This window comes from Gossypium hirsutum, chromosome A12, assembly GCF_007990345.1.
Source record: "Gossypium hirsutum isolate 1008001.06 chromosome A12, Gossypium_hirsutum_v2.1, whole genome shotgun sequence".
NCBI lineage: Eukaryota > Viridiplantae > Streptophyta > Magnoliopsida > Malvales > Malvaceae > Gossypium > Gossypium hirsutum.
This window is the reverse complement of record NC_053435.1, coordinates 55,938,886-56,010,974: the sequence shown is the minus strand read 5'-3', so window position 1 is coordinate 56,010,974 and position 72,089 is coordinate 55,938,886. Positions and strand designations below refer to the sequence as shown.

The window sequence follows — 72,089 nt, the reverse complement described above, 5'->3', positions numbered from 1 at the left end:
CTAGAATATAAGTTTTGCAACTTATTCAATTTAGTCCCTAATTTCGAATTGAACACTTTAGGCATAAAATTTCTTCACGAAATTTTCACACAATCATGCAACCACATCATAGACGTCAAAATAATTATAAAATAATTAGTTCTATCTTAGATTTATGGTTTCAAAACCACTATTTTGTTTAGGCCCTAAATCGGGCTGTCACATGTATAGCTAGACTCATACAAATGGTAGGTCAGTTTAAGAATAGACTAAACCATAACTCTGATACCACTAAATGTAACACCCCTAATATGAGTTTGACACTGATACAGGGTACGAGGCATTGTCGTTCACAAATCATACGCACACGTACAAGTCGGATCATACAAGCCCGTTAAAAATTAAAACTTTTTCAAACTTTGTCTTAAACTTCTTATCATGGACCTACAAGGCCCAAAAAAATCTCTTGGAAACCACTCGGGACCAACTTGGGTCCTTTAACCAACACAATAAAAATAACCTTTGAAACAAGGCACACGCTTGTGTGGATGGGCAACACGCTTGTGTGGAACTTGAACATGGTCGTGCTGAAGGCTCGTGTGACACACACGGCTAAGCACCTAGGGACACGTCTGTGTCCCTTACCCATGTAAATTTATTTTTCAATTCGAACCTATAAGGGTTTCCACATGGCCCGACACACATCTGTGTCCATGGCCCGTGTCCCTCACACGACCTCGACACGCTAGTGTCTCAGCCTGTGTTTGAAAACCTTGACATTTTGTTTCAAACGTTACCAATCCTTAAGGGTCACACAGCCAAGGCACACACCAGTGTGCTAGGCTGTGACCTTCACAAGCTTGAGATACACAGCCCCTGCCTGTGTGTTTACTACCATGCATACTAACTTGCAAATTTAACGTGCAGGGGACACACGGCCAGACAACACTCCCATGGGGCTGGCCGTGTGTGGACACACGCCCGTGTGTCTACCCGTGTGGACAAAATAGCGCTATTTACCAAGCCCACCCTTATTGGCCTCAACCTACATAACATCTAACATGACAAACCCACACAATAGCACAAAGTTTAATTAGCCACACAAGGCATTAACTCATTCATGAAAATATCATCATTTGCATATATCAATAATGAATATTAGCCATTATCCCAGGCTTTATATAAAACTAAGGGATTCATCCCCAGCTAACACCTTGGCTAAATTAACATTGACACAAAACTAAAAAGTCTAAACCCTATACATGCCATACTCAAATAATAAAACCAACTATACTAGGTGCTTCGGTTGATAGTGTGATCGATGCCTCCGACGTCTGATGATCTTCGAGCTAATTAGGCGACACTATAAGAAAATGGAAAAGAGAGGGAGTAAGCGTAAGCTTTGTAAGTTGCATGAAAATAAATATAACAACTTTACCATCCATCATCATTCTCATAATACAAAAGTAGACATAAGCACGACTTACTCATCACTATCCAATACAATTCACATAGCATATATTGAACTCACATCTCTTACATTTCAAATAGGTACCTGTACCACTCACAACTTGGTTATACTTTTCTCATTTCACTTAAACTATAATCTTCACCGTTTAACCTGTAACGCCCCCACGCCCGAGACCGTCGCCGGAGTCGAGTATGAGGTGTTACTAAGCTTAATTTAACATATTTAGAACTTTGGATTATTTATTTCTACATTCACAGCTTTTAAGGTACTTGCATCACAGTCACAAGAAAAATCATATCTCGAGTTACAAAACTCGAAATCAAGATCCGTAAATTTTCCCTAAATCTATACTCATATACCTATCTACAAAATTTTTTCTAGAATTTTTGGTTTGGCCAATTAGTACAGTTTATTAGTTAAATTTACCCCTGTTTCAGGACTTGACTGGTCTGACCTCTGTTTACTACGAAACACATTTCTCTCTGTAACAACTTCATATGACTATGAGGTTTGTTTCTAATGAAACTAGACTCAATAAGGATTCTGATAATATAAAATACACTACCTAATTATATCTTTACAATTTGTGGTGAATTTCTAAAGTTGGAACAGGGGATTCAGAAACTGCTATGACCCTGTTTCACTAAAATTCAAATATCTTGTAACATATAATTCCTTTACCTGTTTCATTTATTTCATGTGAAACTAGACATAATAAGCTTCAATTTGATATGTATTCCATCACCAAGTTCAATTTCTATGATTTTTAGTAAATTTTTAAACTCGCGTCAGTGTTGCTGCAGTATTCTGTTTATGACAAACTTCATCCCTTTTATGAGTTTTTATGCACTAAGTATCTTAATAATTTTCCTTAACATCAAATATAAGCTAAACTAAATATTTTCATAATTTATCATTATCAAGCATTTCCTCAACCATTCCATCACCATACCATAAGATCATTTACACAAAAAAAGTATATTGCTATACATGCCATACTTAAATTTACAAGCCATTACCAAAAGTCTTCCGGATAGTGTGACTGAGCCTTCGACCTATCCCGACTCCTGAGCTGGCTTGTCCAAAACTACAATGAGTAAGAAGGAGGGAGTAAGCATAAATGCTTAGTAAGTTCATATGCAAATAATAAGTAACATAACAAACAGTCATACCAATCAACATTAGCATGTATCACTAAAATACATATCACATTTTTAATCATTTTTCATCATCTTATTACCTTATCGTGGTTGTATCAATACTCAACCCGAGGGTTAAATACATACCTGTCCAAAATAACCATTTCACATCACTCACCAATACTTCTTTTTACATCTCGAATATTCCTCCATTGAGTAGAACTTTACCCATTGAACACATCGGAATATAATTCGGATACATGGATAACTTGCACATAAGTGCCATATATGCAATCAAGCAATCATGTAACCCGCCCATAAGCGAACTCGGACTCAACTCAACGAGCTCAGGCGTTCGCATCCATAAGTGAACTCGGGTAGTACAAGTTGTCTAACATAATTTAAAACTTCATATTCTATCATAAAACATCAAAATACACAAATTTCACCTATGGGTATTTTTCCAAATATAAACCCTAGGTTAAATTATTGCTAACATAAGCTTTATCGAGTTACCGGGATCTCAAAATCGTAAAAATCATTAAAAACGGGGCTTGGAATCACTTACTATGGAGCTTGGAAGCTTGAAACAAACCCTAGCTATGGAGAACCCTTGAAATTTCGGCCTAATGAAGAAGATGGACAAAAATTGGCTTTTAATTTTGTTTTTAATTCATTTTAATAACTAAATGACCAAAATACCCTTACTACTAAACTTTCCAAAAATTCCTTCCATGTCCTAATTTTGTCCATGAACTTAAAATTGGTCAAATTGCTATTTAAGACCTCCTCATTAATATTCCAAAACAATTTCATACTAAAAACTTCTAGAATGCAAGTTTTGCAACTTATTCGATTTAGTCCCTACTTTCAATTTAAGCACTTTAGGCATAGAATTTCATCACGAAATTTTCACACAATCATGCAATCATATCATAAACCTAAAAATAATTATAAAATAATTATTTCTATCTTGGATTTATGGTCACGAAACCACTATTCCGATTAGGCCCTAATTCGGGATATTACAACTCTCCCCCTTTAAGGATTTTCGTCCTCGAAAATCTTACCGGTAAACAGATGTGGGTATTGATTTCTCATAGTTTCTTCAGATTCCCATGTAGCTTCTTCTACTCCATGCCTTTGCCACAACACCTTCACAAGTGCAACATTTTTATTCCTTAGTTGTTTGACCTCTCGAGCTAAAATCTTAATCGGTTCTTCTTCGTAGGTCATATCTGGTTGTAGTTCAATTTCTGTCGGTGAAACTACATGTGAAGGATCCGAACGATACCGACGTAACATAGATACGTGGAACACATCATGAATCTTCTCTAATTCAGGTGGTAATGCTAGCCGATATGCTACCGGTCCAACTTTTTCAATTACTTCATACGGCCCAACAAAACGCGGACTTAATTTGCCCTTCCGTCCAAATCTAAGGACTTTCTTCCACGGAGTCACCTTTAAAAATACATTATCACCAACTTGAAATTCAATGTCTTTTCGCTTTAGGTCTGCATAAGATTTCTGTCTATCTGAAGCAGCTTTCAAACAATCTCGAATTATCTTCACTTTTTCTTCAGTTTCTTTTATTAGATCAACTCCATAAATCTGATTTTCCTTGAGTTCAGTCCAATACAATGGCGTTTGACACTTACGACCACATAATGCTTCATAAGGTGCCATTTTCAAGCTCGTCTGATAACTATTATTGTAAGCAAATTCCACCAACGGTAAGTATCTTTCCCAACTTCCTTGAAATTCCAATACACAACATCTAAGCATATCTTCAAGAATCTGAATTATTCTTTCTGATTGTCCATCAGTTTTTGGATGAAAAGCAGTACTGAAATTTAACTTCGTACCTAACGCGTCTTGCAACTTTTGCCAAAACCGCGAGGTAAACCTTGGATCTCTATCTGAAATAATCGATAATGGTATTCCGTGTAATCTAACAATTTCTCTAATATACAGTTCAGCCAACTTGTTAAGAGAATAATCCGTACGTACCGGGATAAAATGAGCCGACTTAGTTAATCTGTCAACTATTACCCAGATGGCATCTTTCTTTCCCGGAGTCAATGGCAATCCTGAAACAAAATCCATAGTAATCCGATCCCATTTCCATTCAGGAACCATAATAGGCTGGAGTAATCCTGAAGGTACTTGGTGTTCAGCTTTCACCTGTTGACAAATTAAGCATTTGGACACAAACTCTTATATATCTCTTTTCATTCCATTCCACCAATACATTTTCTTCAAGTCATTATACATTTTCGTACTACCCGGATGAATCGAGAAATAACCACTATGTGCTTCCTGTAGGATCTTTTGAATCAATTCCTCATTCTTCGGTACACAAATTCGATCTTTAAACATTAAGCACCCATCAGAACCAATTCTGAAATCTGATCCCGTATCAGCTTCACACTGTTTTCTTTTGGCTAGCAAATCTTGATCATTTTTCTGAGTTTCAGAAATCTCTTGTAAAAACATCGGTCTTGCTCTTAACTCTGCTAGAATCGAACCGTCATCTGACATTTTCAACTGAGTGTTCATAACTCTCAAAGCAAACAACAACTTTCTACTTAAAGCATCGGCAACCACATTCGCTTTTCCCGGATGATAATCAATAACAAGCTCATAATCTTTCAATAACTCCAACCATCTTCGCTGTCTCAAATTCAAGTCTTTTTGTGACATCAAGTATTTAAGACTTTTGTGATCGGTATATACTCAGCACTTTTCACCATACAAATAATGTCGCCAAATCTTCAAAGCAAATACCATTGCAGCCAATTCCAAATCGTGAGTAGGATAATTCCTCTCATGAGGTTTTAACTGCCTCGAAGCATAAGCCACCACTTTTCCTTCTTGCATGAGTACACACCCCAAACCATTTAGAGAAGCATCACTATACACCACAAATTCTTTACCTAATTCGGGTTGTACCAACACTGGTGCTTCAGTTAATAACTTTTTCAATTCTTCAAAACTCTGTTGACATTCTTCCGTCCATTCAAATTTAACATCCTTTCGGAGTAGTCTAGTCATAGGAGAAGCAATTATAGAAAATCCATTTACAAACCGCTGATAATACCCAGCTAGCCCCAAGAAACTTCTAACTTCAGTTACGTTTTTCGGTGGTTTCCAATCAACAATGGCTGAAATTTTACTAGGATCAACCCGTATACCATCACTTGAAACAATATGACCCAAAAATCCAGCTTCCCGGAGCCAAAATTCACTTTTACTAAACTTAGCATACAGCTGCTTATCTCTCAAAGTTTGCAAAACTTTCCTCAAATGCTCAGCATGCTCTGTCTCATCTTTTGAATAAATTAAAATATCATCTATAAACACCACAACAAATCTGTCCAAGTATGGCCGAAATATGCGATTCATTAAATCCATAAACACAGCAGGAGCATTTGTCAACCCGAATGACATAACTAAAAATTCATAATGATCGTACCTTGTTCTAAAAGCAGTTTTAGGCACATCCAACTCCTTTTCCCGCAGTTGGTAATACCCAGATCTCAAGTCAATCTTTGAAAACCATGTCGCTCCTTTTAGCTGATCAAACAAATCATCAATTCTTGGCAACGGATACTTTTTTTTGATTGTCACCTTGTTTAACTGCCGATAATCAACACACAACCTCATAGAACCATCCTTCTTTTTCACAAATAACACGGGAGCACCCCAAGGTGAAAAACTCGGTCTCACAAAACCTTTATCAGTCAACTCTTGCAACTGCGACTTTAATTCCTTCAACTCTGCTGGTGCCATTCTATACGGAGCAATCGAAATCGGAGCTGTTCCCGGTATCAAATCAATACCAAATTCTACTTCCCTGACTGGAGGCAAACCCGGCAATTCTTCTGGAAATACGTCTGCAAATTCACACACAACCGGCACTGATTCAACTTTCTTTTCAACACATACGCCAAATAAGCTTCATAACCCTTTCTCAGATATCTTTGAGTCGACATTGAAGAAATCACACTAGGCAATGCCTCTGATTTATCTGATTCAACCCGCAGAGTTTCACCATTTTCACACTTTAATTCTATAACCTTTTCTTTGCAATTTATTTTAGCATCATGCAATGTCAACCAATCCATACCCAAAATAACATCAAACTCATCAAACGGCAACAACATCAAGTCAGCCGGAAAGTAATGATCCCGAATCATTAAAGGACATTTCTTACATACTTTATCAACAGTCACACATTTGCTAACGTATTCGACACTCTAATCATAAATTTTGTGTTCTCAACAGGTATATTCATACTAGACACCAATTTCATGCACACATATGAATGAGTAGAACCGGGATCAATCAAAGCAATAACATTAACATTATAGAGAGAAAATGTACTGGTAATCACATCAGGTGAGGAAGCATCTTCACGCGCTTTAATAGCATAAGTTCTAGCCGGAGCCCTTCCTTCAGGTCTAACCGGTGCATCCCTAGCTACATTCTTACTGCTTGTTTCACTTTCAACTTTTCTCGGATACCTTCCCCTCGAGTCTGCACCACTAGCTTTTACATTCTGAAATTTTTCTTTCTCAGCTCTCTCTGGGCAGTCTCGAATAAAATGATCCGGAGAACCACATAGAAAACATTCATTTGCTCTGCACGGACCAAAATGATTTCTACCACATCGCTGGAACTCGGGTTTAACAAATCTCGAGTTCCCTACACTGGCTGCAGAAGTATTCTGAGATTTAGGACCTACATTTTGCTTCTTATAATTCCCATATGATTGTCCAGCTGAAGCTTGGGAACGAGGATTCATATTCCTTGACTTTCTAGGTTGCTGTGAAAATGAACTACTCATCGGTCTTTTCTTCCAATTTCTAGTCTCAGCCTCTACCTTTTTCTTTTCTTTAAGTAGTTCTTCAGCCTTGCAAGCTCGATCAACCAGTACTACCATTTCTTTTAGTTCAAGGATCCCGACAAATACTTTAATGTCTTCGTTGAGCCCGTCTTCAAATCGTCGGCACATCTTGGCTTCTGTAGGAACATATTCCCTAGCATACTTACTCAATCGAACAAACTCTCTTTCATATTCTGAGACTGTCATATTACCTTGCTTCAGCTCAAGAAACTCTTTACATTTCTGATCAATAAACCTTTCACTAATATATTTCTTCCGAAACTCTTCTTGAAAGAATTCCCAGGTTACCCTCTCTTTCGGTACCACCGAAATCAAAGTCTTCCACCAATTATAGGCTGAATCTCTCAACAAAGATGTAGCACATTTCAAACATTCTTCAGGTGTACAAGATAATTCATCAAATACCCAGATAGAATTTTCAAGCCAGAACTCTGCTTTCTCTACATCATCATCAATATTTGCTCTAAATTCTTCAGCCCCTTGTTTACGAATTCTGTCAACGAGGGTTCTGTGAAATTTTATCATATCCATACCTTGAGGCATCGGGGGTACAGGTTGAGGAATTGGGGGAGGTGGGGGAGGTCGTACATTTGGGTTCGTACGAACGAACTCAGAGTACCATGCACTCATCATTTGGAGAAAGGCTTCCCGATCCCTTTCTCCTCCTCCCTGACCAACAGTAGGAGGTGGGTTTTCAGTCGGCGCTGCCCCTTCAGCCGGAGCTGGCACATTACTCTCTACTTCATCTGCCACATCTGGATCGGGATCCATTTACTATATAAAAATCATTTAAAAAGGTCAGAAGTCGTCACACTATCACAATTCATACATATGGCATGTATAGCAAAATCCGTACATACAACACGTAGTCCAAGAACCGACTAAACCTGCTCTGATACCACTAAATGTAACGCCCCCACACCCGAGACCGTCGTCGGAGTCGAGTATGAGGTGTTACTAAGCTTAATTTAACATATTTAGAACTTTGGATTATTTATTTCTACATTCACAGCTTTTAAGGTACTTGCATCACAGTCACAAGAAAAATCATATCTCGAGTTACGAAACTCTAAATCAAGATCTGTAAATTTTCCCTAAATTTAGACTCATATACCTATCTACAAAATTTTTTCTAGAATTTTTGGTTGGGCCAATTAGTACAGTTTATTAGTTAAAGTTACCCCTGTTTCAGGACTTGACTGGTCTGACCTCTGTTTACTACGAACCACATTTCTCTCTGTAAAAAATCCATATGACTATGAGGTTTGTTTCTAATGAAACTAGACTCAATAAGGATTCTGAGAATATAAAATACACTACCTAAGTATATCTTTACAATTTATGGTGAATTTCTAAAGTTGGAACAGGGGATTCAGAAACTGCTATGACCCTGTTTCACTAAAATTCAAATACCTTGTAACATATAATTCCTTTACCTGTTTCATTTGTTTCATGTGAAACTAGACGTAATAAGCTTAAATTTGATATGTATACCATCACCAAGTTCAATTTCTATGATTTTTAGTAAATTTTTAAATTCGCGTCAGTGTTGCTGCAGTATTCTGTTTATGGCAAATTTCATCCCTTTTATGAGTTTTTATGCACTAAGTATCTTAATAATTTTCCTTAACATCAAATATAAGCTAAACTAAATATTTTCATAATTTATCATTATCAAGCATTTCCTCAACCATTCCATCACCATACCATAAGACCATTTACACAAAAAAAAAGTATATTGCTATACATGCCATACTTAAATTTACAAGCCATTACCAAAAGTCTTCCGGATAGTGTGACTGAGCCTTCGACCTATCCCGACTCCTGAGCTGGCTTGTCGAAAACTACAATGAGTAAGAAGGAGGGAGTAAGCATAAATGCTTAGTAAGTTCATATGCAAATGATAAGTAACATAACAAACAGTCATACCAATCAACATTAGCATGTATCACTAAAACACATATCACATTTTTAATCATTTTTCATCATCTTATTACCTTATCGTGGTTGTATCAATACTCAACCCGAGGGTTAAATACATACCTGTCCAAAATAACCATTTCACATCACTCACCAATACTTCTTTTTACATCTCGAATATTCCTCCATTGAGTAGAACTTTACCCGTTGAACACATCGGAATATAATTCGGATACATGGATAACTTGCACATAAGTGCCATATATGCAATCAAGCAATCAGGTAACCCGCCCATAAGCGAACTCGGACTCAACTCAACGAGCTCAGGTGTTCGCATCCATAAGTGAACTCGGACTCAACTCAACGAGTTCGGATGCCTAGTTACATCTCACGAACTCGGACTCAACTCAACGAGTTCGGACATTCGCATCCATAAGTGAACTCGGACTCAACTCAATGAGTTCGGATGCTCAATCATCCTAGTGACATGTCACTTGTATCCTAATCTATTCCTAAGGTTCAAACGGGCTTTTCCTCGAACACTTATCCTTGCCGTCTTCCGTAGAATGCCGAAATCAATACTCGGTAACAATTATATTTAACAAGTAGTTCACATAATTTACATATTATTTGAAATTAACCACAAAGCATACATTTCATAATAAAATTCAGCTTAACATATAATTAACATCAATAACTTAAAATAACCATTATGCTACATTATTTACACATGAACTTACCTTGGTACCAAAATACAAAGATTTTACAATTTAGTCCACAATCTTTTCTTTTCCTCGATTGAGGTCGATTCCACGTCTTTCTTGATCTAAAATAACACATTTAGCTTATTTAATACTCACATTATCAAATTAATCCTTAACTCAAATTTTGGCAAAATTACAATTTTACCCCTAAACTTTTGCATATTTACATTTTTGCCCCTAGGCTCGGGATTAAAATTTATTCCTTATTCTTATGTTTTACAACATGCTGATCACTTTTCTCTTCTATGGCAACATCAAATTCTCACTCTAACATGTACTTGTGACTATTAGGTATTTTTACCAATTAAGCCCTTTTACTCGTTTTTGCTTAAAATCGAGTAGTACAAGTTGTCTAACATAATTTAAAACTTCATATTCTATCATAAAACATCAAAATACACAAATTTCACCTGTGGGTATTTTTCCAAATATAAACGCTAGGTTAAATTATTGCTAACATAAGCTTTATCGAGTTACCGGGATCTCAAAATCGTAAAAATCATTAAAAACGGGGCTTGGAATCACTTACTATGGAGCTTGGAAGCTTGAAACAAACCCTAGCTATGGAGAACCCTTGAAATTTCGGCCTAATGAAGAAGATGGACAAAAATTGGCTTTTAATTTTGTTTTTAATTCATTTTAATAACTAAATGACCAAAATACCCTTACTACTAAACTTTCCAAAAATTCCTTCCATGTCCTAATTTTGTCCATGAACTTAAAATTGGTCAAATTGCTATTTAAGACCTCCTCATTAATATTCCAAAACAATTTCCTACTAAAAACTTCTAGAATGCAAGTTTTGCAACTTATTCGATTTAGTCCCTACTTTCAATTTAAGCACTTTAGGCATAGAATTTCATCACGAAATTTTCACACAATCATGCAATCATATCATAAACCTAAAAATAATTATAAAATAATTATTTCTATCTCGGATTTATGGTCACGAAACCACTATTCCGATTAGGCCCTAATTCGGGATATTACATAACCATTTGGAATGCTATCGGATATTCACTAAGCCTCAAACATAGGGTATAATGCCAATGCCATCTCCCAAACATAGTCTTACACTGGCTCATCCATCAAGTCAATGCCATGTCCCAGACATGGTCTTACACTAGCTCTCACATATTCGTGCCGTTGCCATGTCCTAGACATGGTCTTACACTGACACCTTTATACGTGCCGATGCCATGTCCCAACATGGTCTTACACTGACACATCTCGTAGCCGATACATGTCCCAAACATGTCTTGCACTAGCTCTCGTCTTAATGTCGATGCCATGTCCCAGACATGGTCTTACACTGGCTCTCATAATGTGGCCAATGCATGTCCCAAACATGTCTTACACTAGCATACAAATAACTCGAATGTCATGGCATGAATATCCGATTTATTTCTTGAGGTTCAAACGGAGTTTTACTATCTCAATTATCATCATACATCATCATTTTCACAATCAAGAAACTCATGCTATATCAATTCAAACACATATAATACAATGTAGTTGCATTATTTACATACAACTTACCTCGGTATACAAAATGTAGGCGACTAGTTTGACTTAGTCCACTAGCTTTGCTTTTCCCCGGTCTAGGCCCAAATTTTGTAATTCTTGATCTAAATTTATAGAAATTCATTCATTTCATCAGCTTATTAATCTAGACACTCGAAATTAATAATTGGGCAAAATGACCATTTTGCCCCTGGACTTTCACAAAATGACCATTTTACCCTTAGGTCCGAAAATCGATTTTTATCATATTTTCTCACTAACCAAGCCTAGCCGAATACTTTTTATACTAGAAGCATCCCAAAATTCTCATTATTACACACATGTAACATCTGTTTCACAACTTATGGAAAATGGTCCCTAGTTAAGGTTTCCATGAAAACTGCTTCACAAAGGTTGTTTATTTTACAACAATAACTCACATTCTTCCATAAAATTTTAGAAATCAACATGTCTACTATCATGGTAAAAACCTAGACTTTTAACCATTTTGCAAAATAGTCTCATTGTTAGAAAGCTCATGTTACAAGGATCTCAAAAGTACAAAAATATTCAAGAAAAGCCCTCAAAATCACTTACTTGCAAAGGCTTTAAGTTGCTGAAATTTTTCAAGCTTCCATAGCCATTTTCTTGAAGGAAAATAGGTGGAGAAGGAGGAAAATAAAAAAAAAGGTGATAGCCTTTTTCTTATGTTATTTTATTCAATTTAGGCCACCTAACTTTGACTTTCTCATCCCTTTTGTCCCTATGGTCGATCACCTCTATTTTAAGGGTCTACTTGCCCTTTAAAGACCCCCAATTTTGGTTCTGTAGCTAATTAGAACCCTTAGCTATCAAAATAAGACTCTTTTTGACTTTATGCGATTTAGTCCTTTTTAACAATTAAGCATGCAATCGCTAAAATTAATGCACCAAAATTTTCATGCACTCGTATAATTATGCCACAACACATAAAATAATTTCAAAATAATTTCTCCGACTCTGAATTTGCGGTCTCAAAACTACTATACCAACTAGGCCCAAAATTGGGTTGTTACAAGATTCCCTATCCATGCATTCCAACAACTGAGGAGATGGCCTCTGTATACCCCATGAAGGGAGTATTCTAAAAAATGAATCCTTTTTCCACGCAGAATGGTTGTTTGGAAATATTTTTATGGTATTTCTCTTTAGCAAGTTTACTGAAGAAGGTGCGTGGAGAGGCAAAGGTTGAAGCAAAAGCTATTTGAGAAGCCATTCAAGAAAATATAAAAAGCTTGAAAATAAAAAAAGGCTAGACTTTATTGTATTTATAAAGGAAATAAGGGGGTACAAGAAGAAAATGAAGTGGGATGAAAATTTGGGAAGAAACTGAATTGGCTAGGTTAAAACGTGGTAGAGAAGAAATCGTGACATGTGTGATAAGACTGACCTTAATCATGGGTAGACAAGGCAAAACAATTAACACTTAGTGGGAAAAGAAAATGGAATTTGCACAAATTTGTGAGAATTAAAAGAACTTGGGCTAATGGCTTCAATTTGTAGGTATTTTTGCCTAAAGAAAAACCTGTAAAAGAGAAAATAAACAATTAATTAAATTTATTCGGTAACAAATAAGAAAAAGTAAAAATAAAATAAAATAAACAAAGAAAAATTCTGTATAAGAGCAATTATCAAGTATTTTGAAGAGAAATAAATTTTTTGTCGCACATTATAGGAGCTCAAAAATAATGTTTCAGGCGTTGACCATTGACTTTGAAAGTGGATCTTATTTTTTCAATCTTTAACGTCGATAGCTCCATAAGGATATATACGCTCGACTTTGAATAGTCCAGACCATCTCAACTTTAATTTTCCAGGAAATAGTTTAAGTTTGGAATTGAAAAGCAAGACTTCTTGTCCAGGTACAAATTGCCATGATTTTCTTGTCATGCCCTCGCTTTGTCTTTTCTTTGTACAGTCTAGCGTTCTCATAAGCTTGAGCTCGAAATTCATCCATCTTCTTAAGCTCCAATAAGCGTTGATTGGTAACAGCACCTTAGTTCAAGTTTATTTTCTTGATTGCCCAAAATGCTTTGTGTTCTAGCTCAATTGGCAAATGACATGGTTTACCATAGATAAGCTTGAAAGGTGACATTCTTAACGGTGTCTTGAAAGCTGTGTGATAAGCCCACAAGGCTTCAACCTCATTGACCAATCACTGCGGTTGGGATTGACAACTTTCTTCTAAATTTTCTTAATTTCTTTGCTGGAAATTTTAACTTGTCCATTTGTCTGTGGGAGGTATGCTGGAAACACAAAAAATTATATACTTTTTCATACCCAATTCTACTTAAATTCATGCAAATTCAGTTAAATTCTTGTCAAAAAATAATTAAATAGTATAAAATAATTAATTTATGTTAAAAATAAGAACATTATGATTTTTAATTAATTTTGTAGTTAATTTTGATTAAATTTGGTTATTTTAGATAGAATTACACAATTGGAGAAAAATGGCCCGGTGAACACTGCGAAAAGAACAAAACCGAGAGCAATTTGAAGTATCGAGGCCAATTAATTTCCAGCCCAAGATGGTCCGAAAATGTGTATTAATTCATAATTAAATTAATTTTAATTTATTTCCTATTTAATTTAGGTTAAATGAATTAATTTTAATTAATTATGAAGAAAGGGCCTAGTGAACCGCAATGGTTGAACCGAATGAAGTGAGCCGAACCAGCCACTAATTGGGCTGACCAGAACCGTCCATTGGCTGACCCAAATCAAAAAATTAGCTGATAAAATATGATTGCAAAAATTCCCTTGAAAAACCTCCAAATTACATTCAAACCCACCTTTATTTTAGGCTTTGTAGATTTGTCCCAGCTTATTTTTAGCAAGGTTGAAAGCTTCAACCTTGCCATGTGTGTGGCGGCCATGGGAGGGCTCTCTTGGCTGCTGAATTTTCTATTTTTAGCAGCCCTCTTCAGCTATAAAAGCCACCCTATGCTTCCCATTTCAAAGCATCCCTCGACATCCCTCATTCCACAACATTCTCTCATCCTCTCTTCACTTCTCTCAAAGTTTCCTCTCCATTTTTCCATCCCATTTTCCCTTCCTCTTATGCCAATTTCCCCTCCTGAGTAAGAGGTGTTCTTCAGCCATATTGGGCAGCAATCAAGGATTCATAGATGCCTTGCTCGGCAAAGACAACGGAGACTAAGAACGGAGCAACAGTCAAGCTGTAGAGAAACACTGGATTTGCTTTTTGTTCCCTTTCTTTTTAATTTCTATTGTTTTTATGATGAACATATCTATGAAAAATATTGTTGTTGAAATGGTTATTTTAATCAATTTAGCTTGAATTTAATTCGTGTTGGGTTGATTTTATTTTTCCTAATTGAATTATTAGATTAGTGTTTATGCTGTTATAGGCCTCAGTGAAATGCTTGATTAAGTAAAATCATGCTTAGGTTATGTGGCATTATAATTGTTTAGATAACTAAAGAATTAATTGTTTAAACGGATTGAAATTGCAATTAATGGACTCAGTACTTAATCAGTGCATGTTTAATTCTTCTAAGATAACTGAAAATTAAATCAGCATTGTATTTGGCGATACATATGCTTTGCATAACTTGCAAGATTGTTGTGATTATATTGTTTCAAGGTATGGCTACTTTGTTACTTCACATAATCCTTTACATGTTTATTAAGCTGAATTAATCGGTTGAATCGACATAGGAATATGCGAGAGATAATTTAATTCAATAAGTATGTATGTGCGCTAGCATGTTTACTTTATTAAATCTGTTTAGTCGGTTGAATTGGCATAGGGATATATTCAGGAGATAAATGGAATTCTTTTATTTAGTAAATAAGTTCATAAGTTAGAAAATTAGTGGGTTGCCGTGAATTTATTCATAACAGCATAAGCACGAATTAAATATTTCTAAGTTAAAAAGGTATAATTAATACAACACAATTATATCATCTTGATTAAATCTTAATTTAAATCGTGTACTAGAACTCTTTTATTTTATTTAAATTGTTTGTTTAGTTTTAAAATCTTAGTTTATAAATCACTCTTTTCAAACCAAAATTATTTTTACCTCACCAAAGTGTTTTAATTAATTTCATAAATATTGCTTATTACAGTCCCTGTGGGTACGATAACTCGAAATTTACTTGTCACTTTATTACTTGTTACGATTGTGTAGACTTGCACATTTCCACCATTCCAAGTTTTTGGGGCCGTTGCCGGGGATTGTTTAAAAAAAACATTATTTGTGAATTTATTTTTACATTTTGGTTCTTTTATTTTCCTGTTCAATTTTACTTACTTAATTAATTCTTCTCTGATTATTTCAGGTGTTTATGAGTATTGACCGAATTATCGACTTACTCTCAGTGGACCCTGAAATAGAATGAACCTTTCGCCAACGAAGAAGACAAGTGAACCAGAGAAGGACCGAAGAGATGAATTTTGAGAATATCAATCAAGGAAACGGAGCAAACCTTGCTCAAAATCCTATCCTTATTGCTGATGATAGGGATAGAGTTTTACGACAATATGCCGTGCCAATTTTTAATGACCTTAATCCAGGTATTAAAAGACCCGAGATCGAGGCACAACAATTCGAGCTGAAGCCAGTCATGTTCCAGATGCTTCAAACAGTGGGCCAGTTCAGTGGAATGCCTACTGAAGATCCTCATCTTCATTTAAGACTGTTTATGGAGGTGAGTGACTCTTTCAAGCTAGCTGGAGTACCCGAAGATGCATTACGATTAAAACTGTTCCCGTACTCGCTGAGGGACAGTGCTCGAGCCTGGTTAAACTCACTGCCACTGAACTTGATTTCTACATGGAAAGAGTTAGCAGAGAGATTTCTTGTGAAGTATTTCCCACCTAGCAAGATTGCTGAGCTGAGAAATGAGATTACTGCTTTCCAACAAATGGATGATGAGTCCTTATTTGAGGCATGGGAAAGATTCAAAGAGTTATTATGAAAGTGCCCTCATTACGAAATTCCGCATTGCATCAGACTTGAGACATTTTACAATGGTCTCAACGCTCACACAAGGATGGTAGTAGATGCTTCTGCTAACGGTGCTATCTTATCCAAGTCTTACAATGAGGCTTATGAAATCATCGAGAGGATCGCCAATAACAATTATCAATGCCAACCAATTGAGCAACGTCAGGAAGAAGAGCTACTGGAATCCATGAAGTGTACGCTCTCACTTCACTTGCATCCCAGGTATCTTCGATATCTTCAATGTTAAAGAATCTTAACACGAATGGGTCTAATAGTTTTGCAGCTCAAATATGAGAATATAGCCTGTGTCTATTGTGCGGAAGGACATGTGTTTGAAGAATGTCCGTCAAACTCAGAATCCATGTACTACAGAGGTAATCAGAACCCGAACCGAGGAAGGCAAGGGCTACAATCCAACTTTTACAACCCATCGTGGCAAAATCACCCCAATCTTTCCTAGAGTAACCAAGGGGCTGGAGGCAGTAACAACTATGCCCAACCTAGACCAACCCAGCTGCCTAGTTTTTCATAGTAACTTCAGAAACCAATTCAGGCTGAATCGTCCAATAGTTTAGAGAATTTATTAAAGGCATACATGGCGAAGAATGATGCCACTCTAAGGAATTTGGAGAATCAAGTGGGCCAGCTTGCTACTGAACTTATAAACCGTCTACAAGGTGCTTTACCTAGTGATATGGAAAATTCAAGAAATCCAGGGAAGGAGCATTGTAAAGCACTAACATTGAGGAGCGGAAAAATGGTAGAGCCCAACACCATTGAAGCTGAAAAAGAGCATACTGAAGCTCAAGATTCGAAAGAAGTTCAACCGAGTGTTGAAGTTCCTATTCCACTAGAACCAAAACCTGTAATACCAGAAAAGGTAACCTCAGAACTAGCCAATTTTGATCAGCCAACCATTCCGTTAGTAGCAGAATTGCCACCAAAGACAAATCAACGAATACAAACTCCAATATATAAACCTCCACCACCTTACCCTCAAAGACTCCAGAAGCAAAAACAGGAGGTCCAATTCAAGAAGTTCCTTGACGTACTCAAGCAACTTCATATCAACATCCCATTGGTTGAAGCACTTGAACAAATGCCAAATTACGTAAAATTCATGAAAGATATCCTGTCTAAGAAGCGAAGACTTGGAGAATTTGAGACGGTAGCTTTGACGAAGGAATGCAGTGCATATCTTCAAGACAAATTACCCCCTAAGCTGAAGGATCCTGGGTGTTTTACCATACCATGCAACATTGGAGCAGCTTATTATGGTAAGGCACTATGCAACTTGAGCACAAGTATCAACTTGATGCCTATGTCGATATTTAAGAAGTTGGGGATAGGTGAAGTTAGACCTACTGCGGTTACACTTCAGCTAGCATATCGATCCTTAGCACATCTAGAAGGAAAAATTGAGGATGTATTGGTACGTGTAGATAAGTTTATATTTCCTGTTGATTTTGTAATTTTAGATTTCTAAGCAGACAAAGTACCAATTATCCTGGGGAGACCGTTCTTAGCAACCGGAATGACACTTATTGATGTGCAGAAGGGCGAACTTACTATGCGCGTTCAGGACGATTAGGTAACATTTAACGTTTTCAAGTCAATGCAATTTCCTGACACAATAGATGATTGTTCTGCAATATCCAATTTAGAGGATTTAATAGTGGAGAAGGAACTCAACTCTGTTGAGGATCCTCTGGAAAGAATTTTGACATCAGACCTTCCAAGTGATGAAGAGGAGGATGGAAACTTAGCTTTGCTAGAAGCTAATCAAAAGGGATTTAATCCACAATCCCATTTCGAATCTTTTGATTTAGAGGAAAGAGATTACACACAGCCGAAAGCGTCAATCGAGGAGACACCTAAACTAGAACTCAAGGTATTACCTTCTCATTTAAACTATATTTATTTAGGTGATGCTTATACTCTGCCTGTGATTGTTTCAGCAGAGTTAACTACTGAGCAAGAAGAGAAACTTATCTTAGTTCTGAAATAATTTAAGAAGGCTATCAGATGGACCATAGTCGATATTCGTGGTATTAGTCCATCTGTATGCATGCACAAGATCATCCTGGAAGATGGTGAAAAAGGGATGATCGATGGACAACGAAGGCTGAACCCCATCATGAAGGACGTAGTGAAAAAAGAGATTATCAAGTGGTTAGATGCGGGTATCATTTACCCCATCTCAGACAGTTCATGGGTAAGTCTGGTCCAATGCATACCAAAGAAAGGAGGTATCATGGTCATAGAGAACGAGAATAATGAGTTGATACCGACTAGAACAGTTATGGGATGGAAAATCTGCATCGATTACCGGAAGCTAAACAAGGCAATTAGGAAGGATCACTTCCCTTTGCCATTCTTAGACCAGATGCTGGATAGACTCGCGGGGAGAGATTACTACAATTTTCTCGATGGATACTCAGGGTACCACCAGATTACGGTAGCACCAGAAGATCAACACAAGACCATATTCACTTGCCCGTACAGTACATTTGCATTTAGACGAATGCCATTTGGTTTATGTAATGCACCTGCTACATTTCAAAGATGTATGATGTCTATTTTCACTGACATGGTTGAGAAATTTTTGGAAGTTTTCATGGATGACTTTTCAGTGTTTGAAGATATGTACGATGATTGCTTAGCCAATCTGGATAAGGTACTTAGGCTATGCGAAGACCTAGTCCTTAATTGGGAAAAGTGCCATTTTATGGTACGAGAAGGTATCGTTCTAGGGCATCGGATAACAAGACATGGGATCGAGGTAGACAGAGCAAAAATAGATGTTATTGAGAAACTCCCACCTCCAACATCTGTAAAGGGTGTTAGGAGCTTTTTGGGCCACGCCGGGTTCTATCGAAGATTTATCAAGGACTTCTCCAAAGTTACTAATCCTTTATACAAATTAGTGGAGAAGGACACAATATTCAAATTTAATGAAGAATGCTTAAAAGCTTTCAATGACTTGAAGAATCAATTAGTCACGGCACCTATAATTGTCACACCAGACTGGGACTTGCCATTTGAATTGATGTGTGACGCAAGTGACTTCGCAATAGGAGCTGTCATGGGCCAGCGAAGGAACAAAGTTTTTCATCCCATCTACTATACAAGCCGAACTCTGACAGGAGCTCAGTTAAACTATACGGTAATAAAAAAAGAGTTACTTGCTATCGTATTTGCTCTCGACAAGTTTTGATCTTATCTTGTAGGTACCAAGGTAACTGTCTATACAGACCACTCGGCAATTAAATACTTAATTGCCAAGAAAGACGCTAAGCCGAGGTTGATCCGATGGGTACTACTACTTCAAGAGTTCGATTTGGAAATTCAAGATCGAAAAGGAGTAGAAAACCAAGTAACAAATCACTTGTCTAGATTGGAGCCGCAAGAAGGGAATTCTCCACTTGTACTGATTCAAGAAACATTTCCAGATGAACATATACTGAAGGTAAGTCATGTCCATAATACCCCTTGGTTTGCTGATATTGCTAACTTTTTAGCTTGTGGTTTAATGCCGTATGGTAAGACATATCAACAAAGGAGAAAGTTTCTTCACGATGTGAAGTACTATTTCTGGGAGGAACCATACCTGTTTAAAAAGTGTGCAGTCCAGATGATTAGGAGATGCGTAGCAAGAAGAAATACCGCAGATTCTATACCACTGTCACTCAGCCCCAAGTGAGGGTCATTTCGGAGGAACTCGTACTGCAGCAAAAGTATTGCAAGATGAATTCTTTTGGCCAACACTATTCAATGATGCATATGCATATGTAAAGAGTTGTGACCGATGTCAAAGAGTTGGAAATGTCACCAACAGAAATGAGATGCCTCGAACAAACATCATTGAGATAGAATTATTCGATGTTTGGGGTATTGATTTTCTTGGGCCCTTTCCTTCGTCTTTTGGTCACAAGTATATACTGGTCACAATAGATTATGTGTCCAAGTGGGTTGAGGTAGAGGCATATCCGACAAACGATACTAGGGTTGTGATGAAGTTTTTGCAAAAACACATGTTCACGAGGTTTGGAACCCCGAGAGCCATCATTACTGATGAAGGGTCCCACTTTGTGAACAAGTGGTTAAAATGGTTACTAGACAAGTACGGGGTGAAACACAAGGTTGCAACGGCTTACCATCCGCAGACGAATGGACAAGCTGAACTGGCAAATAAAGAAATTAAGGGAATATTGGAGAAGGTAGTTTGCCCGAACCGACAAGACTGGTCCAAAAGACTAGATGACACTTTATGGGCCTACAGGACAGCGTACAAGACACCTTTAGGGATGTCACCCTATAGGCTAGTTTTCGGTAAAGCAAGTCATCTACCTTTGGAGCTAGAGCACAAAGCTTACTGGGGTCTTCGACGACTCAACTTAGATCCTAAGCTCGCAAAAGAAAGACAGATGTTCCAACTCAACGAGTTAGAAGAATTCCGAATGTTCTTATATGAAAATGCCAAATTACTCAAAGAGAGACTCAAGAAATGGCATGACAAACACATCCGGATTCGAGAATTTGAAGTAGGTCAGCAAGTATTGTTGTTCAACTCGAGATTGAAGTTCTTTCCAGGTAAGCTAAAATCACGTTGGTCCGGTCCATTTACAATTCACAGAGTCTATCCATACGGAGTTGTTGAACCCCAAGGTAAGAGAGGTAATTTTCAAGTTAATGCTCAGCGTTTGAAACACTATTGGGGGAATAAAACCGAATGGGATAACGTCTCGTTCATTCTGTCAGATATTTAATAATTTTCGTGTTTTTTAATAAATAATTTAGGGTCTATTTTTCGGGTTTAGTATGTTTAAATAAATTCTGTCTAAGAGGTTGGAACTTAAGCGGGACCATTTGTGACCCCTCCAATCTTTCCTGGGAATTTATTTTAACATAATTTTCCAAGAAATTTTTCCCTAATCAATAAAATAAATTTTTGTTTTTCAAATAAAAGGGTCAATTTGATCCAATTTTTATTTTGCAACTCAATTTTTAATTTTCATTAAGTCTAGGGACTTAAATTGAATTATTTTTAAAATTTGATTGCTCTTTTCGTAAATAATAAAAACTAGATGCCTTTTTTTGTAAATATTTTTTAAAGGGCTTCTAGAATAAATATTTTTAGTTAAAAAATGATAATTATTAATATATAATTATACCCATTATAATATATATTAATTATTATCAATTTTTGGATTTTGTTTGATAAGTTTTGATAATAAGATGATAATCTTTAATATATAATTATATCTATTTATATATTAATCTTTATCAATTTAGCATGAAATTAGGATTTTATCTTTGTTTTAATAAATTAAATAGCAATTAATAGTTTAATATAAGCATATATCTAATTATTAATTGTTGTTATCTTTATATAGGATTAGAATTTAGAATTTTTATTAATTAATTTGTTTTAAGAATTCTACTCTAATTCCTATTTCTCCCCCTATAAATACTACCCATCTTCCCATTCACCTAACACTTAAAACCCAAAGCACCAAAATACCTAAGTGTCGAAACCCCAAGCAACAGCAGCTCCAAGCAGTCGACCAGCACACGCCCAGCTCCATCGCACGCATGTCCCGCACACAACGCGTGCGTTGCCTCGAGAGGCCCCAGCCTCAGCTCGCACCAGGCCTTCACCCTGTGCACGATACCTGCCCTCCGCACCATCCTACGTGCGCCCGAGTCCCACCTGCTGTCGAATGCCCGTGTTGTTACCAGCCCTACTGTGCACCGCTGCTCCCACACGCACCACGCCTTCACGCTCTAGCTGCTTGTGCGGCATTCCTTTCCCATCCATCCTAAGCCACAAACCTCCAACCCTTCTTTTAAAATCCCATATTTTTCTTCATTATTATTATTAATTCCTAGAGTTTTTATATTTTTACAAAAAAGGTGGTAAGACCTAGTTTTTCTTAATTTTAATTTTAATTAATTAATTTTTCAAATCATTGAATTACTAATAATTTTTATTAAAATTTATTGAGAAACTAATTTTTCCATCTTATGATCAGGTTAAACATGCCTCGCAATAGAACTCGTGCTTCCGTTCAAATTGATGAAACACAAAACAAATTCCACTGTGAAGAAGCCAAAGTGAGATACGAAAGTATCTTCAAAAACCAATAGATGCATCCAGAAAAAGGATTCACTTTAAAGGAGAGCAACTACCGAGACTTTATGGCTCGTATTCGTCAAGTTGCTGAAACCCTAAATTGGGAGTTGTTTTGTGAAAAGAGACCAAGTGTGGATGAGGAACTAGTTCGTGAGTTTTATGCAAATTTAACTTCATACCAAGTGTGGATGAGGAACTTGTTCGTGAGTTTTATGCAAATTTAACTTCAAGCGATATGATAGAAGTTCCAGTTCGCGGAATCAAGGTACCGATAAATTCAAATGCTATTAATGAATTCTTTGAATTACCAGATCTCAAAAACGATGAATATTCCACATTGATGAGCAATATCAAGCCTGAAAATCTGGGAGAAATTCTCGAGGAGCTTACAGTTGAAGGTTCCAGTTAGACTGTGTCAAAACAAGGAACCCACACGTGTCGAAGAGAATACTTAACACCTATTGCAAAGGTATGGTTTTATTTCATCCGTTTCAGCCTTCTGCCTAGCTCACATGGGACTACAATTTCATTGGAGTGAATGGTCTTACTATACTCAATCTTAATAGGTAAGACCATTGATGTGGGAAAGATCATCCTAAAAGAAATTGGAAACTGTGCCGCTAGACGTTCTGTGTAACACCCCGTACCCGAGACCGTTGTCGGAAGCGACCACGAGGTGCTAACAGACATAATTCATGTATGTTCACAGTCCATTTTAAAAATTTTCCAGACAGCTGGCTAACTGCGTCACTGTCCCCTTAAAAATCATATCTTGAGTTCCAAAACTCAAAAATCAGTTTCGTAATTTTTCCCTGAAACTAAACTCATATATCCATCCAAAAATTTTTTTCTAGAATTTTTGGTTGAGCCAAATAGTACAGTTTATTAGTTAAAGTCTCCCCTGTTACAGGGTTTGACTACACTGACCTTTCTGCATTGCGACTTAGATAACTCCTTATACAGGGCTTCAATACTTATGCCGTTTATTTCTAATGAAACTAGACTCAAAAAGGAATCTATAAATATATGGAATGACTTCTAATTATCTCTTGTTAATTTATAATGAATTTTCAAAGTCAGATCAGGGGATCCAGAAATCGCTCTGGCCCTGTCCCGTAAAAACTTAAATATCTCTTAAAATACGACTCATATGACCGTTTCGTTTCTTCCATATGGAAGTAGATTCATCAAGGTTCGATTACATAATTTATTCACTATTTAATTTCATTCCTACTATTTTTAGTGATTTTTCAAATTCACACCACTGCTGCTGTCAGCATCTGCTTTTAAGGTAGACTTTACCTATTACATAGTTTCCATGATTCAACTAACCCTTTAGCATATAGCACAAAGTATGATCGTGATTAACCATTCCAATGGCCAATCTTTGCCAAGCATATCCACACCTCTCAATAACCATATACATACAAAATGATTATAACATTATGCTCAAAAATATATATAAGCCATTTTCGCATGGCTATCCAAATTTATACAAAACCAAAGGGTACATGACCCACAACAAAAGGGTAGTCCTATACATGCCATTTCAAAGTTCAACCAAAAGTGTACCAAAAGGGGCTTTGATAGTGTGGGAGACTTCGACTTCAATAATCCCGAGTCCGATAGCTGACGAACCAAAATCTATAAAACAGAGAATCAAAGAAACGGAGTAAGCATTAAATGCTTAGTAAGTTTTGAGCCATGAAATTAGACACAACTAAAGCGTAGCATTCATATGGCTAAACGGATAATTTCATATGCACAAATTCTCAATATCACACTTACTTCACATTACCAACCCTTATATTCATACACAAAAGATCAACTTAGCCAAAGGCCAGTAGCTCATTTATCGACTGAGCGAATACTAACTGTAAGGGATCAACTAAATCGATGCATGTACGAGACATACCTCATTGCTGGGATTTTACGAGCATATTAATTGAAACTATTACAGCAAGGTCGTTCATTCCCAAGCCAAGTACCTTCGGGATTTAACCGGATATAGCTACTCGCTCAATGCCTTCGGGACATAGCCCGGATATAGTAACTCGCACCAATGCCTTCGGGACTTAGCCCGGATATAGTAGCTCGCACAAATGCCCTCGGGACTTAGCCCGGATGTAATAACTCGCACAAATGCCTTCGGGACTTAGCCCGGATGTAATAACTCGCACAAATGCCTTCGGGACTTAGCCCGGTTATCATCCGACATGCACATATCAATAAATCATGACACATTTATATCTCATTTTCATAATTAGAGTTCAAACACAAGTCACGTATTAAGCACTCCCATTTTCGGCTCACTAGCCACATACAAACAACATGGTTTAGTTTGCTTTATGACACGATCTCTATGCACATACGGCTACCCGTCATACGTATAGACTAATTAACTCATCATATAATTCAAGTAGAATCATCATATCACCGTATATTTGTTATGCTCATACATCATGACTTAATCAAATCATAAACTAAGTCTCATTGCTCGAAAACTTACCTCGAATGTTGTCGAACGATTTCGATGGCTATTCGACCACTTTTTCCTTCCCTTTATCGGATTTAGTTCCCCTTTGCTCTTGAGCTTAATTTAACAAATAAATTGATTTAATCATTTGAGCATCAAAAGAGGAACTCAAGGTACTTAGCCCATATATATATACATTAGACATTAAAGTCACATACATATGAAATCATAAATCAACTCAACATATTAGCCCACACTCTCTTTTAGCCGATTGTCTAAGCCAAGATAAAAGCATCAATATGCTTGCCTCTAACCAAATACATGCAACACCAATCTTCTTCCTATGGCTGAATATGCATGTCTATGTTGAGGCCGATTATATGCTTAATACTTCCTACAAGTATAGTTACTTGTATTGATTATATATCATTTTGTTTCAAGTTCAAAACTCGGCTAATACGTATATATACACTAGTAATCAAATACTAACATTTTGCACTTCACCTTACTACCATTTCACATCTACTTTCTACCATGGCCGAATGCATCAAGACACCATACCATTCAATTTTGGTCATGGGTTACACAAGGAACTTAATGTCTAACTCAAAAATGCCAAAAAGAAAATCCAAGAGTCATCAATCACCATCACATGTATCATTACAAAGCTTCACACTTAGCATGCAAATGACATCAACACAAATCCACCTTAGCCGAAACTTGACTCATCTTCATGCCTCATCACCACAACATCAAACATCAACCAAGAAGACAACACCCATGGCCGAATATCATCTCCATCTCATAGCAAAGATTTAAACCATGGGCTAGGTAGAACTCAAACTAACAACTAAAACATGCATGAATCTCATGGACAACATCAAACATACCTTAGTCTAGCAACCCACCATAGCCGATTTTCTCAAAGCTCTTCCCCCTTCTTCTCTTTCTCCCATTCGGCCAAGAAAAACATGAGAACTTCTTTCTTTTTTTTCAATTCACGGCAATGGGGGGGCAACCACACACACATTTTTTTTCATCATTTACCTTCCCATTATTATTTTATTGCCCATACTCCTTATTTTATTTTTTTCTAACATAAACCATTATCACAACATGTTTTATGACATGTTTTGCCCATCACCCTTTGTCATGGCCGGCCACTAGTAATTAAATGGGGGAAATTGACATGCAAGTCCACCCTTTTGATTACATGCACTAATAGATCCTTATAGATTAACCTATCACATTTCAAAAGTGTCACACATAAGTCCTATTGACTAATTTCACATGCAATTTACTAAATCGAAGCTTAAAACTTTCACACATTCATAATCACATATTTTAGACAATAAATATCATATTCAAATAGTTTGGTGACTCGGTTTAGCGGTCCCGAAACCGCTTTCCGACTAGGGTCACTTTAGGGCTGTCACATTCTGGCCCTGCTTACTTCCCCTTTACAATAACTATTCTGTGCTTGGAAGCAGAAGTTCTTGCTAATGTCAAGAAGACAAGGTACACCCAAGGCACAATTATAGATTGGGACCTCTACCGAGTTGCCAGAGACTCAGTTCTACAACAACAAGTTGAAGAAAGTGAAGAGCCTGAGGAACTTGGTGAAGAAGAAGATCCCACGATGCAATCATTTGAAGTCCCTGATAAGGTGGACCCGGTACAGTCAAAAGATGAATCGGATGCTGGAACTTCAATGTTTCGAGCTAAATCGTCGAGCACAAACCTTCAAGATGAGCTATCAAAACTGATGGACTTAATGCAACATATGCAATGGCAGCAACAAGCCTACTAGAGATACTCAAAAATAAGGGATGACTCAATAAGAAGTGCTTTTAAGAAAATATACAATGACCCATTTATTTTTGTGCCTGAATTTCCAGATTTCATATTCAAGCCATGGACTCCACTCTCGTAAAAGGAACGAAGCGATTCATGCAAAGGCAATAGTGATGGAGCAAAAGATGAGTCAAATACGGAAGGGTCTACAAATAAATAAAGGGAGGATCTTGACTTTATTTTATCTCTGTTCTTAGGTCATTTTAGGATTAAGTTTAATTAGGAATTTATATCTATTTTTTGCATAATAAAACAAGAGAGGAAAATCACTAATAAAATGTGAACAAGTCACGAAACTTAAAGTGTGGCAATAGATATATACATGTCTAGGATTGGATTTAGAAAGAGCTTGGTACTTAAGCAGTCAAATTGGCTTACCTCCTCTTTTCTAAAATCCTACCCGGTGTATAGTATCTATTCACTTTAAACAATGAGGACATTGTTCATTTTAAGTTGGGGAGACCGAGAAATTGAATTATTTCCACTCAGGATAAAATTTTTCTTTGAATTATGATTAGGATATATTTTGTTCAGAAATTTGAATTCTGTTAAGTATGCTCAATTTATGTATGAATAAAGTTCTATTATTTCAATAAATTATTATGTTAGCTTAATAATGACATGAATGTGTTTTTAAAAAAAGCATGCAAATTCGTACCATAAAATTTTTAGTTCTTTAGGAAAGTTAGGCATGCATGAAAGTTTAAGTCTTTAGAATTGACTTAGTAAGTTTCTTGAGGCGAAATCCTAGGGAGCATGAAACGTTGGAAATGATTTAGGCAACTATTGTTTGGACCGTTTGAGCCTTTCAAGCCAACCATGGTATATTTTATCCATTGAAACCCAACTTTGAGACTATATCGCCTGATTTTATTCCGACCCTTATAATAATTAGCCATTACTTTTCGCTTAATAATCTTAAAATTGTCCCAAACACTAGACTCGGTAATATTCTAGATGTTGTTCGAAAATAAGTTTGGGGGAGTTGAAAAGAAGTATCAATTGCTCGAGAATTGCAGTACACAAAATAAGTGCTCGTGTTAAGTATAAAAAAAAGCACATATATTTGAAAAAGAGCATATAAAATTCAAGTTGGTGTATCTCCGAAGATTCAATTGACGCTGAGTCTAGGGTTTTTTTAAAACCAAAATTTATCCATCTTTCACTTACCCTAGCCTAGCCACATTACAATCCTGATAAAGACCTATTGATTCAAATTCCTCATGCTACCTACATTAGTGGAGAGAAATTGCTACGATCAACATATGAAGACATAAGTTAAGCTTAATGATTGCAGCTTAGTCTCTAATAAAGGAATAAAAATCAAATTGGTAAGGATTAACATGTCTTTATTACAAAAGCATTTAGTCTAAATGTTGCTATAATAATAAGTGGTTGAATTTAAGTTGAACAATATGCATACTTAAGTAGCATAACTAACAGATTTCTTGTCTTTGAGCATAAGTATTTTAAGTTCATAATTTTGGGAAAAATGTTGTTCTGAAGGAATTTTTCAAAGGTGTTTTTTGAGAGATTCTTTTCAAAATTTGTGCATTACTCGGGACGAGCAATGAATTAAGTTTGGGGGTGTGGAAACACAAAAATTTATATACTTTTTCATACACAATTCTACTTAAATTCATGCAAATTCAGTTAAATTCTTGTCAAAAAATAATTAAATATTATAAAATAATTAATTTATGTTAAAAATATGAACATTATGAATTTTAATTAATTTTGTAGTTAATTTTGATTAAATTTGGTTATTTTTGACAGAATTACACAATTGGAGAAAAAGGGCCCGGTGAACACTACGAGAAGAACAAAACCGAGAGCAATTTGAAGTATCGAGGCCAACTAATTTCCAGCCCAAGACAGTCCAGAAATGTGTATTAATTCATAATTAAATAAATTTTAATTTATTTCCTATTTAATTTAGGTTAAATGAATTAATTTTAATTAGTTATGAAGAAAGGGCCTAGTGAACTGCACTGGTTGAACCGAATGAAGTGAGCCGAACCAGCCACTAATTAGGCTGACCAGAACTGTCCATTGGCTGACCCAATTCAAAAAATTAGCTGATAAAATATGATTGCAAAAAGGCCCTTTAAAAACCTCCAAATTACGTTCAAACCCCACCTTTATTTTAGGCTTTGTAGATTTGCCCCAGCTTATTTTTAGGAAGGTTGAAAGCTTCAACCTTGCCATGTGTGTGGCTATCCATGGGAGGGCTCTCTTGGCTGCTGAATTTGCTATTTTTAGCAGCCCTCTTGAGCTATAAAAGCCACCCTATGCTTCCCATTTCAAAGCATCCCTCGACATCCCTCATTCCACAACATTCTCTCATCCTCTTTTCACTTCTCTCAAAGTTTCCTCTCCATTTTTCCATCCCATTTTCCCTTCCTCTTATGCCGATTTCCCCTCCTGAGAAAGAGGTGTTCTTTAGCCATATTGGGCAGCAATCAAGGATTCATAGAAGCCTTGATCGGCAAAGACAACGAAGACTAAGAACGGAGCAACAGTTAAGCTGCAGAGAAACACTGGATTTGCTTTCTGTTCCCTTTCTTTTTAATTTCTGTTGTTTTTATGATGAACATATCTATGAAAAATATTGTTGTTGAAATGGTTATTTTAATCAATTTAGCTTGAATTTAATTCATGTTGGGTTGATTATATTTTGCCTACTTGAATTATTAGATTAGTGTTTACGCTGTTATAGGCCTCAGTGAAATGCTTGATTAAGTAAAATCATGCTTAGGTTATCCGGCATTATAATTGTTTAGATAACTAAAGAATTAATTGTTTAAACGGATTGAAATTGCAATTAATGGACTAAGTACTTAATTAGTGCATGTTTAATTCTTCTAAGGTAACTGAAAATTAAATCAGCATTGTATTTGGCGATACATATGCCTTGCATAACTTGCAAGATTGTTGTGATTAAATTGTTTCAAGGTATGGCTACTTTGTTACTTCACATAATCTTTTACATGTTTATCAAGTTGAATTAATCGGTTGAATCGACAAAGGAATATGCGAGAGATAATTTAATTCAATAAGTATGTATGTGCGATAGCATGTTTACTTTATTAAATCTGTTTAGTCGGTTGAATTGGCATAGAGATATGTTCAAGAGATAAATGAAATTCTTTTATTTAGTAAATAAGTTCATAAGTTAGAAAATTAGTGGGTTGCCGTGAATTTATTCATAACAGCATAAGCACGAATTAAATATTTCTAAGTTGAAAAGGTATAATTAATCCAACACAATTATATCATCTTGATTAAATCTTAATTGAAATCGTGCACTAGAACTCTTTTATTTTATTTAAATTGTTTGTTTAGTTTTAAAATCTTAGTTTATAAATCACCCTTTTCAAACCAAAATTATTTTTACCTCACCAAAGTGTTTTAATTAATTTCATAAATATTGCTTATTACAGTCGCTGTAGGTACGATATTCGACATTTACTTGTCACTTTATTACTTGTTACGATTGTGTACACTTGCACATATCCACCGCTCCATATGCCGTGGCAATTTTATGTTTAACCCATATTTGTTTAGAGCGTTGGCAAATTATTTGTATTCAAAATGTGAACCTTCATCACTAATTAAGGCACGAGGGGTAGCAAAGCTGTTAAAAATATTTGTATGCAAGAATCTCAGAACTGATTTGGCATCATTTGTAGGTAAAGCCATAGCTTCAATTCATTTAGAGACATAATTCACAGCGGCAAGAATGTAGATTTTTTTCCATGATGGTGGAAATGGACCAATGAAATCTATTCCCCACACATGAAATAGTTCCAGCTCTAAAATATTTTGCAATGACATTTTGTGTCTCCTTGATAAGTTACTTGTTCTTTGATAGCAATCATCACTTTGACAGAACTCATAAGCATCTTTAAACATGGTGGGCCAATAGAAACCAACTTGGAGAGCCTTTGCAGCAGTTCCCATACTTCCAAAATGTCCATCATAAGGTGCAAAATGACAGTGATGCAAGATACTTTGAATTTACTCTTTCGGAATACATCTCTGAATTACTTGATTTGCACAATACTTAAATTGAAATGGCTTGTCCCAGAAATATTGCTTGACATCGTGAAAAAAATTCCTTTGTCCTTGATGATTGAGCGTAAGTGGCAGCAATCCACTGACTAGAAAAACAATATTAGCATACCATGGCAATGCCATAGTCAACAATGACTGCTCATCCAAGAGTTCATCTTTAATCATTTGATTATCACCATAATTATTCCTTGCTTCTAGTCGTGACAAGTGATCAGCCACTTGATTTTTAGTACCTTTCCTATCTTTGATCCCCAAATCAAATTCCTACAGCAACAATATCCATCTAATGAGTTTGGGCTTGGCCTCTTTTTTCGTCACCAAGTATTTAATAGTAGAATCACCTATATAAATTGTGACTTTGTTGCCCACTAACTAAGCTATAAGTTTTTCAAAGGCAAATACCGCCGATAACAATTGTTTCTCCGTGGTGGTATAATTAAGTTGTGAATTTATCAATGTGCGACTGGCATAATATATAGCATGAAACATCTTGGCTTTTCTTTGCCCTCGCATTGCTCCTACAACAAAGCCACTTGCATTACACATCAGTTTGAATAGTAAAGTCTAGTCCGGTGCAGTGACTATAGGTGTTGTAATTAATCGTTCCTTTAACTCTTCAAATGCTTTTGAGCATAACTTGCCAAAATGAAATGGTTTTATTTTGATCCAAAAATTGACATAGAGGCTTGAATATCTAAGAAAAATCGTTGATGAAGTGAAGGTAAAATATAACATGACCAAGAAAACTTCTAATTCCTTTTACTGAAGTGGGTGGTGGTAGCTTTTCAATGACTTGTATTTCTTTGTCAACAACAATTCCTTGCTGTCAAATCTTGTGGCCTAAAACAATGCCTTCACAAACCATGAAATGGTATTTTTCTCAATTCAACACAAGATTTGTTTATTTGACGTCAAAAAAATACTAACTCCAAATTTTCCAAGCAGTCTTCAAAAGTATTGTTAAACACCGAGAAATAATCCATGAATACTTCAAGGAATTTCTCCACCATGTTGGAAAATGTTGCCATCATGCAATGCTGGAATGTTGTCGGGGCATTACATAACCCAAATGACATTATTATGAAAGCAAATGTTCTATGAGGATAGGTAAATGTAGTCTTTTATTGATCAATGGGAGATATGGCGAAGTTGTACCCTGAGTAGCCATCTAAGAAGTAGTAGAAGGCTTTCCCTGCTAGTCTACCCAACATTTGATCTATAAAAGGCAGAAGGAAATGATCGTTCTTTTTTGCTTTGTTGGTCTTTTGATAATCCATACAAACTCTCCAATCTGTGAAAGTACATGTGGGAATGAGTTCATTATTATCATTGCTAACTATTGTGACAACAACTTTCTTGGGTACACACTAAAAAGGGCTCACCTAAAAGCTATCAGAAATCGGGTACATAATTCCAGCATCCAACCATTTCATAATATATTTTTTAACTACTTCCTTCGTGACAGGATTCAGTCTCCTTTGCTGTTCAATAAATTTTCCGTTGCAATGTTTAACTATCATTTTGTGCATGTAGATTGCTGGGCTCATTCCTTTGATATTTGCAATTGACCATCTTAAAGCTTTCTTGGATTTTTTTAAGACTTCCAGTAATTGCATCTCCTAGCCTATTGTAAGCTTGGCGGAGATCACCACAAGCAGTGTATCTTTATCTCCCAAGTAAGCGTACTAAATGCACTGGTAATGGCTTCAAATCCAGCATAAGTGGATCTTCTATTGACGATCGAGAAGGGTTGAAAATCAACCTGATAAGTTTAATGATTCAAAGCTCTTTCTGAAACCATTTCTAGATGGTTGAATGTCTATCAGTTCTCTAGATTCTTCAGTCAATTATATTTCATTTAATTCTATAGAGTCAGCATCAGAATTGTTGTGCATATATCCTGCAAATTCTTCTGAAAATACAATGTTAACAAATACAACAACATAGCATTCTTCATATGGGTCTTCACACTTTAACGCATCAAACACATTAAATGTCAACTGCTAATCACTAATTCTCATGGTTAACTCACCCTTCTGTACATCAATCAATGTTCTACCAGTTGCTAAGAAAGGTGTCCAAGTATTATGGGTACCTCTTTATCTGCTTCACATTCTAGAATAATAAAATCTGCTGGAAATATGAACTTGTCAACTCTTACCAGTACATCTTCAATTTTACCTTCTGGATGGACGTATGATCTATCAGCTAGTTGTAGTGTGACTATAATAGGCCTTGCCTTTCCGATCCTGAGTTTCCTGAATACATACATAGGCATTAGATTGATATTTGTACCTAAATCACATAATGCTTTACCTACATAATGGTTTCCAATGGAGCAAGGGATAGTGAAACTCCCTGGATCTTTTATTTTTAGTGGCATTTTGTTATTTAGCATTGTTGTGCACCCCTCAATAAGTGCAACAGTTTTGAACTCCCCTAACCTTCTCTTATTGGATAGAATATCTTTAATAAATTTCACATAGTTAGGCATTTGTTCTAATACTTCCACTAAAGGTAGACCTCCAGAAATTTCTTGAATTGAGCATCTTGCTTTGACTTTTGGAAATGTTGGGGAAATGGTTGTGGTGGCCTACCTTCCATTTTTTGAGGTTGCTTTGCCATGGCATTTGTATTGGCTTTAAAAGATGAATTTGTTTCTGTATGCTTCTGTTTACTCCTATCTTTTGTAGTTTGTTCGACTACTGATTCGAACGTTGTTCTTTTGGGAACTTCTAAACTTTTCTCCCCAGCAAAGGCTCATTCACAACTCCTAACAGTTAAGCACCACTCCGAAATGTTATGGTCTTACATTGTTCCTTTCCTTGAGATTGAGAACTTTTTGTGTCATTGGGCAATGCTCTTTGTTGTCTGGAACTTAATACAGTGGCAATTTGTCCCATTTTATTCTCTAGAGCTCTTACGGAAGCTATTTGGCTTTGAATAATTGCATCATTCTTAGCCATATATTCTTTTAATAGAGCTTCCATAGTTGATGTTGAAGATGATGAACTTTGTTGCACATTTTTTCATGACATTAGTTCACTATATCCAGGTTGTACACCAATTACATTATGTTGATTAACATTGTTTCCATTTTTCATTCCTTGATTAATCCAACTGAAATTTGGATGTTGTTTCCACCCTAGATTATATGTGTTGGAGTAGGGATTATTGTTATGATTAAAATTCCCCATGTAATACGCAAAGGCGGGATTGGATGTGCATTCATCAAAAACATGATCTTCTCCACAGTAAACGCATGTTAGTTTTGCAATCTTCATTTTCTACACTACAGAGGGTCTTTTTAGAGTTTTAATCATATTTGTTAAAGATGATACCTAAGTTTTTAAAGATGTAATCACAGCAAGTTCCATTCTCTAGCAACTCTTCTTCCAATGCCAACTCTGGTAGTGGGGTACTGATAATCATTGTTTGCTATTTTTTTCAGAATTTCATATGCTTCACTTTAGGATTTGTCAAGTAATGTCCCATTAGCAAATGCATCCACCACCATTCACGTAGGAGCATTTAATCCATTGTAGAATATTTCCATATGTGTTCAATGCTGAAAACCATGCATCAAGCATTTTCTAATTCATTCCTTGAAATGCTCCCATGCTTTATATAATGAATCATCGTCTGATTGCCTGAACAATGTAATGTCGTTCCTGAGCTTGGAATTCATGTCGGGAGGATTGTACCTAAGTAGAAATCTCTAACACAATTCATTCCAAGATGCCACTGTACTTGATGGTAACGCGTTCAACCATGATCTGGCATGATCTCGCAATGAATAAGGGAATAATTTGGTAACACCCTCCTGCCTAAATGGATCACAGACTTTAAGAAAAAGTATCAAGTGCAATTTGGGGTCTTCAGTAGGTAAACCACTAAATTACCCTACCATTTGTAGCATCTGAAATATTATTGGTTTTAATTCAAAGTGTTGAGCTTTAATATGTGGCCTAACAATTCCTAGATATAGATAATCCAAAATAGCCACTACATGTTTTCTGATGGGTCTGTCTCTGTCATCTATGATTTGAGGAATATCACTATTCCTTTCATTCTAAAGTACTTGATCTTCTATGATTGGATCATTTCTAATTCTCTTCATTTCTCAAATCTTTTTCCTTCTTCGCTTTAATGTTCTTTCAATTTCGGGATCAAAACAATGTTCTGTATCCTCTTGAATACTTCTTCTCATGCACGAATACAAACTTGAAAAACAAAACAAAATACTAATTTCTACTCTAAAAAAAATAACATGAATAATAATAAATCAAAATTTTACCAACGTTGCCGACCCTAGGTAGCAGCGCCAAAAACTTTTTGCGTGTAAAACAACTAAAGCAAGTGTGAAAGTGTACACGTCATTTAAGTAATAAAGTGAACGTAATTATCATCTCCAAAGGAATTAAAAATTGGTAAGAAATTGAGTATGTTATTATAATACAATTAATTATACTAAAATATCAGGAAATAATCTCAAAGTGAATAAGAAACTAGATTAATGAATTACTAAAATTAAATGATAAAAACAAAGAATTGATATGGAAAATAAAATGATGTGGCAATTCACAGAGAATATCAAGAGTATTTATGTTGTTGAATGATTAGGATTGGAATTATTCTAGAGAAATGTTCATATCAAGATAATGCCATGGAAAAATATTGTCTAATCTACTGCCCAGAGATTCGCTACTGTGACCTGCCTATTTTGATAGCTAGATCTTAAGCTAAACATCTAAGTTCATGTACGTCTATAGAACTTGGGATTGATAAATGCAATGAATGTCTTCTGTGTAAAACTTGCAACATCTGTGTCTAGAGTGCTACGAATATTCTATTGAGTATTCACTTGCTTCAAACAATTTAAGATCCAATATTCTTAACCTTTTCAAAATTAAACACACCTAAGTACACAAGATACATTCAATTATGTCTAGAGCTTGCATGCATGTATTTGAAATAAGCTTGAATCAACTGTAACATTTATATAAACAATAAAAAATCCTAGGCATTAAAGATGATAAAACATTCACCCAAACAACTCCAACCCAGAAAAGATTTAGTTCATGGGTGGAAAAGTAAACACCAAAATAGAATTATTCATCAACATTTCTCAATTAATTTTGAATCACAAAAAGTTCAATCTAGAAAATAAAGGTAGAACTGTAGGAAGTTAATTCCATACTCTAGCTACTCTTTGTTCTTTAGATTGCTCGTGATTCCAGGATAGATTTCTCTTCCTCTTCCTCACGTCTATATTTTTCTCTCTTCTAAGCTATTACCTTTTCTTTGTTTGGAATTCTCAAAAGGATTTATTCTTTGCATAGAGAGAGAATTGTTATCACCAATCTCTTTCTCATGCTCCTGTTCTCATCTTTCTTCTTCTCTTTCCTTCTTTTATTGGGTAGATCTGTCCCACCTTAGCACACATTTTTCATTCCTCTTTTCAGGTTGGTTTTTTTGGTACACGCATAGCTGGCTGAGAGTGGTGTGGATAGAGTGCTGAGTCATCTTCTTGGCATCATTCGTTGGTAGAGCAACAACTTCAACCCACTTGGATACATAATCAACAGTTAAAAGTATGTATACATCGACCCAAGAAGGTAGGAATCGACCCATAAAATCAATTTCCTGTACGTCAAATAGTTCCACTTCTAGAATAGTTTGTAAGGGCATTTCATACCACATCGATAGATTCCCATTTCTTTGGCAACAATCACAAGCTTGACAATATTCATGAGTATTTTTAAACATGGTTGGTCAATAAAAACCAAATTATAGACCTTTTGCAACAGTTCTCATGCCCAAAAAGTGTCTTCCATATGGTGTTGAATGACAATGATATAAAATACTTTGAATCTCGTCATCTAGAACACACCTCTAAATTATCTGGTCTGCAAAATGTTTGAAGAAAAATGGCTCATCCCAATAATACTACTCGGCATCATGGATAAATTTCCTTCTTTGATTTGTGAGCTCAAGTGGCAGCAATCTATTAACCAAAAAATTGACGATATCAGCATACCACAGTAATGCCATGGCAGCTAACAATTGTTCATTTGGAAAATCATCTTGAATGCACTGAATATTACCGTCTTCATTTCTAACTTCAATTTGAGACAAATGACCAGCCAGTTGATTTTCTCTACCTTTTCCATTTCTAATTTCTAGATCAAATTCATGTAGTAGCAATATCCATCAAATTAATCTTGGATTGGCATCTTTCTTGGTCACCAAGTACTTAATAGTAGAGTGATTCGTATAAACCGTAACTTTGTTGCCCACTAAATAAGTTCAGAATTTTTTGAAAGTAAATACCACAGCTAACAACTCATTCTCAGTAGTGGTAAAGTTTAGCATTGAATCTCTCATTGTGCAGCTTGCGTAGTAGATAGCATGAAATACCTTGTCCTTTCTATGCCCAAGTACTGCTCCTACGGTAAAATCACTAGAATCACACATAAGTTCGAAAGGTAAAGTCCAATCTGGTGCTACGACTATTGGTGTTGTGACTAGCCACTTTTTTAATTCCTCAAATGCTGCTAAGCACAGCTTATCAAAACTGAAAGATCTATTGTGTTCTAACAAGGTACACAAGGGTTTCAATATTTTCGAAAAATCTTTGATAAATCATCGATAGAATCCTATATGGCCAAGAAAACTACGAATACCTTTAACTTTAGAGGGTGGTAGAAATTTCTCAATAACCTCAATCTTTGCTTTGTCGACAGCAATTCCTTGCTGCGAAATTTTATGTCCCAAAACAATGCCTTCACAAACATGAAGTAGCATTTCTCCCAATTAAGAAAAAGGTTGGTTTCTTCGCACTAACAAAGAACTAACTCTAGAATTTTTTTAAACTGTCTTTAAAAGTATCCCCAACACTAAGGAGTCATCCATAAAAACTTCTAAAATTTTCAAAAAATATTGTCAACATGCAACGTTGAAATGTTGTAGGGCATTGCATAATCCAAATGGCATTCGTCAAAATGAAAAAGTTCCATAAGGACATGTGAATGTGGTCTTCTCTTGATCAGTAGGAGCTATGGCAATCTGGTTGTACTCCGAATAACCATCTAGAAAACAATAGAAGGCTTTCCCCGCTAATCTATCTGACATCTGGTCAATAAATGGTAGAGGAAAATGGTCCTTATTGCTTTGTTGAGTTTTCAATAGTCCATACAAACCCTCCATCCCATGACAGTATGAGTAGGAATAAGTTCGTTGTTATCATTGATTACCATGGTGACACCCCCTATTTTAGGTGCACATTGAACAGGGCTCACTCAAGAACTATAAAAAATTAGATATATAACTCCATCATCCAACCATTTGATAATATCCTTTTTTACGACTTCCTTCATAATGGGATTCAGTCTTCTCTATTGCTAGATAGATTTGTCATTGCAATCCTTTAGTAACATCTTGTGTATACAGATTGTTAGACTGATTCCCTTGATATCCGCAACCGTCAACCCTAGTGCCTTCTTAGATTTCTTTAAAACTTTCAACAATTAAGCCTCTTGATCTAATCTCAATGCCACAGAAATAACTACTAGAAATGTGTTGTTATCTCCCAAGTAAGCATACTTTAGATGTACTAGCAAAGGCTTCAATTCCAACGTAGGAGGATCTTCTACAGATGGCTGAGGAGGTTTAAAAGAATAGACTGATAAATTTAATGATTCGAAACTTCTCCTTGATCCATTCTCAATTTTCTTAGCTTCCATCAGTTACCAAGCTCTTTAATCATTTCCGCTTCAATTAACTCAAATGAGTTTGCTTCATCATTAAAACTATTGTGATAAAATTCTGTAAGTTCAATTAACTCAAAATGTTTAGCTTGAATATGTGGCTTGACAATTCCTAGATTTAGATCATCTAAGATCGGTACTACATGTCCTCTAATGGGTCAGTCTCTATCATCTATCATACTAGGAATGTCAGCATCCCTTCCATCCTAAGGTAATGGCTCTTCTCTAACCTGATCATTTCTAATTCTTTCCATTTCTCGCAATTCTTTTCTCTTTTTTCTCAAGGTTCTCTTAATTTCTGGATCAAAAGAATACTCTTCAATTGTAGAAACATCTCTACTCATGCACAAAAAAAATCCTGAAAAACTAAAAAAAAAAATCCAAACAACTGATTAAGTTAAACCTAACAAAAGTAAAAAGGTAATAACACACCAAATTTTTACCAATATTTTCGATAACAACCTATTTGTAGTGAAATCGGAACAGTGGTTTTGGGACCACAAATCCGATGTGAGAATTTTTATTTTTTTATTTTTTTAATATCTACAGTATGATAGCAAGGTGGAAACATGAAAATATACACACTTTTTTATGTCGTTTTTAACTCAAATTCATACAGTTTCGATAAATATATTGTTGAAAAATATATAATTATTATAAAATAATTAAATTACACTCAAATTATGAACACGTTGAATTTTAATTAATTTTATATCAAATTTTGATTATTTTTTATTATTTTTCACAAATTTACGTAAAGGGCAAAAAATGGCTTAGCAAACACTATTAGAAGCGCAAAACCGAGAAGCAATTTTGAAGCATCAAGGCAACTTAACTTTTCAACCTAAGATGGTTCAAATTATGTTTATTAATTCATAATATAATTAATTTTAATTTTAATTCAATTTACTTTGGGTTAAATAAATTATTGTTAATTAATTATGAAAAGTGGCCTAGTTGAGCTGAATCGAGAAAACCGATCTAGCTGAGCACTGGGCAGCCCAAAACCGTCCCACATGTCGACCCAATTAGCTTTCTTAGCTTGCAAAATGGCCCTTGAATACTCTTTCAAATTGCATTCAAACCCCTCCACTATTTATGCCTTTCTAGATTTGCCCCTACCTTAAAATAGCATATTTGAAATCTTCAAACATGCCACATGTGTGGCCGGCCATGGGGGGAGTCTTTGACTATTGATTTTAGCTATTTTTAGAAGCCTTTGCAACCTATAAATACCCCATTGGCTGCTCACTTCAAACACATCTCAACCCTTCTCATCTCTTTACTTCTCTCTCATTTTTCTCTCTTCATTCCCTTCCATTGTTCTTCATTTCATTCCCTTATTCCCTTGCGGATTTCACCTCTTGAAAAAGAGTCAATTAACCACCATTTGGAACAACATTCAAGTGTTTGTAGAAGCATTGGTTCAATAAGAACAAGCAGAGAAGAATGAGTGGAGCAAACTAGTGAAGTCTCGGAGAAAACACCAGATTTGATTCTTATTCCCCATCCTTTTAATTATTCTGATTAAACTGTTTCAAGGTAGAAATACTGTAACACCCCTCACCCATAATCAACGTCGATATAGGGCTACAGAGCATTACTGGACTTATAAAACAATTAAAACATACATTTCTCATACATTTTCAAAATTCATGCAATTATCATTCAACATCAACCACATTGTCCCTAATACGAGCCTATGAGGCCCAAAATATGCCTTATGAGTTGTTCGGGACCAAACTAATAGCTCGAGAAATCTTCAAAAAACTTATAAAATTTTTCAAATTACAGGGGACACACTCATGTGGCCCGGCCATGTGTCTCACACGGCCAAAGACACACTCGTGTCATAAGCCGCGTGGACATTCAAAATGGGATCACATGGCCGTGTTCCAGCCCATGTCTGACCTTGTGTAACTCGCTGACCTGGGCCACACGGCCAACACACATTTCCATGTGCCCTAAGGAATGACCACACATGCTCGTGTGCCAAGGCGTGTGCTAGGCCGTGCCAAACCTGTAGGGTATACTGACTTTTGCCACACGACCAAGTCACACGCCCGTGTACTAGGTCGTGTAGAGCATACTGACTTGATTTTTAATTCACAACCAGGGGACACACGGCTGAGAGACACGCCTGTGTCTTTGCCCGTGTGGACAAAAATAGGTTATTTACCAAGCCATTTTGTCACCAACATTTGTATACACCTACACGAAACCAAATGGCACCAAAACAAGACCTACATAGGCATTCAATCAACCTCAACCAAGCATCATTTATACCATTTCAATACCAACAAATACAAGGCACACAATATTACAACATGTCATTTAATTTATATCAAATTATCACATTCTTAAATCATCAATATGGTTACATTTCAAACATGCATTATTTTACCTATAATTCAAACATACCAAATCTCATATCTCAACCATTTAGTATCGCTAATTACCAATTATCACCAAGCATCACATATCCATCAATAAACACATAACCAAAGCCATATGCACATATGAATACACAACCAAATCAACCAAATTAAGCCAACTTTCATAGCTATATACAAAACAAAAATATTAACATTTACAAGCCATTTCGAATTCATTACAAAACTTTATATCAAAATGACAATAGTCCTATACATGCCATATATCCATAAGCATAGATTCGGAAATACCAAAGTGATAACTTGATAGTGTGATGCGGTCTCCGACGATTTCCAAATCTGAGTTGGCTTTGATTTCACTATAATAAACAAAGTAAGCTATAAAACTTAGCAAGTTTGTATAATAATAAATTCAATTAACCACAATATACAATTCAATCAATTGAATATATCAACATATAACTCATATTAGCTAACAAACCTTTCACATATTAAATCATAAGATTTGATGTCAAATTCACAGTTTTCTTCGATTCAATGCTCATACGGTTCATGTACATACCTGTACGATCTCGTATCAAACTTACACTTAACCACATTCTGACATATACACTCGTTGAGCTATTCGGAATACTATCGGATACTCAAGAATCTCGCACCCTAAGTGGCACATATATAGCCAAAGCTATTTCAATCTCGTATCACATATAACGCTCACACTAGAGCTATCAACGGGTCTGCTCACACAAGCTGACGGTCATGACGAAGCTACACGGTGCTACTCACACAAGCTGACGAGTATCCGCAACACATGCCAGATAACTCAGCCACCGGTAGGACGTACAGACTAACACCCAAATCACATAACCCCTAATGACATGTCATTCATATCCTAATCTATTCCTAAAGTTCAATCGGGATTTCTCACTTGCCGAATCGTCATCGAACATGTCTGTAGAGTTGTACTCACAACTTATGCAATATAAAGGCATTTTAAATACAATTATAACAAAGCTTGTTACAATGAACTCACCTCGAATGCAAAAACGGCGTAATAAGTCAATTAATTTAAAACCTTGCTCTTTCCCTGATCTAAATCCATATTTCACCTTACTTGATCTAAATAATATCAAATTTAGCTTATTTAATTATCACTCTATTTAATTTATTCCAAAATACACATTAGGGAAAATTTACAATTTAGTCCAAAATACACATTAAGGCAAATTTACACTATTGCCCTTAACATTTCAACATTTTTACAATTTAGTCATTCTTTCATAAAACCACAAATTCATGCAATTTAAAAAAAAGCCATACTAGCTGAATTTCAATTAATTCCCTAGCAGTCCATATTTTTCATTTATTCACAATTTAACCATAAAATTTACACATTTCACAATTTAATCCCTAATTGGACATTTTACTAAAAATCACTTAACAAATGTTGTTTATTTAACAACAAGCATGCATTTTCTACCATTAAACATGAAAATACAACAACATTCATTAATGGCAAAACCCTAAACCTTTAACAATTTTGCAAAATAGTCCCTGGGCTAGCGAGGCTAAGCTGCAATGATTCCGAAATCATAAAAATCATTAAGAATGGAATGAAGAGTCATACCAATACAAGGTAAATTTGTTTTTCCGAAATCTCAAGCTCCCATGGCTTTTTTTCTCACTTATTTTCGGTTGAAGATAGAAAATAAAAGATGAAAATTTGTTTTACTTAATTTAATTTATCAATTAATTACCAAATTACATAATTATTAACCTTTAAAACATATATTAATTACACTAAATACCAAGCCAGTATCATCCACTATCTCATAAATGGGTTAATTGCCAGATAAGGACCTTTATTTAATTTCATAACTATTTGACACCTTTAGCTATAAGAACACTATTTTTGCACTTTACACGATTTAGTTCTTTTCATCGAATTAAGCATTAAAATGATAAAATTTCTTAACGAAAATTTCACACAAACATACTATCATGCTGCAAACGTTGAAATAATAATAAAATAATTATTTCAACTTCAGATTTTTGGTCCTAAAACCACTGTTTTGATTTGACTAAAAACGGGCTGTTCAAACTCTCCCCCTTAAGGATTTTCGTCCCCGAAAATCTCACTAGAAAAGAGGTTAGAGTACTATTTTCTCCTAACTTCCTCGGGTTCCCACGTGGCTTCTTCGACCTCATGACATTGCCACAACACTTTCACCAAAGCTATGCTTTTATTTCTCAATTCTTTAACCTCTCGAGCTAAAATTCTAATCGGTTCTTCGTTGTACGACATATCAGGTTGAATTTCAATCTCTGACGGGGAAATTACGTGTGATGGATCTGATCTATATCGGCGCAACATCAACACATGAAACACATTTTGGATCATTTACAGCTCTGCCAATAAAGCTAACCGATATGCTACTAGCCCTATTCTTTCAATAATTTCATACAGCCCGATAAATCGCAGACTCAATTTGCCTTTTCAACCGAATCAAATGATCTTTTTCCATGGAGATACTTTCAAGAATACTCTGTCACTGATCTAAAATTCAATGTCTTTATGTTTCAAATATGTATAAGATTTCTGTCGATTTGAAGCTACTTTCAAACTGTCACGAATTATTTTCACTTTATCTTCAGTCTCTCTGATAAAATCAACCCCGTGAATCTTTTTCTTACTAAGCTCGGTCCAGAATAATAGAGTTCGGCATTTTCCATATAAAGCTTCGTACGGTGCCATTTTTATGCTCAATTGAAAACTATTGTTTTACGCGAATTCAACCAATGGTAAGTATTTCCCCCATTTGCCTTTAAACTTTAAAAGACAACAACGAAGCATATCTTCGAGAGTCTGAATTACTCTCTTAGACTAACTGTCAGTTTGTGGATGAAATGGGGTATTAAAATTCAACCTCGTACCCAGAGCTTCTTGCAATTTCTTTCAAAATCGTGACGTAAACTACAGATCTCTATCCGAAATAATAGAAACTGGCACCCCGTGCAATCTAACGATCTCTGAAATGTACAATTCAACCAATTTATCAAGCGAATAGTCTGTACAGATTGGAATGAAATGTGTTGATTTCATCAGTCGATCAACGACAACCCAAATAGCATCTTTCCTTTTTGGAGACAGGGGCAAACCCGACACGAAATCCATCGTAACTCTATCCCATTTCCACTCCGGAATCATTACTGGCTATAGCAAACCTGAAGGTACTTGATTTTCAGCTTTAACTTGCTGACAAACTAAACATCTTGATACAAACTCTGAAATGTCTCTTTTCATACCCGACCAGCAATACAACTATTTCAGATCATTATACATTTTTGTACTCCCCGGATGAACAGATAAACGACCATTATGTGCTTCGTGAAGAATTTTCTAAATGAGCTTGGAGTTCTTTGGTACACAAATTCTATCTCGAAACATTAAACAATCATCAGATTCGATTTGATAGTCTGAATCACTAGTCGATTCGCGTTGCACTCTTTTAACTTGCAGCTTGTTGTCATACTTTTGATCTTCACAGATTTGCTTAAGAATATCAGTTTACCTTTTAATTCAGCCAAAATCGAACCATCAGTAGACAAGTTTAGCTGTGTGTTCATCGCTCGTAAAGTAATTAATGATTTTCTACTCAAAGCATCTACGACTACGTTCGCTTTCATTGTATGATAATCAATCACTAACTTATTGTCTTTCAACAGCTCAAGCCATCTCCGTTGTCACAAATTTTCTGAGTCATTGGTGTAGAAATCATCGAGAATCCTTTTACAAAACATTGATAGTAGCCCGCTAATCCCAGAAAGCTTCTGACTTTAGACACATTTCTTGGTGGTTTCTAATTGATAACTGCAGAAATCTTGCTTGGATCAACTGGTATACCTTCCACTGAAACAATATGTCCAAAAAATCTGACCTCTCGGAGCCAAAACTCACATTTTCTACATTTAGCAAACAGTTGCTTATCTCTTAATGTTTGTAGCATAATCCTCTAATACACTGGATGCTCAGACTCATCTCGTGAATAGATCAAAATGTTGTCAATGAATACAACAACAAATCTGTCTAAATATGGTCTAAAAATTCTATTCATGAAATCAATAAAAACTGCATGAGCATTTGTTAATCTAAAAGGCATAACAAGAAATTCATAATGCCCGTACCTTGTTCTGAACGGAGTTTTTGGCACGTCTGAATCTTTAACTCGCAACTGATAATAGCCAGATCTCAATCAATCTTTGAAAACATTGTTGCTCATTTCAACTGATCGAGCAAATCATCAATTCTCGGCAAAGGATATTTGTTCTTTATCGTAACTTTGATTAGCTGATGATAATCAATACAAAGTCTCATGATTCATCTTTCTTCTTTACGGAAAATACCGATACAACCCAGGGCAAAAAACTAGGTCGTGCAAAACCTCTATCTGTTAATTCTTACAACCAAGGTTTCAATTCTTTCAATTCTGTCGAAGCCAATCTATACAGAGCTATAGATATCGGTGATGTTCTATTACTAATTCAATAGCAAACTCAACCTCTCTGATCGGCACTAACCCCGGTAACTCTTCTCGAAACACATCTAGATACTCACAGACTACTGGCACTGATTCAATCTTCGATTCAGACACTTTTGTATCGAGTACATATGAAGGATAAGCTTCACAACCTTTTACCACACATCTCTGAGCTAAAATTGATAATATCGCAACAAGTAATCCACTTGATTCATCAGATTCAATCCGAAGGATTTCATTATTCTAATATTTCAATTCAGTAGCCTTTCGTCTACAATTCACAACAGCATCATGCAGAAATAACCAATCCATACCTAGTATCACATTGAAATCATCAAATTGAAAAAGCATCAAATCAGCCAAAAAATAGTAACCCCGAATCATCAAAGGACATCTCTTGCAAACATTACCAACTAGAACATATTTTCCTAAGGGTTTCGACACTTTAACCACAAACTTGGTAGACTCAACAGGAAAGCTCTTACTAGACACTAAATTCATACAGATATATGAATGGGTCGATCCAAGATCAATCAATGCAATACATTAGTTTCATAAAGAGAAAATGTACCGGTGATAACATCTAGTGATAACGCATCTTCGCAAGTGCGAATAACGTAACCTTTGGCAGGTGCTTTAGCCTCAGATCTCACAGCTGAATCTTTTGTCGCACCTTTACTGCTGGTTACATTCCTCATATTTCTAGGTGGCCTCCCTTTAGTAGCTATGTTGCTCAACCTTGCATTCTGGAATTTATCTTTCTTAGCTAACTCTGGGCAATTTCAAATGAAATGATCTTGCGAGCCACATTTAAAACTATCTCCATTATTCATCTAGCACTCACCAAAATGTCGTTGATCACACTGTTGACGCTCGGGTTTATTATTTATTACGCTGCCAATACTCGATACTAATGTAACTTTAGTCTTAAGACTTCAATATTGCTTTGCGCGATCTCTATTTGGATACCCGATTGAAGTATTTGAACGAGTGTACGAATCTCTTGATTTCTTTGACAAAGATTGATATGGTTTACTCATCGATCACTTTCTCGAATCTCTAACCTCGAAATCATCTTTTCTCTTTTCTTTGTCCAATTCTTCGGCTTTTCAAGCTCGATCAACAAGCACAATAAATTCTTTTGCACATAATCGCCTCAGTTGAAACACATTCTCGAGCATACTTACTGAGTCTCACAAACTCTCATTCATGTTCAGTCACTGACATACGACCCTATTTCAGCTCCAAAAACTCTTTATGCATTTGGTCGATAAATCGTTGACTGATATATTTCTTTCTGAACTCAGCTTGAAAGAATTCCTAAGTGACCCTTTCTCTTGGCACCACTGATACTAGAGTATTCCACCACTTATATGCTATGTCCCTCAGAAGTGATACGGCATGTTTTAAACACTCAACCAGTGTACAAAAAAGCTCATCAAATTCTCGAATTGTATTTTCAAGCCAAAACTCGGCTCTCTTAGGATTTTCATCAACATTAGCTCTAAACACTTTGGCTCCATGTTTTCGAATCTTATCAACTGGTGGCTTATTAAATCTTAAAAATTCCATACCTTCACGACCTACAGGAACTGGTTGGGGATTATGTGGGGATGGAGGTTGTTGAGCAGCCGAATTTGTTTGAACAAACTCCGTAAACCACTCATTCATCATCTGAAAGAAAGCTTCTTTAGCCTCTCCTCCCTGGCTACCCGTTACAGGTCTCGACTCAAATTGTGCTACTCCGTGAATGGTGGCTGGCGCATTACTTTTAACATCATTAGCTACATCTGAGTTGGGATCCATTACTATATGGAAACACGATTTAAACTATCAAGAGATATCACACTATCACAGGTAATATATGGCATGTATAGGTAGACTTTAACATACGTTACGTTAATCAGAGAATCGACTAAATCGTAGCTCTGATACCAATAAATGTAACACCACTTAACCGCATTCAACGCCAAAATAGGGTTACGGAGCATTACCAGACTTATAAAATAATTAAAACATTCATTTCTCATACATTGTCAAAATTAATGCAATTATCATTCAATATCAACCACATTGTCCCTAATATAAGCCTAGAAGGCCCAAAACATGCTTTAAGAGTGGTTTAGGACCAAACTGATAGCTCGAGAAATTTTTAGAAAGCTTATAAAATTTTTCAAATTACAGGGGACACACGCTCGTGTGGCTCGACCGTGTGTCTCACATGGCCAAAGACATGCCTATGTCACAGGCTGTGTGGACATTCGAAATGGGATCACATGGCCATGTCCCAACTCGTGTTTGACCTCGTGTAACTCTCTGACTTGGGTCACACAGCCAACACACACGCCCATGTGGCTAGCCCGTGTGCCCTAAAAAATGGCCACAAACGCCCGTGTGCCAGGCCATGTGCTAGGCCGTGCCAAATCTGTAGGGTATACTGACTTATGCCACACGAAACAGTCACACGCCCGTGTGCTAGGCTGTGTGGAGCATACTGACTTGATTTTTAATTCAATACCAAATGACACACGGCCGTGCAACCTGACCGTGTGTCACACAAGGTTGAGACACACGCCCCTGTCTCTGTCCATGTAGATAAAAATAGGCTATTTACCAAGCCATTTGGTCAACAAAATTTGTATACACCTAGACCAAACCAAATGGCACCAAAACAAGACCTACATAGGCATTCAATCAACCTCAACCAAGCATCATTTATACCATTTGAATACCAACAAATACAAGGCATACAATATCACAACATGCCATTCAATTTATATCAAATTATCACATTCTCAAATCATCAATATGGTTACATTTCAAACATTCATTATTTTACCTATAATTCAAACATACCAAATCTCATATCTCAACCATTTAGTATTCCTAATTTCCAATTATCATATGCACATATGAATACACAACTAAATTAAGCCAACTCTCATGGCTATATACAAAACCAAAATATTAACATTTACAAGCCATTTCAAATGACTAAATTCATTACCAAACTATATATCAAAATGACCATAATCCTATACATTCTATATATCCATAAACATAGATTCAAAAATACCAAAGTTATAGCTTGATATTGTGATACGGTCTCTGACGATTCCCAAATCTGAGCTGGCTTTGATTTCACTATAAAATACAGAAAATAAACAAAGTACCTAAGTAAGTCATATAATAATAAATTCAATTAACCACAAATATATAATTAATCAATTGAATATATAAACATATAACTCATATTAGATAACAAACCTTTCACATATTAAATCATAAGATTTGATGTAAAATTCACAGTTTTCTTCGATTCACAGCTCATACGGTTCGTGTACATACATGTACGATCACGTATCAAACTTACACTCAACCATACCTCTGACATATACACCCGTTGAACCATTCGAAAAACTATCGAATACTTGAGAATCTCGTACCCTAAGTGCCACATATATAGCCAGAGCTATCTCAATCTCGTATCACATATAACGCTCACACTAGAGCTATCAAGGGATCTACTCACACAAGCTGATGATCATGATGAAGCTACACGGCCCTGCTCACACAAGCTGATGAGTATTCGCAACACATGCCAGATAACTCAGCCACCGGTAGGACGTACGGACTAGCACCCCAATCACATGACCCCTAATGACATGTCATTCGTGTCCTAATCTATTCCTAAGTTCAACTGGGATTTCTCACTTGCCAAATCATCGTCGAACATGTCTGTAGAGTCGTACTCACAATTTATGCAATATAAAAGCATTTTAAATACAATTATAACAAAGTTTATTACATACAAACTTACCTCAAATGCAAAAACGACAAAATAAGTCGATTAATCTGAAACTTTGTTCTTTCCCCAATCTAAATCTGTATTTCACCTTTCTTGATTTAAATAATATCAAATTTAGCTTATTTAATTATCACTCTATTCAATTTAGTCCTAAATACACATTAAGGCAAATTTACACTTTTACCTTTAACATTTCAACATTTTTACAATTTAGCCTTTATTTCATAAAATCACAAATTCATGCAATTCAACCAAAACCCATACTATCCAAATTTCAATTAAGTCCCTAGTAGTCCATATTTTTCATTTATTTCACAATTTAACCACAAAATTTACACATTTCACAATTTAATCCCTAATTGGACATTTTACTAAAAATCACTTAACAAATGTTGTTTATTTAACAATAAGCATTCATTTTCTACCATTAAACATCAAAATACAACAACATTCATCAATGGAAAGACCCTAAACCTTCAAAAAATTTGCAAAATAGTCCTTGAGCTAGCTAGACTAAGCTGCAACGATTCTGAAAACATAAAAATCATTAAGAATTAAATAAAAAATCATACCAATACAAGGTAAATTTGTTTTTCCAAAACCTCAAGCACCCATGGTTTTCATTCTCACTTATTTTTAGTTGAAGATAGAAAATAAAAGATGAAAGTTTATTTTACTTAATTTAATTTGTCAATTAATTACCAAATTACATAATTAACCTTTAAAACGCATATTAATTACATTAAATACCAAGCCAGTATCATCCACTATCTCATAAATGGGTTAATTACCACATAAGAACCTTCACTATTTAATTTCATAGCTATTTGTCAGATTTAGCTATTGGAACACTACTTTTGCACTTTACGCATTTTAGTCCTTTTCATCGAATTAAGCATTCAAATGATAAAATTTCTTAACAAAAATTTCACACAAACATACTATCATGCTATAGACGTTAAAATAATAATAAAATAATTATTTTGACTTTATATTTGTGGTCCCAAAACCACTATTTTGATTTGACTAAAAACGGCCTATTACAAATACATGGTTACCTCACGTAATCTTTTATGTGCTTATAAGATTGAATTAATTTTTTGAATTGGTATAGAGATATGTACGAGAGATTATTTTAATTTCATTAGTATGTATGTGCATTAACACATTTGCTTATTAAAATTTGTTTAATCGGTTGAATTGACATAGAGATGTAGTCAAGAGATAAATGGATTTTTGTAGGTGAGTATGTTTATAAGTTAAAAAATTGTCGAGTTGACGTGAATTTATTCGTAGCAATATGAACATGAGTTTAATAATTCTAAGTTAAGAAATATAATTAATGTCATCTTGATTAAAATCATCTTTTGAATTCGTGCACTGGAACTTTTATTTTATTTTATTTTACTTTGTTAAAATCCTAGTTTTTAATCACTTCTTCAAAACAAGTTATTTTTCTTCACCAAAGTGTTTTAAATTAATTTCATAAATAATTTTTTCACAGTCCCTGTGGGTACGATAACTCGACATTTACTTGTCACTTTATTAATTTTTGTGATTGTGTACACTTGCACATTTTCGTCGTTCCACAAGTTCATACAAAAATTTTGTTCAGAAATTTTATCATTTGCATGCTTAATATGGTAAAAAGGACAAATCGTAAAAGATGCAAAATTAGAATTCTATAAGTTAAAGGTACTAAATGGAAATGAAATTAAATGGTTAAGGGATTTAAGTGGTAATTATACCATTTTTATATTGAGTGGACAAATATGGACATTAATTAAACTAGGTTGTAGTTAAAAACAAAAGGTTATAAAAGTAATTAAATAAAAATATCATAATTAAAATTCAGTAAAAGATGTATCATATTCAACCTTGGGTGATACCACCAAAATTGAAGAAAAAGAGAGAACACTTAGGGTTTTGAAGGATTTGGTCATCTCTTCCTCTTGCATGTAAGCATTTTTCATCCCGTTTTTAATGATTTCTATGTTTTTGGAGTCGTTGTAACTCAATCTAGCTAGATCAAGGACTAATTTGCAAAACTATTAAAAGCTTAGGGTTTTTTCATGAATATATTCATGTGGTTTTTGATGTTTGATGGAAGAAAATGGATCTTTGTTGGTAGATAAACAACTTTTGTAAAGTGAATTTTATTGAAAATGTCAAATAGGGATTTATTTGTAAAATGTGTAAAATACATTGTGAAAATTGTGAAATAATGAATTGTATGAGTTGATATAGACCTATATGAAGTTTGGCTAGCTTGGGTAGGGATGAAATTGTATGAATTTCAAATTACGAGCTTAAGGACTAAATTATAGTGAAATCAAAATAATAGGGGCAAAAGTGTGATTTTGCAAAAAAATGAATTTGGATTGAATTGAATCGATGGTTATTAAATAGATTGAATTTATTTATTTAGATCAAGATAGACCTCGTATGGCTTTAGATCGAGGTAAAGAAAAAGCTTTGAATTAGTAGACTTTGTTTTTACGCCTTTATTGTCGAGGTAAGTTCATTTAATTAAGTAATGTTTTAATACTATCTTTTGAGCTATACGTAAATTACGGATTGTTATGTAAATGATCAATGCAAATCCAATGATGTTATGACATTTATCGAGCCCCGTTTAAACCTTAGGAATTCATAGGATACAAATGACTTGTCATTAGGGTTTCAATATTTCGAATGCTGGTCTTGAATTTCCTTCTGATGGCTGAGGTCTGGCATGTCTTTCGAATACTCCATAGCTCGTGTGAACAGCATCATGTAGGTTACATTTTGACCTAAGCAGGCCCATTTCACAATGTAACGCCCCGATTTTAGGCCTAGAAGTTTTAAGTCTTGTGTAGGTACAGTTAGGAGACTGCACATAGATATTTAGTTGTGCAAGAAAGTGACATAAATGTATGTCTGGCTTAGTGGTTGTGTGCTTTGGAAGTGTCTAGGAAGTCATGGGTTCAAGCCTTGGCTTTCACAAAAATTTTGCTTTTCAAGGATAAAACCCCTATCTTTGGTCAGTAGGGTTATAAGTAAAAGTTGTTAAAAACATGACAGAAAGGGCCTGCTGGCCTAGTGGATAGTGGCGTGTGGAGTATGCTAGTGGTCTGAGGTTCGAATCCCTACTTGTGCAAATAGTGATTATTTTTATGGATGGCCATGGGAGGTAGTTGTGTTTGACCAAAACACCGAGAAGTTTGAATAGTTTGAATTGGTCATGGAGGGATTGTAGGAGAGAGTTGAAGAGAGATACGACGAGAAATTTTAGATGAAATTTGTAGGGAGATGAAGGAAAGAGAGTGGTATGCCAAATGGGGACTCTAGGCACTTTTTGTTTTCAGTTTTGGTGGGTTTTTTCACTTCATTCGATTACTTTTCTTTGGAAAATCGATTGGTGTTTTCCTTTTGGGTGCTTTTGGGTTTTTCATTTTGGAGTCTTCTCCATTGTCGATTTCTCTCTTCTTTCCTCTCAAGTCATTCGATTTTTGCTCCTAGGTCTAATCAATTCTCCTCCCTCCTCTACTTCCCTAAACCTTATTCGTATAACCCTTTCTCTTCTCATCTCCATTCCTTCAACTTTTACCAAGCATTCCCTCTTTATTTGTTTAAACCGAACATTTCTACCCCCCTCACTTCTACATTTCGGTGCTCTTCTCCTTCCACGATTTTGTGTTAGCCGAATACTTTCATTTTTTTGCTTCTATTTTGTTTCGGTTAGTAAGGGTTCTCTGACGAATCGGTAAGTGCTCCTGTTTCCTCTTATTTCTTCTCTACCTATGTGATCTCTCTTCTAACAACTTATGATCTGCCAAATCATTCAAGGAAATGTGGATTCTATTTTGGAGGCTTAGGACGATGTGGTCTATCCACTTTTAGGGTAAGTGCTTTAAGTGCGATGTATTTCATAGTGGATTTTAAATACTTATCAATCGATCGAATGTTTCTTATGAAGGTTAGAGTTTTGGAGCAGTTTGTGGGTGTTAAGTCATTCGGGTTTTGTGATTGTTGGATTGGTAAGTGTCAGTGAATCGATCAAATCCTTTTCGATATTGTGGTTTGGAATAACAATGAATATAGGCTAATGAGGGGTTGTGGTTGACCATAGGTTTTCAATCTCAGAAGTGGTTCGGCTACAACATCACATTAGGTGTGTAACCACACTGCTATAAATGTAGATCGACAAAAGCTGATAAAGTATGACTGTTGACGCTACACGAGTGTGCGATTATTCGTGTGGTAAATTGAATGCATAAATGTAAGCGTTGGACCATAGAGGCCACCAAGAGCGGTTTTGCGGGCTTGGGCCACGTTGGGCCAAAACGGGCCGTGCGAGGCCTACGGGCTTGTGGGCCCTACATGGGCAAACCACACTGATGTGTGGCGATTAATGGGCCAGCCTGTGTAGTTTACACAACCAATGACATTTTTGGGCATTGTGGGCCACACAGGTGTGTGAGCCCATATGGGCCGCACAATGGGCCTTGGGCCCATTTTTCACTATTTGACTGTTAAGGTTGCACAGGTTGCTCGAGATGACTAAGACAACAATTTTTTATTGGAACGACGAATATGTGCAAGTGTAGACAATCGTATCATGTAATAAGGTGACAAGTAAATGTTGAGTTATCATACCCAAAAGGATTGTGAAAGAAAAATATTTATGAAATGTAAATCAAACACTTTGGTGAGGGGAAAAATATTTTGTTTTGAAGCAGTGATTTAAAAATTACAAATTAACTAAGTAATAGAAATAAAAATTAAAAATTCCAATGCACAATTTCAAAAATATGAGTTTTAATCAATAGGATAAAATTGTGTTAGATCAATTGCATTCCTTAACTTGGAATTACTAAACTATGTTTATGTTGTTACGAATATTTTCACGGCAACTTGATAATTTGTTAACTACTGTGCATACACACTTACTAAATTAACTAATCTCTTGAACATTTTTCAATGACAATTCAAACAATTAATCAATCTTCATAAGTACATATAGGATTAAGTGAGGTAACAATATATTTCCATATTGAAATAGTTTAATCACAATAATCTTGCAAGTTATGCAAGGTTAATGCACTATTTAATATCATCGGTAATTTAAGCCTCAGCTACCTTAGAAGATTAAACATGCACCAATTAAACATTTTGTCAATTAATTACAATTTAAATACACTTAATAATTAATTTTTACAATTTAAATACATTTAATAATTAATTCATTCATTATCTTACATTTTATAATGCAAGTATAACTAAAGCATGATTTTATTTAATTGAACAACTTACCAATGCCTATAACAGCAAAAACATGATTTTAATAATTTAATAGGATAGAATGCAATCAATCTAACACAAATTAAATTTGAGCCATTTTACTTAGAACAAGAACAACAACACAACAATCATTCATATTCATAATAACAAAATAAGCAAGAAAATTAAACATAGGGAACTAGGAAGCAAATCCAGGATTTCTCTGAAGCCAGACTAGTGCGCTCATTTTCTTCTCTACTTGTTTTATTGAACCGAGGTCTCTACAAATAATTGAATGATGCTATTCCAAGGTGGAAGAAGGATCTTTTTCAAGAGGGAAATTGTCAAGGGAAATGGGAAAATAAGAAAGGGAATGGAAAGAGAAAGTGAGTGAAATAGAGAGAGATGTGTGGGAATGAAGGTGTATGAAATGAGGTAACAAAGGTGGGTATTTATAGGTATGAATGTCTGCTAAAAATAACAAATTATTAGTAGCCACACACTCTGAATTGGCCGGCCATACAACAAGCAAGTTTGAAAGTTTCAAACTTGCTATTTGAAGCTAACGACAAAAGTTTAAAGGCACAAAAAGTGGAGGGGTTTGAATAGAGTTTAGGGAAACTTTGAGGGCTGTTTTGCAAGAATAAAAATAAGAAAAAAATCAGCTGATTGGGTCAACTTATTGGATGGTTTTGGGCTGCCAATTTGCTTGGTGGATCAGTATTCTCTCCTTAGCATACTAGGCCACTTTCTCCTTCAGGCTTTATATTAATTTTTAACCCAATTAACTTTGGATAAAAAATAAATATAAAGTACATAAAATAATCATAATTTGAACCATCCTTGGCTAGGTGAAAATTTATTATAAAATAATTAAAATTCAATATGTTAATAATTTAAGTGAAAATTAATTATTTTATAATTAAATTATAAATTTCGGCAAAAATAACTATGAAACAGCACAAATTAAGGCTCAAAAAGTGATGAAAAAGTCTATATTTTTTGTGTTTCCAATTACTATTACCAGATAGAGCTAATCACCGATGCCCAAATTTGATATATATTTTCTTATTTGGTTTCTTGCTTTTCTTTTATTTAAATTTATTTTATTTATGTTCTTATTATTTTTATTATAATTTATCCAAAAGCCCTTCTTTTAATTCTTCGTATTGTAATCTGATTAAAGTATTAATTAGATCTATTTATATTTAAATTAGGATTAATTTAGTGCTTGCCTCCTTTGGGTACGACCCTTGGAGTACTTAACAACTCTGTTGTAACTATATTACAACTTGATCCGTATACTTACGATTACCACTTTTTCACATCTTTTGTGTAAGATTTCTACTCTAGATGTTGGTACGTCTGAAGGCAGTCAATTTGTTGGCGTCGTTGTTGGGGAGGCAATGTCACTATATTAGTTTTAATTTTCGCATATCGAAAGAATAATTAGGAAATTTTTAGGTTGAACTTACAAATTTAATTTTCCTTTTCTATTAATCTTGCCTTTTTTGGTTTAGTGTATGACTCGTAGTAGCTGAATACATATAGAGCCAGCCATAAGTCTACAGAGAATAATCTGAAGAAATTATTGACAGCAACAGTAGATGCAAGATCCACCACTTGCTGTAGGTAGCGTACCATGTGAGAATTCATTGTTTGATGAGGCTAACAATTTAGAAGATCCACCACCACAACTACCTGCAAATATAAACATGACACGTAACGAAAGGACTTTGAAAGAGTGTGTGCTACCAAATATGGATATGGTTCAAGGGAGTATAACGAGGCCAACTATCATGGCAATTAATTTCAAGATTAAACCAACTATGATCCAGATGATCCAGAACAATTTGTAGTTTAACAAAACACTGACTGAGGATCCGAGTTAGCATTGAAAACAGTTCCTCTAGCTTCGTGATACCTTCAAATACAATGGGGTCACTTATGACGCTATTTGTCTTTGGTTGTTTCCCTTTCCATTAATTGATAATGCCTTTTCTTAGCTAGATTCATAAACATCGGAATCAATTACGACATGGGACAAACTCGTAGGGAAATTCCTACAAAATTTCTTCCCCATTAGCAAGAAGGTTTAGCTAAGAAGAGGAATTTTTATGTTCAAACAATTAGAAGGAGAAAGTTTTCATGAAGCATGGGAGGGTTTTAAGATGCTAATTTAGAAGTGCCCATACCACGGATTGCTTGAGTAGTTATAACTATAAATTTTCTACAACAGGTTGGATGTGTATTTGAGGTTAGGATTAGATGGAGCACCAGGGGAAGCTTTAATGAATAGAACGTACGAGGATGTATACGAATTGATTAAAAGTATGGCAATGAATTCCTGCTGGTGGTTGACTGAACGATACACATATGGCCAAAGGCCATCTACGGTGAAAGTTGTCTCGGAGGATGATATATATGAACAACTGATGGACAGAATCATTTAAATAAAGGATGAGAAGAGTGCACCACCTGTTTATGGAGGAGACAAACAGCTCTTCCATTATATTAATAATCTTACCAAGGATGTGAACTACATCAAAAATAGGGGTGGAAATACCTATTAAAATACATGCAATTTCGGACGAAGAGATCACTCGAACCTGAGATGGGGAAGAAATCGAAAAGGAGGTAATAGCTTGAACCAAGTTAAAATTCTAACTATCAACCTCCTTATTTACAGAAACCCCAGGAAAGAGCCACCCTAAACGATAATATTGTATGTGATCAACGTCTAAATAGAACCGGGGGGAGATGTAGTAATGAGAACAAATGTAAAATAGGCACAGTCAAAGTGCATCAATTCAATAAGAACATTGGCTAAACTTGAAGAGTAGATGAGCCAATTGATTAACATGATGGGGGATATAAAAAGACAAATTTGAAAAAATTGAGGAAAACAATTCGGTGTCGCGAACTGAAGCCAATATACTCAGATATCCAAAAGTCCAGAGTGTGTTGTGACATCGATACTCAATGCCGTGACAACAGTAAACTGACAGGGATGTCACGACATGGAATCCTTGCATGGCGACATTGCTGTAATTTTCTGAAGGGTTGAGCCAATCCATTCACGCTACTCGGTGACTTAAAACTCACTTTTCCCGATTTTTAACCCTCAAAACACATATTTTATAACCTAAATACTTATTATCCCCTTATTTAAACATCTCTTAACTCAATTAATATCTCAAAACCTCTTAAATCCCTTAAACCCTAAACTTCACTTTTTTTTCCTTTTTCTTTTTGATTTGTTTTGAAAATATCTTCTTTCAATCTTATCCGGCACAGGAAAGGATGGGAACATCTCAAAGAACAATGAACAAAGAAACGTGACGAGTAATCCAATGACTTATACAAGGTTAAAGATTCTTAACTCAACTTTTATTGTTCCATTGAACTTATTTTCTGGATATTTCATTAGTTAGCGTGGCTAAACATCATGCCTCCTAGAAAGGTCCGAAGAACTAATGAACTAGAATCATCGATGGTTTCGAACCCCTCTAGTTTTGCAAACCTGAATGTTGGAAAATCTTTATCCAATAGAGGTGACTTGATTTGTCAATGATTATTTGGACAATCCCAAAAGACATTGTTCTGGTCCTTGTTATTCAAGATTTTTATGCATCTTTATGGGACTAGGAACACTAAAGGTGTGACAGCCCAAAGTTGACCCTAGTCGGGAAGTGGTTTCGGGACCGCTAAACCGAGTCACCGAAATGTTTGAATGTGATACTTATTGTGTAGAATATGTAATTATGAATGTGTGAAAATTTCAAGCTTCAATTTGGTTGATTTCATGTGAATTTAGTCAATAGGACTTATGTGAGAAAATTCTAAAATGTGATAGGTCAATGTGTGAGGAGCTACTAGTGCATGTGGACAAAGGGGGGACTTGCATGTCAAATTTCCCCCCCTAATGAGTAGTGGCCGGCCATGACAAGGAAGGATGGGCAAAACATGTCATGAAACATGTTTTGTTAGTGGAAGAATAAAATAAGGAGTATGGGTAATAAAGAAATGGAAAACAAAAGAAAAAAAAATGTGTGTGTGGTATTTGTCCCCCCATTGCCGTGAGCTAAACAAGAGAAAGGGGGAATTTTGTTCATCCTTTTCTCATCTTCATGCTTGCCAAAAACTAGAAAGAAAAACAAAGAAAAAATTTTCTCATCCTTTGGTTCATCCTTGGCCAAAAATTTTAAGGAGGAAAGAAGAAGAAAGGTGAAGAGATTCGGCCATGCATGTAGCTAGGCTAAGGTATGTTTGATGATGTTCCATGAGAGGCATGCATGTTTTAGTTGTTAGCTTGAGTTCTACCTAACCCATGGTCTAAATCTTGCTATGTGATGGAAATGGCACTTGACCATGGATGAATCATTCTTGGTTGATGTTTGATGTTGTGGTGATGAGGCATGAGGATGAGTTAAGATTCGGCCTAGGTGGAGGTTGTGTTAATGCCATTGCATGCAAAATATGAAGCTTGTTAATGATGCATGTGATGATGGCTTGATGATTCTTGAACCTCCTTTTTAGCATTTTTTGTTGTGTGAGCACATATGTGCATTGGTTGCTAAATGGAGAAGAATCGGCTAGCAAGATGTGTGCTAAGGCCGAATGTAACTTTGCATGTTAATGAGCAATGCATGTGTTAAATTGATGAAAAGGGGGAGGATGCTTTACTAGTGTGTACATGTGTGTATTAAGTGTTGAAATCGACCCCAAAAATGGACATGCATATTCGGTCAAGGGCAAGAAATTAGCTAATATGTGGTGTTGATGCATGATTTTTGCATGTATGAGACTTTAATGTCTAATGTATAAATATGGGCTAAGTGCCTTGTGTTCATCTTTTGATGCCTAAAATGATGAAATCAATTTATTTGTTTGATTAAGCTCAAGAGCAAAGGGGAAATAAAACCGATAAAGGGAAGGAAAAAGTGGTTGAATAGCTAGCGGAATTGTTCGACAACACCCGAGGTAAGTTCTTGAGTAAGAGAGCTTAAATTTCGATGTGATTAAATCATGCTCTATGTGTGGCTATTGAGCCGAATGTGCAAGGACAATATGTGCCTTGTGTTTGAGTTTCGTAAACGAAAATGAAATATGAATGTGCTATGAATTATTGTTAGATGTGCATGATTAATTGAATGCTGTCCGGGCTAAGTCCCGAAGGCTTTGTGCTAAGTGAATATATCCGGATTAAGATCCGAAGGCCTTTGTGCGAGATACTAAATCCGGGTTAAGTCCCGAAGGCATTCGTGCGAGTTATTAAATCCGGGTTAAGTCCCGAAGGCATTCGTGCGAGTTATTAAATCCGGGTTAAGTCCCGAAGGCATTCGTGCAAGTTGTTAAATCCGGGTTATGTCCCGAAGGCATTGTGTGAGTTACTAAAACCGGGCTATGTCCCGAAGGCATTTGAACGAGGAGCTATATCCGGTTAAATCCCGAAGGTACGTGATTTGGTAATGAATGAGCTTGCTGTAAAATTCCAGCGAATACTCGAAAAACATCCCAATATGGGGATATGTTACGTATGTGTTGAATTTAATCGAGCCCTTACAAATAAATGTTCGCTCAGTTGATAAACGAGCTACCGGCCTTCGGCCAAGTTAGTTTATTGTGTATGTACATAATGGTTGTTAATGTTGTGAAGCAAGTTTGATATCGGTAAATTGCGTATTATGAAATATTCCGTTTAGCTAAATGTGTGCTATTCTTTGTGCATGCTGGAATTCCTTGCTCAAACTTACTAAGCATAAATTGCTTACTCGTTACATTGCTCCTCTGTTTTATAGATTTTTGGTTCTCCAGCTATCGGACTCGGGATCTTGAAGTCGAAGTCGCCCACACTATCAAAGGCTCTTTTGGGTACTATTTTGGTTGAATTTTGTTATGGCATGTATAGGACTACCCATTGTTGTCTTTCGAGTACTTTATGAAATGTATAAGTGTACAGCCATGCGAAGATGGCTTGTAGAAGTGGAGTATGGCATTAGACCATTCGTATTTATGAATGTATAGATGGTTTCATGATGTAACTATGTTGGAATGGAAGTGTTGAGCAAATGATCAGCCACTAGAATGGCTAAGTATGATCATATGTGGGCTTATGTATGACAAGGCCCTAGTTGGTCCATGAAACCCCAAATTAGGTAAGGTTCACTTTGAAAACAGAAGCTGATAGCAGCAGTGGTGTGGATTGGAAAAATCACAAGAATTCGTAGGAGTGGAATTAAATAGTGAATAAATTATGTAATCGAACCTTGATGAATCTACTTTCATATGGAAGTAACGAAACAATTATAGGAACAGTACAGAAAGAGATATTCGGGTTCTTGTGGAACAGGGCCAGAACAGTTTCTGGATTCACTGTTCCGCCTTTGGAAATTCACTATAAATTGACCAGAGATAATTAGGGGTCATACCATATATGTATGGATTCCTCTCTGAGTCTCGTTTCCATAGAAACAAACGGTATCAGTATTGAAGCTCTGTGTAGAGAGATATCCCAGTCGTAATGGGAAAAGGTCAGTGTAGTCGACCCCTGTAACATGGGAGACTTTGACTAATAAACTGTACTAGTTGGCCCAACCAAAAATTCTAGAAAAAAATCCATAGGTGGGGACATGAGTCTAGTTTCAGGGAAAAATCACAAAACTGATTTTTGAGTTGTGAAACTCAAGATATGATTTTTGAAGCGACTAGTACTCAGACTGGGCAGTGTCTGGAAAAATTTTTCAAAGTTTGTTAACATCTCGTGTCCGACTCCGGTGTCGGTCTCGGGTTCGGGGTGTTACATTTTATTGGTATCAGAGCTATGGTTTAGTCGATTCTAGGACTACCGTAATGTTTTGGGTCTAGCTATACATGCCATTTTATGTGATTACTTGATAGTGTGGTGATTTCCGACAATTGTAAATGTTTTTATTTATAGTAATGGATCCCGATCGTGACCGAGAGGTAGCTGATGATCTTGAGAGTGTAGCGCCTGCTCCCGCACAAGGGACAGTGCCGGCAAACTCTCAACCTAATGCTAGTAATCAGAATGATGAAGCTAGACAAGCATTCTATAGCGTGATGAATGATTGGTTTAACCAATACATTCGAACTAATATGGCTGTTCCACAACCTCCATTCCCGAACAAATACTACCCCCGCACCTACAATACCGCCGGTAACGGACCAAATAAGGTCACATAAGCCCCAGTTGACAGAATCCGAAAACATGGGGCTACTGAATTTAAGGCTATGGATAGCGATGATGCCGAGCAAGCTGAATTTTGGCTGGACAACACTATCCGGGTACTCGATGAGCTATCTTGTACACCCGATGAATGCCTAAAGTGTGCTATCTCCTTGCTACGTGATTCTGCCTACTATTGGTGGAGTACTCTGACTTCTATTGTGCCCCGAGAGCAAGAAACTTGGGAGTTTTTCCAAACTGAGTTTCGGAAAAAGTATATCAGTCAGAGATTTGTTGATCAAAAACGGAAGGAATTTCTTGAGCTTAAGCAAGGCTCCATGTCGGTTACTGATTACGAGCGAAAATTTGTTAGACTTAGCAAATACGCTCAGGAATGTGTTTCGTCCGAAGCTGTTATGTGTAAACGCTTCGAGGATGGGCTGAATGAAGATATAAAAATGTTCGTTGGCGTTCTTGAAATACAAGAGTTCGTGGTACTTGTTGAACGAGCTTGTAAAGCCGAAGAGCTTAGAAAAGAAAAGCAAAGAGTTGATGAGGGAACTGGAGAGTTTCGTAAAACATCCTCGGGGAGGTCTCTTCAACAGACATCGAAGAGATTTCGAGATGATGCGGGCCAGTTTAGAGGCACTTCGGGCCTTTTTGGACGAGATCGTGATCGACCCCCTGTGGGTACACGAGGCACTTCGGTCGCCAGTGTTGGGAATGAACGTCGAGACAGGACGAAATGCCGATATTGCGGTAAATGGCATTCGGGGAGTTGTAGATTTCCTGACCGCTCCTGTTACAAATGCGGATCAGTGGACCACTTCATTAAAGATTGCCCGAGGTTGTCGGGATAGAATGCAAATCAGAGTGGGAGACCGGGTGCTACCACTGCTCGAGGTAGACCATCTGGAAATATGGGCAATGCTGGTGGTGGTCAGAGAGGATCTAGAGATGATATAACCAGATCCGAAGCCCGTGCGCCTGCTAGAGCTTATGCTATACGTGCCCGCGAGGATGCTTCTTCGCCTGATGTTATTACCGGTACATTCACCCTCTTTGATACTAATGTAATTGCTTTGATTGACCCCGGTTCTACTCATTCTTACATATGTGAAACCTTAGCATCCAGTAAGACTTTATCTATTGAGTCTACTGAGTTCGTAATTCGGGTGTCAAATCCCTTGGGTCGTTACGTGCTTGTCGACAAAGTGTGTAAGAAATGTCCCCTGGAAATTCGAGGTTCCTGTTTTCCAGCGGACTTGATGCTTTTGCCGTTTGATGAATTTGATGTTATCCTTGGGTTGGATTGGTTGACCGCGCATGATGCGATTGTGAATTGCAAGAGCAAGACTATTGATTTGAGGTGCGCAAATAACGAAGTAGTCCGAATTGATTCTGCGGACTTGGAGGGGATGCCAGCTGTAATATCAGCAATGTTGGCACAGAAATATGTAAGAAAAGGGTGCGAAGCATACCTTGCATATGTGCTTGATGACAAAGAATTAGAAAAGAAACCCGAATCTGTGCCGGTGGTTTGTGAATACCCGGATGTTTTTCCGGAAGAATTACCGGGTTTACCACCTGTTCGGGAGGTAGAGTTTGGTATTGAGCTTGTACCTGGGACTACGCCGATTTCGATAGCTCCGTATCGTATGGCACCAACTGAGTTAAAGGAGTTGAAAGCTCAGTTGCAAGAACTGACAGATAGAGGTTTCGCTCGACCAAGTTTCTCACCTTGGGGTGCACCAGTATTGTTCGTGAAAAAGAAGGACGGAACCATGAGGTTGTGCTTTGACTATCGTCAGCTGAATAAAGTGACGATAAAGAACAAATATCCGTTGCCGTGCATCGATGATTTGTTCGACCAACTGAAGGGAGCCTCAGTGTTCTCAAACATAGATTTGAGATCGGGCTATTATCAGTTGCGAATTCGAGATCCAGATATTCCCAAAACTGCCTTCAGAACGAGATATGGTCACTACGAATTCTTAGTGATGCCGTTTGGGCTCACTAATGCCCCTGCGGTATTTATGGATTTGATGAATCGGATCTTCAGACCGTATTTGGATCAGTTCGTAGTTGTGTTCATTGATGACATTTTGGTCTATTCAAGAGATGAGATCGAACATGCTGGGCATCTGAGGCTAGTGCTGCAAATTTTGCGGGATAAGCAGTTATATGCTAAGTTCAGTAAGTGTGAGTTTTGGTTAAGAGAGGTTAGCTTCTTGGGTCATGTGGTATCCACGTCGGGTATTCGAGTTGACCCGAAAAAAATTTCAGCCATACTTGACTGGAAACCTCCGAGAAATATTACTGAAGTTCGGAGCTTTTTGGGGCTCGCCGGTTATTACCGACGATTTGTGAAAGGTTTCTCGATGATAGCCACGCCAATGACGAAGCTACTTCAAAAGGATGTTAAGTTCGAGTGGACGGAGAAATGTCAGAAAAGTTTCAACCAACTGAAAACTCATTTGACTGAAGCTCCAATTTTGGTGCAACCCGAATCAGGTAAAGAGTTTGTCATTTATAGTGACGCATCCCTACTTGGGTTGGGTTGCGTATTGATGCAAGAAGGTCGAGTCGTGGCCTATGCGTCGAGATAATTGAAGCCACACGAGAGGAATTATCCGATCCATGATCTCGAACTAGCTGCCATCGTGTTTGCTTTAAAAATATGGCGACATTATCTGTTTGGTGAGAAGTGCCATGTATTTTCGGATCACAAAAGTCTCAAATATTTGATGACTCAACGAGACTTGAATCTGCGACAAAGACGTTGGCTTGAGTTGTTGAAAGACTACGAGCTTGTCATTGATTACCACCCGGGAAAGGCTAACGTGGTTGCGGACGCCTTAAGCCGGAAGTCATTGTTTGCTTTACGAGCGATGAACGTGCATTTGTCTGTTCTACCAGACAGTGTGTTAGTAGCTGAATTAAAAGCTAAACCATTATTGACTCACCAAATTCGTGAAGCTCAGAAAGTCGATGATGAATTGGTTGCAAAACGGGCTAAGTGTTTTCCGAACGAGGAATCGGAGTTTCAAATTGATGATGATGATTGTTTGAGGATCAGAAATCGTTTGTGTGTTCCAAGGAATTCGGAACTCATTTCGATGATTCTGAACGAAGCCCATTGTAGCCGAATGTCAATTCACCCGGGGAGTACGAAAATGTACAACGATTTGAAACGTCAATTTTGGTGGCATGGTATGAAACGGGACATCTCCGACTTTGTTTCGAGATGTTTAATATGTCAACAAGTGAAAGCGGAACATCAAGTGCTTTCAGGATTACTCCAGCCGATCATGATACCCGAGTGGAAATGGGATCGAGTCACAATGGACTTTGTGTCCGGACTGCCCTTGTCAGCAAGTAAGAGGGTTGCGATATGGGTTATTGTTGATAGACTGACTAAGTCGGCTCATTTCATCCCCGTACGTACGGATTTTTCATTGGATAAACTAGCTGAATTGTACGTTTATCAAATTGTGAGATTACACGGGGTACCTGTTTCTATCGTGTCGGATAGAGATCCGAGATTCACCTCACGATTTTGGAAGAAATTGCAAGAAGCTCTAGGTACTAAGCTGCATTTTAGCACTGCTTTTCACCCCCAAACCGATGGTCAATCCGAGCGGATAATTCAGATACTTGAGGATATGTTGAGATGTTGCATCCTCGAGTTCAGTAGTTCATGGGAACGGTATTTACCTTTGATTGAATTCGCTTACAACAATAGTTTTCAATCAAGTATTAAGATGGCACCTTATGAGGCTTTGTACGGTCGTAAATGCCGTACACCATTGTTTTGGACCGAGCTCGGTGAAAGTAAAATTTTCGGAGTTGATTTGATTAGAGATGCTGAACAGAAAGTAAAGGTAATCCGTGAAAGTCTGAAGGTATCCACGGATCGTCAGAAATCGTACGCAGATTTGAAACGAAAAGACATCGAGTATCAGGTGGGAGACAAAGTGTTCCTTAAGGTTTCACCTTGGAAAAAGATACTCAGGTTCGGCCGTAAGGGCAAGTTGAGCCCAAGATTCATTGGGCCGTACGAAATCTCCGAACGAGTTGGTCCGGTTGCGTATAGATTGATTTTGCCCCCGGAGCTTGAAAAGATTCATGACGTCTTTCATGTTTCGATGCTTCGACGCTATCGATCTGATCCATCGCACATAATTAGCCCATCGGAGGTTGAAATTCAAGTCGACATGAGCTATGAAGAAGAACCGATGCGTATCCTAGCTCGTGAAGTGAAGGAGTTGCGAAACAAAAGAGTTCCGCTAGTAAAGGTGTTATGGCTCAAACTCGGGATCGAGGAAGCTACTTGGGAGACCGAGAGCTCGATGAAAGAACGATACCCAAACCTATTTACCTGTAAGATTTTCGGGGACGAAAATTTCTTAAGTGGGGGAGAGTTGTGACAGCCCAAAGTTGACCATAGTCGGGAAGTGGTTTCGGGACCGCTAAACCGAGTCACCGAAATGTTTGAATGTGATACTTATTGTGTAGAATATGTAATTATGAATGTGTGAAAATTTCAAGCTTCAATTTGGTTGATTTCATGTGAATTTAGTCAATAGGACTTATGTGAGAAAATTCTAAAATGTGATAGGTCAATGTGTGAGGAGCTACTAGTGCATGTGGACAAAGGGGGGACTTGCATGTCAAATTTCCCCCCCTAATGAGTAGTGGCCGGCCATGACAAGGAAGGATGGGCAAAACATGTCATGAAACATGTTTTGTTAGTGGAAGAATAAAATAAGGAGTATGGGTAATAAAGAAATGGAAAACAAAAGAAAAAAAAATGTGTGTGTGGTGTTTGTCCCCCCATTGCCGTGAGCTAAACAAGAGAAAGGGGGAATTTGTTCATCCTTTTCTCATCTTCATGCTTGCCAAAAACTAGAAAGAAAAACAAAGAAAAATTTTCTCATCCTTTGGTTCATCCTTGGCCAAAAATTTTAAGGAGGAAAGAAGAAGAAAGGTGAAGAGATTCGGCCATGCATGTAGCTAGGCTAAGGTATGTTTGATGATGTTCCATGAGAGGCATGCATGTTTTAGTTGTTAGCTTGAGTTCTACCTAACCCATGGTCTAAATCTTGCTATGTGATGGAAATGGCACTTGACCATGGATGAATCATTCTTGGTTGATGTTTGATGTTGTGGTGATGAGGCATGAGGATGAGTTAAGATTCGGCCTAGGTGGAGGTTGTGTTAATGCCATTGCATGCAAAATATGAAGCTTGTTAATGATGCATGTGATGATGGCTTGATGATTCTTGAACCTCCTTTTTAGCATTTTTTGTTGTGTGAGCACATATGTGCATTGGTTGCTAAATGGAGAAGAATCGGCTAGCAAGATGTGTGCTAAGGCCGAATGTAAATTTGCATGTTAATGAGCAATGCATGTGTTAAATTGATGAAAAGGGGGAGGATGCTTTACTAGTGTGTACATGTGTGTATTAAGTGTTGAAATCGACCCCAAAAATGGACATGCATATTCGGTCAAGGGCAAGAAATTAGCTAATATGTGGTGTTGATGCATGATTTTTGCATGTATGAGACTTTAATGTCTAATGTATAAATATGGGCTAAGTGCCTTGTGTTCATCTTTTGATGCCTAAAATGATGAAATCAATTTATTTGTTTGATTAAGCTCAAGAGCAAAGGGGAAATAAAACCGATAAAGGGAAGGAAAAAGTGGTTGAATAGCTAGCGGAATCGTTCGACAACACCCGAGGTAAGTTCTTGAGTAAGAGAGCTTAAATTTCGATGTGATTAGATCATGCTCTATGTGTGGCTATTGAGCCGAATGTGCAAGGACAATATGTGCCTTGTGTTTGAGTTTCGTAAACGAAAATGAAATATGAATGTGCTATGAATTATTGTTAGATGTGCATGATTAATTGAATGCTGTCCGGGCTAAGTCCCGAAGGCTTTGTGCTAAGTGAATATATCCGGATTAAGATCCGAAGGCCTTTGTGCGAGATACTAAATCCGGGTTAAGTCCCGAAGGCATTCGTGCGAGTTATTAAATCCGGGTTAAGTCCCGAAGGCATTCGTGCGAGTTATTAAATCCGGGTTAAGTCCCGAAGGCATTCGTGCGAGTTGTTAAATCCGGGTTATGTCCCGAAGGCATTGTGTGAGTTACTAAAACCGGGCTATGTCCCGAAGGCATTTGAACGAGGAGCTATATCCGGTTAAATCCCGAAGGTACGTGATTTGGTAATGAATGAGCTTGCTGTAAAATTCCAGCGAATACTCGAAAAACATCCCAATATGGGGATATGTTACGTATGTGTTGAATTTAATCGAGCCCTTACAAATAAATGTTCGCTCAGTTGATAAACGAGCTACCGGCCTTCGGCCAAGTTAGTTTATTGTGTATGTACATAATGGTTGTTAATGTTGTGAAGCAAGTTTGATATCGGTAAATTGCGTATTATGAAATATTCCGTTTAGCTAAATGTGTGCTATTCTTTGTGCATGCTGGAATTCCTTGCTCAAACTTACTAAGCATAACTTGCTTACTCGTTACATTGCTCCTCTGTTTTATAGATTTTTAGTTCTCCAGCTATCGGACTCGGGATCTTGAAGTCGAAGTCGCCCACACTATCAAAGGCTCTTTTGGGTACTATTTTGGTTGAATTTTGTTATGGCATGTATAGGACTACCCATTGTTGTCTTTCGAGTACTTTATGAAATGTATAAGTGTACAGCCATGCGAAGATGGCTTGTAGAAGTGGAGTATGGCATTAGACCATTCGTATTTATGAATGTATAGATGGTTTCATGATGTAACTATGTTGGAATGGAAGTGTTGAGCAAATGATCAGCCACTAGAATGGCTAAGTATGATCATATGTGGGCTTATGTATGACAAGGCCCTAGTTGGTCCATGAAACCCTAAATTAGGTAAGGTTCACTTTGAAAACAGAAGCTGATAGCAGCAGTGGTGTGGATTGGAAAAATCACAAGAATTCGTAGGAGTGGAATTAAATAGTGAATAAATTATGTAATCGAACCTTGATGAATCTACTTTCATATGGAAGTAACGAAACAATTATAGGAACAGTACAGAAAGAGATATTCGGGTTCTTGTGGAACAGGGCCAGAACAGTTTCTGGATTCACTGTTCCGCCTTTGGAAATTCACTATAAATTGACCAGAGATAATTAGGGGTCATACCATATATGTATGGATTCCTCTCTGAGTCTAGTTTCCATAGAAACAAACGGCATCAGTATTGAAGCTCTGTGCAGAGAGATATCCCAGTCGTAACGGGAAAAGGTCAGTGTAGTCGACCCCTGTAACATGGGAGACTTTGACTAATAAACTGTACTAGTTGGCCCGACCAAAAATTCTAGAAAAAAATCCATAGGTGGGGACATGAGTCTAGTTTCAGGGAAAAATTACAAAACTGATTTTTGAGTTGTGAAACTCAAGATATGATTTTTGAAGCGACTAGTACTCAGACTGGGCAGTGTCTGGAAAAATTTTTCAAAGTTTGTTAACATCTCGTGTCCGACTCCGGTGTCGGTCTCGGGTTCGGGGTGTTACAAAAGGCCATATGTGGGAAACGGTACCTATACGAGGGAAAAAAGTGCAAGTAACCTGTTGAATTATTTGTGACTTTTATATTGCCCCATACTATGAAAAATATTTTATTGATGAAGCTAAACTTCAAATATTTTCAAGACATAGATATGGATAACATTTTAAACTTTTTAACTGAAGGAAGGGGCGAATGGAAATATTGCCCTGGTACTAATATCCCAACCTCCTTTAATCATGCTATAATATTTCCTGAAGCTAAAATATGGATTCAATTCTTATGCACATAAGTTGTTCCTGCTTTAAATGTATCTAATGTCAATACTTTCCAAGCGGTTTTGCTTTATATTATTTTGCAAAAAAACAAATATAGATCGGGAAATGGATTTAACAACATATGAAGAGATGTGTCAGTGGCCAAAAAGTGGGAGTTTTCATTCCTCATTTGGTGATGGCGTTATGCAAAAAAGTAGGCATTCCATAGAACAATTAATGAAGCCATCCTAAAACATCATCGGTGACACTATGTTTACACAATACATTAAACTTCTGGCAACGTAGATAAAAGAATTGAACAAACGCCAACAAGAGGCGATAGAAACCTCGGATTCATTTAAAAAAAACAAAATCAACCACTCAACAAGAAGTTGGAGAAAGCAGTCATCCAAAGTTAGATTGGATGATACATTGGATACAGGAATTAAGCTTAATTTTTCAAGATTTTGCACGGCAGAATAATATTAGGGTACCTAATTATAAGCCAAATATGTTTGGGCCAAGGCATCTTGAGCAGGAGGAAGAGGCATGTGAAAGCAAAGCCGAAAGAGAGGATGACAAAGAAGAAGTAGATGATGAAATGGATTTTAAGAAGGATGACTGGTCTTTTTAAGCTTTGTTTTGAAATATTGTATTAATTCTTGGATGATATTAAAATTTATTTTTTCAAGAGTAGGATTAATAATATATTATTAGAAGTTTTGTGTCATGTACTAATTTTCTTCGTAGGAACTCCACATGGAGGAGGCACAACAATTAGATCTTTCAACAAGCAATGGAGGAAGCACTCACCAATAGCTTATGGAATAATCACGATCAGTCGGTTAACTTCTTTCCTTATATTTTTAAGGGTTACACATTGAGGAAAATGTGTTATCTAAAGTGGGGGGTAACATAGAAATTTTGTTTTAAATTTTTATGCTTTTCTTTGATTTTTGCTATCATTAGTATGCTTGAGCTTGTAGAAATACAAGTAATTGGTTAGGAGCATGTACATAAGTTGCTTATATTTACAATAAATTTGGCACGAGGATAGGTGATTTTAAAATTTTGATTTTAGACTACTAAGTTCTATATATTACATTGTAAATAGGTATTAAAGCAATTGACTGTACCAAGTGATATAGATAATACAAGGAAACGTCACTCCCTATAAATTATTTATTGATCTCACTAGTTTATGACACAATGAGTAAAATAGCCTAGTGGTTAAGTGTGTAAATTAATACCTAATGGTCCCAAGTTCAAGCCCCCACAAGTTCACCTTTTTAATCAATTTTTTAACAACTTTAGCTAAGTATGAACACTCTTGTCGTACAACTCATGTTGCTATACTAAGGAAGATTCTTTCCTTGATTATAAGGTCAACATTCCTCTTTTTATCCCTTTTCACTGCCATGATCCCCTTTCCATGCATTTGTCCCCTCAGCCTACCAAATTTCCTCCCTTACCTTACCTTGGTTGGCTATGCACCTAGACATGCCCAATTCACTTTTTATTTTATTTTTTCATTTTTTCTCTCCTCCCCTCTCTTTGTCGTCCACCACCTTGCTCCTCCCTATTTTTTCTCTTTTTTTTCTTCCATTTCATCACCTAAATCACCCTTTCTTCTCATTTCTCCCCCACTCCACCATCACATAAGGCCGTTGCACCTCCACCTCACCACCACCTCTCTACCATCAACGTCGCACCACCACCGTCAACCATTAGTTGAAAATTTCTACCAGTTGAAAATTTCTAATTTTCTTCTTTTCTCCTCCTCTTTTTGAAATTCATTTATGTAATCCCTCGATTCTTATTTTTTTCACTAAAGGGTTACTTCCCATCCTATTTTCTAAATTTTTATTTTACATCATATTATTTTCTACTAGTGTCAAATCCTCCTATCTAATCATCATATCATGGGAAATTGTTGAACCCTCTTTCCTCTATTAGTATGTAAGTATAGTCAATCTTTTGTCCTTGATTCACTCTTGTATATTTTATACATAATACTCGCCTAAGACAACACTAACCATTTGAAATTATGTGTAACAGCCCAAAAT

The 72,089-nt window shown here is 36.4% G+C and overlaps 3 non-coding genes across 3 annotated transcripts; 1 reads left to right on the top strand and 2 right to left on the bottom strand.

The window, feature by feature from the left end:
• Positions 1-16,591: 16,591 nt before the first annotated feature.
• On the bottom strand, positions 16,592-16,697 carry LOC121211803 (small nucleolar RNA R71). The gene has a single exon (XR_005907021.1). It is a non-coding gene; the product is annotated as a small nucleolar RNA R71 (small nucleolar RNA).
• An 18,124-nt stretch (positions 16,698-34,821) lies between these two features.
• LOC121211767 (small nucleolar RNA R71) lies at positions 34,822-34,928 on the top strand. The gene has a single exon (XR_005906985.1). It is a non-coding gene; the product is annotated as a small nucleolar RNA R71 (small nucleolar RNA).
• Positions 34,929-57,116: 22,188 nt separating this feature from the next.
• Positions 57,117-57,222, bottom strand: LOC121211968 (small nucleolar RNA R71). Its single transcript, XR_005907182.1, has one exon. It is a non-coding gene; the product is annotated as a small nucleolar RNA R71 (small nucleolar RNA).
• Between the last annotated feature and the right edge of the window lie 14,867 nt (positions 57,223-72,089).